Here is a 71,606-nt window from a genome sequence, read left to right as displayed (position 1 = left end):
TATAATTATCTTTTTCTGATTCAATTTTGTTTTTGTTTTGAAGAAATTGATTTCCTGATTTAATCGATAAAAGAGAAGTTCAAGTTTGTTAACTAAACCAAGCGAAGTCAAATAGAATCAGATTAAATAAAAAAAAAAATCCAGATTTAATAATAAAACAAATTGTGCAACCCAAACATTGACTTCAGTCTATATGATTTTCTTTTTTAAGGACCGTTAATATTTGGGTTGGCAATAGCGAATCTGACCCATTTAAAAGTAGCCATCTCCTGGTGTTAATGTGCCAGGCCTTGTCCGGGTTATGACCCAGTTAACACCGAGATGCGTCATGCGTGTCAGATTATAAACTCCTCTTGTTTCACAAATTGTGTTCAAATTTAGCTTGATGGGCCTCCATCTAGCGTCAACTACATATTATTGGTGGTAAAAGCGGGCTCATTCAAAATTATAAATGGATCTATTGGGCTTTTACTTTTACTACTTGTATCGTCTATTCAAATCGCAAGAGGGCCAGTGGGGCCCGTGGGGGATAGAAAAAAAGCGAAACAGCCGTTTGTCGGATGGAAACGACCGCAATTTTTAAGGTAGATCAGCAGCCTCACAATCAAGATGCGGAATCACCGAACATAGAATATTATTATTATTATTAGATAAAAAAAGAAGGTATCTTTGAAACTAGGAAAAAGACTTGCCATTTGTTTCTCAATTTGTTCCTTGATTGGTAAAGCAATGGACGTGTAATATTCCGCCACGTTCAGATAAAAAAATTGAAAAATTAAGTTATTATTTATTTTTAAATTATTTTATGTATAATATTGATTTACGGATTATTATTTTTAAATTATTTTATGTATAATATTATTTATTTTATTCCCTTTATATTGCTTCTAATGATAGCCAATGTTTTAAAGATGTTTCAATTAATTCTAAAATTGTATGTTTCCAAACAAAAAAAACAAAAAAACGTTCTGAGAAGCCTCTAATCAATTCAAAGCATTAAAAAAAATGAAACCTGCAAATTAATTATATTCCTTTCTATATAAGCAATTTCCTTTTTCCTTGATTTTCCAATTAATGTCTCCTTAACCCTATTTATAATTGGTAACCCTTCCAGGCAGCCATTTCATAAATTATAAAATCCCTCTCCATTTCTTCCCCTCTCTGCCACATCTCAATTTCACTTCTTTTTTTCACAACCACCGAAGGGTTCTCAAATCCAGCTCTTTTGTGTTAAAAATTCTACATCAAGGTAATTAAACATTTTATTATTTTGTTTCATAAATTAAATAGATTAGGAGATGCTAAGTTGGATCTTGTTGGTAGAATCAATTTCGTTCTAAGTTCTATAAATTTATGAATAAGTATTCCTTAATTAAAATCTGAAAATTTAGTTCTTTAAAGGTATTATAATCCGAAATTATTCTCTTAATATTTTTGGTATTATTCAATTGCAATCATATAATTTGTTTCAATGTTTTCCTTTCATCAAGTAATCAAGATCTGATTTCAAAATCGGAATATGATGTATACTTTTATATTTGATAACTTCGATTAGAAATTGACTAAACTCACTAATTGTCATCATTAGTATTTTATTAATTTCATATCTGTTTTGTTTATTGGAATAAAAACAAATAAATTATTTTGATCTATATTTAGTTTATGTTAAATTATATTACTAATTACAATTTCAAACTTATTATATATTTAATTGTATATATTTTTATTATTATATCTAGTCAAAACAAAAGCTCTCGATTATGAGAAGATAAAGTTAACAGAGGCTAAAATCATCTATTTTCTTTATATATATGTATTTTATATTGTTTCATTCTCGTAATACTAAACAGAAAGTAAACATCAAAACCCGAGTTTAATTGTCAGAGTTTATATAAATAGTAAATTATAATAAATAAGATATAACATTTAAGGTTAGACAACGAGAATTGAACTCTAACATCATTAATTAAAATGTATGTTTATTTTGTTTATATTTTAGATTCGACATTTAAAGATTTAAATGACATAAGAGACAATCAAGAATTTACTCAGACACCAGGTGCGGGTTTCTTAGATTTTATAAAACTATTTTGCTTACCTATTGTCATGCAACTGTTTATTATTATGGTATTAGTTGGATTTATGCATGTTGTTTTCGAGTCATTCGTATGACTTGAGTAGACATAAATAAATTGCATGAAATTATAGGTTTCATATATTGACCAATGGACTTGCATGAATAGGATGTGTTGAGCATGGCATAAATTGTGTGATTGAATAAATGTGTTTTGAAATGAACGAATAAGGAAACTTAACAGGGGCTGATATGCTTGCATATTGGGATGTATACATTGGGTTTAGTGTTCGACTGGATCCCTCGTTAACATGACTGTAGGCGAAAGCGATCCTGTCACGGGTCTAACCCTAGTGTCTAGCAGGAGTTCCGCGGTTAGGGCGACAGCCTCTCAGCGTCAAGCGGGAGTTCCACGGTTGAGTTGACGGTTTCTTTCGGTGTCGGGCGGGAGTTCCGCGGTCAAAGAAACAAGGAAATTAAGTGGTTTCTTCTGACGTCGGACGGGAGTTCCACGGTCGGAGAAACAAGGAAAATAAGAAAAGAAAATAAAAGAATGATTAAATAGATATAATAGTAGTAGATGCATTGCATTAGGGAATACATATGCATTTTATTTCTTATCATATTTGTGAGAATAATGTAAAAGTTTTATAAATTTTATGCTGGAATTAAATCCCGCACTGAGAGAAGGTTCGATATCTCACCCGTTCCACTTTATGTGGGTTCCAGATAACGAAGAAAAATGATTCGAGCAAGAACAAGAGTGAGACTAAGTGGGAAGACATATTATTGATAAATTGTCACATGTTATTTAGTTTTTTTTTCATGATTCTATATTAATACATTGAGCAGGCATGACAGTGTCTGTGTTACTAACCATGTCCGCCATGATCGTTTGTGAAAACTTTTTTGCTTATGGAATAAAATGTGGCTTTATTATGTAGTTATTGATAATGTATGTGATGTGAATACGTCGTACGTAGAAATACGTGGCAGATTGTCTCGGAGTGTGACAGCACGTCTCAAGTAATCAGAAACTATAATATAGTCAGAATTGTGACTTCGGAAAAAAATCAGAATTATGACTTGCCTTTTGTTATTTGGACTAGGCTTATTGTGATAGTCAATGACGCAAGTCACGCAACTATCGTTTTCTCCGAGAAAAGCATAGAATGGGAATATGAACTTTTCTTACAACAAAAAAAAAAAAAATTCCTAGAATCTTTTTAATACAAATGAGAAAAAAAATTAGAAAAGAGTTTTGAATAAAGATGAGTTCTGATTTTTTAACTTAAATATCTTCTGGATATCTTCTTTTGCAATGTCTGGTTTCTCGTAAATGTCTTTTGTATTAAATCAAAATATAATCGTCATGAGTATGTACTGAAAACATTACAAATACTTTCTTTTATGGCTTTTAGTATTTATACTGTTTACCAGAGTAGAACTAGGATTTTAAGCTCACCAAATTATTTGGTTAGCTCTAATTTCAAAATCTATCGGATTAGTTTCAAACGACTAACACAAAATTTTAAATCAATATACTTTACGAGTGATGTGTTTACATGTCAAATTTATAAGATTTATAAAATAATTTAATATGAAGTCAAATGGTAAAAAAGAATGTCTATAAGTTAATTTAATAATGATCATTTTTTATTATTTTTTATCATTTGACTTTATACTAAATTAATTTAAAATGATAAATTTTGCATATAAATTCATTACTCGTAAAAGCAATCAATTTCGATGATTTGGACTGATTGTTTAAAATCAATCTGATAAATTTGAAATTAAGCTTACTAAAAAACTTAATGAACTTGAAAACACACTAATTCTACTCTATTTACGAATAAAACTTGAAAGCGTATATTTCTTTTCATTTTTTTGCCATATCACTTTTCACTGTTTTCGCTAGTATATGAAATTATAAATGTACGTTTTACAATTGTTTTTGATTAAAATTGACCAATATGGTAATATCAAATTAAACTTCTAGAATATTGTCCGGTGAGAATGCCGCTTTAAATGTTGAATTTTAGTCGTATTTTATTTAGACGACTCAATATGACAATATATTAAGACTTTAGAACAATTTTAGAATAATAAAATAACAAAATCTTTAATCCTTGCTTATAACTTTAACTACATGACAATTGAGATAATTGTACTTTGTCGGACTAAATAAACTACTATAAGATGTTAAAATTTTATCATATTTGTCATAATTTATATATATAAATTAAACTGGTATAAAAAATATATATATCAAGTACAATAGCTAGAATTTTTTTAAATAGAAAAAAAAATCAATTTAAACGAAAGGAGCACTCAAGATGTTGGATTTTCAAAAAGTACATGAACCGAAGCAGTGCTACGGTAGCGAGGATGAAAAGATGTCATGAGACCCTTTAGCACGTGTTGGTGTTGTTCTATGTAATCTTGTTATTATTTTATTTAACTAATTTGCAAAATATATAATGATTGTTTTTAATGATTTTATTGTATGAGTGAGTTTGCAGGTTTAATCACATTATAATTGTAAGATTAAAGTTTGAAGAATCAAAGGAATCGACATAATTTTATGAAGATTAAGAAATTATAATATCAAAGAAAAGTAAAGTATATTTAAGAATGTTGATTTCAGGTATTATCCGTTCGGTATGAAAGCAAATCGTTCAATACGGAATGTATTGAATGGTACCGGACGAATAATGAAGCATTGCAATACGGAAGATTTATTCCGTTTGACAATCGTTCATAACATAATAGTTCTGTAGCATCTAGGAACTCCCAGTTTCACTCTGTTCTAAACGGATACTGTCCATACTATACGCTACTCAAGTTTATACATAATTGGGATAAAATGTATTATCAGTTCAATGCGGATATAAATGTACTAAACGGTTAGTATAAAGTTCAAAAAGGCAAAAATCTTAAACTGTAATCACATTTGAACTATCCGCTCGAACAGAAGTTTACTGTACTGAACAGATTAGTTCAAATATCTAGATCTGGAGCTCCCTCTATAAATAAAGTTAATAGTCTAACTTCATATTTAAGCTAGCCGTCCTTAAATTTCAAAAAACACTTATTATGTGTTCTTCAGAGCTTCCTTCTTTGAGAGAGCCAAAAGTTCAATACTCCTTTGATAATCTCAAATCTACTTGACTAATCTACTTATAGATTAAGTTAAGTGTGTTGGTTCGTTGTTCGATAGTGTGAAAATTTACTTAGTGCTCCCTTTCTATAGCCGAGTGACTTCCCCCCACTTGTAGGTCATCAAGGGCTCACTGGCTCGAGCGTTTCCGCTCACATATAAATATCAATTGTACACGAGTTTGACCATGACTTCCCACATTTGTTTGGGCTCACGTGTCATGAGTTGTATCATTTTCTTCATTGGGTAATAAGAAAGGCGCGCCGACGAAGTTGCGTTGCTCCGGAGACGTAGGCATTTTAAGCCGAACTCCGTTAATATCCCGCGTGCTAATCTCTCTTATCTATCTATTTAATATACATTGTTGATTGATTGCAATTGTTTGTTTGTTTTACCTACCATCACGAAAAACATCTAAGGTTCTTTAAGTCACCAAAGTCTAGTCTATAGCTCCTAGACTTTGCAGAGCTCAGCATATTTCCATAAACATAAACTTGTAGTGACTTAATCATAATTCAGAATAGGAGTTTCATACAAACGGTAAACCATACAAAATGATAGGTCAACAATATTACACAAAATTCAGTTATAATTTAATTGGGCTATGCATATGATTCAGACATCTCAAATAATGCAACAAATAATCATTCAACATAACAAACAAAGAACAATTTAATTATTAAAAATGTAATATCAAACAAGTCTAGTAACCCCGCACCTGATAACAACGTAGGGCATGATGAGACTTGAATCAAATTCACCATTCCGCAAGCGTGTCATATAACTTACTAAATTTATATGCCAAGTTTGATAGCTACGTATAAAAAGAATTAAGAATCGGAGTTAAATTCATTGATGTTATTTTCTCTTACACGTAGACGATAGCAGTTGATTAATTTTAGACAATATAAGTGATTTATTAAAATGAGTGTATATTGAATTTATTTATTTTATTAACAGATTATGATCAACAAAATTCAATTCTCAATCAATTTATTTTATCTCTATATATTAAATTCAACTCTTTTCTCATTAGAATAAATATTCTGATCAGAATGATACTTGATAACTTGTATTGAAATCCTATTAGTGTTTTTGTATAAATCATATAATGATGAAAATATCGACATGACGACAAGCATATCTTAACACGCAGAAACACGATAAAGGATTATTATCGCCCTCTACTACCCCAACAACAAAAAATAGAAAAAAAAAATGACTTTGGTCATTTATGTATAAGCAGTGTATTGAAAAAACTCAGGCGGGTCTAGAACGGATCCAGAATGGTCTGATTCTTGCTAGACTTCTGAATCGGATTGGACTAACTCAGGGTCGGGTTTAGCAAGGATTTGAGCCGGAATTTTTCACTAAATCTGCCCAAATTACTCGATCAACCAAACCTGAGACTCACTTAGACCTGGACCGGACTAACTAGAGACCCGCCTAGGCCCGGACTGAACTAAACAAAAACAGTCATGTTTCGGCCAAGAACAGTCCACCATTTTCGAGACTGAATTCGTATCCTCTGAGATATCTCAAACTTTGCGTGACTTTATGGAAAATCTCGACCGTTTAAATATGTTCCACACGAATCTCAAAACACACATAATACTGACCCTACATCATCCCCGAATAGGCACCGGACACGTAGGTCACGCAAAAGTTGAGATATCTCAGAGGATACGTACTCTTCGAGACTTCGAGTTCAGACCCAAATCGTATTTTTCTATGAGAGACAAAATCTGTGTAGATAAACATGCATCGAGTCACTGTGCCAAAACCTCAACCGTAAATCCCGCTCCAGAAATGATATTACACGGGATCGCTACACGAAAGTATACATCCGAAATTCAACAAAATAAAGCGACCTCAAGTTGGTGACTGGTAAGCGGTGACAAACTGACAATTCAAAATGTTGATATTTTTTGAAAAGAATATTCAATATTGGGATTAAACGCGCACTCTTCAAATCCCAGAGCTTTAAATGCACATGTATCTCGAGGCACCAACCCCTTCCAAAATGGGACCCGCCAACTCGTTCTATAATACCAAGTCCCAGATTCAAAATTGTGGTCTGGTCGTCTGGTCCCACAAGACAATTCCAACATAAGCATTTCAAACAGAACAAACCCTAATTTGTTGGCACTGAGATCCGAGAGTTCACACTTTCAAACAGAAAAGGCTCTCACCTGTAAAGATTCTAGAATCTCGATGAGCCCTAGGCTCCTAGAATCCATATCACCCCAGGTACCTGAGATGCAAGTGGTGAATCTGAACCGTTTATTTTACTTGGAACGAACTCAAAGCAAGCCCCTACAATCTCAACAGGCACTGGATTGAGTTTGATATGAATGAAATTGATCTGGACCGTCCACTTTTTTCAATTGCATCGCCGGTACCTGAGGGGACTCGGACTCAGGCTGCTATCACGGAATACTACAATATCAAGCGGTCCAAGTATTCTGGTTCACGGTGTACGAATGGACCAGGTCTATCGATCTGACTTTTTGTCCAAGCCTGTCAAATCGTTGAAGTCAAGTCCTGCACATGGTCCACTGTGTTATGGTATAACAGGGAAGGGAAGGTGCACGTGACCCCACATGTTAGAGAAAGGTCTACAAAATTGTCTACCTAATAACATCTGGAACTTTCCTGCATTATATATTTTTTATTCTATTCCGATGATCGCTTTGACAAAAAGAAGAGAAGGCACGAGCCACAAGGCGAACCAAATAGAACAGGTTTTTCCTTTCTTCGCGCGAGAGGCAAGCAATCACTCTGTCTCCTCTTTCTCTATCTAGAGCTATGATAGAGAGACAGCTGGAGTTGAGAAACGTTCTTTTGTCTCGGATTGCTGTTTCTTGATCTGAGATTGATTAAACATCGAATATTTCTTATTCTCTCTCCTTCGATAGATTACGATCGAAGTTGAAGCTGCTGCTGTCGATTTCGGTATGTTTTATGATTCATAAATGATATTGATTAGTTTACAGCTTATTCTAGGGGCTTTGTGCAAATTCAGCTGTTTAACTTGAACAAGTTTTGTAATAATTTATTATCTTATGCATTTCTCTCTGATAAATTCTTCTTTCAGTCGTTTAATTTTGTAACTATTTAATCAGTGCAGGGAAACTTGTAAGTTAAAGTTAATAATTTTTGAATTGAAGTTGTGTTTGATGAATTCCCCTCTTTATAGCACCCGCTTTTCATGATTGCTATTGTGGTTTGTTGTTTAATTCTTCTCTTTTTATTTAGGGCATGAGCTTTGACAAAATTCTCTTTACTTGGAGAATTATCCTGCTTTGTGTTAGAACTAGTTTAGAATTGGTTTCATTTTATCTGTTGGTTTAATTAACTGCCTGTTGTTATTAAATAGTTACCTGAATTCTTTTCAGGAGACGAGAACACCTCAAACATTTACCATAAAATTAGCCGGGTACAAACTGTCTCTAGTTCGTGGTCTAATTTTAAGATAAATTTGAAATGGAAAAGCTTAACCTATTCATCAACAAGTTTTAGATTAGTTTTCATCCTTTCTCCAGTTTAAGGTCTGCAAATCAGCCACTTTGCAAGTTCCAAGGATTGAAAAAAATTTAATCGTTTTAAGTGAGATATACTTTACTAACTCCCAATTTATTTATCTGTTCATGTCTTCATTAGTACCCCGGATATACGAGTTAAAAACATATTTGAGTTTAAAGCTGTTTTTGGGGGCACAATTGTAATATTTTCTCTTGATAACTGCATGTTTGCAAAGTTCCCTAGTTTGTAGTTGAATGTCGGCCTTTTGTTGTTGCTGTTGAAAACAGCTGATAGTTCATCCATGAAATTAACAATGTCCTCTTTTCTTCTCATATTCTTTGGAGACATGACTTAACCCTTTCAGCTTATTTGTTAGAGCAAGCTTGTTCCAATTTGCTATTAAATAAATTTAATCCTTATTCCAGGTTCATTACTAGCCAATTTGTTGCAGGAAATAAGAAAATCACAGTTAGAACTACATACAAGGATAATAAAAGTTAGCTTATAGAACATTTATGTGTCCTTTTTTTGTAATTAAACTATGAGATCCCTGAAGTTTGGTCTAGAATTGAAGTCTGACTTCTTTTTTCCTATTCTATGTCAGTCTTTTTTTTTTTTTTCTTTTTAACAAAGCTGTTGGAATTTATTTGAAACTTTCTTTGTTCCTTTACACAATAACTTGTATGTAATAGAAATTTTTTTCCCGTTGATTTTCTTTCTGATCCAGGGTTATAGTTGCAAAGCCACCATCTTTTGAAGGACAGAAAAGGTGGAAGTTTCATAAACTTGCACTTTTGTCCCAATGCCTATTTTTACTCCCATATCCCTAGACCGGTTTCTTGAGCCGGGTTTGCACAACCTTTCAGAGAGATCATCACTTGTTCCTGCCAAAGTGGATCAACCAATTCCATCCCGCAACATGTCACCGGCCCTCTATACCACACCAAAGACCACGCCACTCCCACCTGACTCCCAAGTATTCCCCTCCTCATTCTCCCCCGTCTCTCCATATGTCATAAACCACAAGAGACGTGGGCCTCACCTTTCAAGTGGTGAGAACTCACAATCAGATGCAAATTGTGGGCCCCGACTGCCTGAGACTAATGGAAAGTTGGTAGAAGAGAGGAGGGAAAGAAGGGAATTGATGGAGAGAGTTGAGGACAAGGATTTTGAAACAAATAGGTTGGAGGTAGTGAGAGAAGAGATTGATGCTGTTGATAGAGAATCTGAAGCTGACGAGTTCTTTGAATTAAATGAATCTCTGAGTTTTACAAGTGAAGATGCAAACGGAGTTGAGAGGTCATGGAAACCCAACACATCTATTGGAGAGTTCTATGATGCCTGTGAAGGTACTTCTTTTTTGTAAGTTAGCAAAAGCGGTATGTAATTGCTAACCAACAGCACATGATTTATGGTATTGAACTATTTACAATGGACCTTGTGTGACATGGGGATTAACTCTGGACAAAAAAAATGACAACTGTGCCCTTAAATTAGTAATGAGCATTCTGTTTTTCATTTACACTCTATTTGGTTGATGAAAAATGATCCTATATGAAGACCTATAAATCAAAATTCCTCTCCTTCTATTTTTTTTTCACTAATTCTTTGTTTCATTTTTAAGAAACCCTATCATAATCCATTACTTAAAGAGAAAATGAATACTATGAGATTAGTTTGATTCTGTGCAAATATTATTGGGGATGCCAAATTTTCCCACAGATGATATTGAGAGTAGTATGGAAATGTTTTAGATTTTGGCTTTCTCGATCCAAAGAGTTCTTATTATATGTGGAAAAAATTCATAGATTTTTAGTTAAGTTCTAGATTTAGTTTTTGAGGTCTTGATCTACAATACTTCCGAGTTAAGAATAGAATTCTAAATATTTGTCTCTGTTTAAAATGAATGAGCTATATTATGTTCTGCAGAAACTTTGAGTGAAGGTGGTGTGACATTTCCTTCAAACCAAATTAACGATATAGAAGATGAGTTGCGTGAAATGCGGCTTACCCTTTTGATGGAAATAGAGAAAAGAAAGCAAGCTGAAGAAGCACTTGAGGTTTTACAGAATCAATGGCTGAGATTAAGCCACCAGCTTTCCCTTCTTGGTCTTAGCCTCCCGCCTCCTCAACTAATGAAGCCGGAGAGTACTGAAAACACTGAGAATTCAAGTTTAGAATCTGATCCAGTGGAGGAGCTGTGCCGGCAGATTAGTATCTCAAGATTGGTGAGTGATGCAGTTTCCAAGGGTATTTCTAGGGCTGAAGTAGCTGCGGAGATGAATTCTGTTATTCAGTCTAAGAATTTTGAGATTTCGAGGTTGATGGATCGGGTCCAGTATTATGAGGCTGCCAATAGAGAAATGTCTCAGAGAAATCAAGAAGCTATTGGTAAGTTCCCCTCGTCTTTTTTTTTTGTCTTTCAGTATGTATATTTTTGCTCTTCGTCATTTGTAGTTGTTGCTATTTTGAGGTTTAAGTAGTGTAAATAATAAGACTACTAAAAGCATACAACTACAGAGAACTAAAAAAAAGAAATAACTGCTGTCTACTTCCTGAGGTCAATTCCTTAGCTATCAATATCTAGGTCTAATTTTGTGCACGACTTATGACAACTGCTGTTTATGTTGTTCTTACAACTTCACAGAGATAACAAGGCAACAGAGAAACAGGAGAAGAATACGGCAAAAGTTGTTTTGGGCTTCTATCAGTCTTGCAATGACACTTGGCTCTGCAGCTATTGCGTGGTCGTACCTTCCCTCAAAATCCATGTCAAATGAACAGAAGGACACATCATTCCCTGATAAATGAATCACAGCTGGATATATGTTCCCTTTGTTTTCTTCAACCATTAGTTAGCATCTTTTTCTCCTTTTATACAAAAACCTAGTCGGATTAGAAAAAGAAATAAAAGGTAGGATGTTAAAGAGGAAAAGGACATGTAGAAAAGGTTTTTTGCGTCCTTTTTGTTGTTGTATGATTTGAAGGTTGCATAACACCTGAATGTGGGCTGCCTCCCGTGGGACCAGCTGCATTCTAACTTTGGTACTTAGAAGCTGTTTTTCCCTTTTGCTTCAGAGGGACCAACAATCGTGTGAAAATAGTTCCGAGAGCAATAGTAAATGTGATGCTAGGAACTAGGAAGATGAGCTGTGTTTGATCAATAATGAACAGATTGGTCCATTCTGTAATGTATATTAAATGTATTCATTTTTATACTTGTGATAGAATTGGTACATACCAAATAGCTTGCTTGTCGTCACTGGTCAGTGAAATGATTTTGCAAAAGATGGGAATGTTATATAATTCTTGCTTACACGAGGAAGGTATTAAGCTGATATAAAACCAAAAAGTTTTACTTGATTATAAAGAGTATGTGAATATACAAATAAATTCCTTGCGGAAAAAAATTACTTATTTATTCTTGTTAATTCCTTTGATTTCACACAATCTTATCTTGAAGCCCCTATATTTTTGGATGCATATTCTCATCTTTGAATGAAAAAAATTATACACAAAAAGCGGAGGCAGTTATCAAATACGTTCGTCACTAAGCCAATTTTGAATGACATATATTACAAAACCTGTACACAATGATATTGAACCAATAACAACTATGATTCGGACCCAAATCGAAGAAACAAAAGCATCATATACAAAAGCATGCCAGAGCCAGAACCATGCAATGCTGACAATTGTTCCCAAGAGCGCACCTACTAGCACTTGATTTGCAGTGTGAAGCTGCTGAGATACCCTCAACCATGACTGTTTAGAACCAGAAATTTGTTTCAATGAGGTTTCATATATACTTTTGTTATGCCAGATAGTAATATATGAAATATTAAATACTCACAAAATATGATCCAGAAGCTAGGATAACGGCACCAAGTGACCCTGTCAAAACATTAACTCCAAGCCACTGCATCACTACATAAACTGAACAAAATTAGTAGCTTTCTTGGCCTCTTAATTTCATGAACAATTGGACAAGTATGGAAGCTATCGCTATTGATCAAGTAACTTGTAATGCCCGAACTTGGCAACCAGTTGGTAAAAAGAGTTAGGTGGAATTTATGGAATTCTGCAAATATATGGGAATAATAGAGAGATTGAGCGAGCAAGTAATGTCGGAACAGTGAAGCGATTAACTTCTTTTGGATGGCATTGTGCTTTCAGGGGTACTCTCACGTAGTGTGTATTAATAAAAGCACCACAACAGATAAAAACAACTTCCTATTGTTTTTTTCTATCCTTCTTTTGCATGTTCACGTAGTTAAGAAAAAGTATAGTATACTGAAAGGAAATTTTAATAATGAATGAATGTGGCAAGGACTTACAAGAAAGAAGTGCAAAAACTGAGACATAAAAGATGGATTGTGCATGTGAAGATGGCATTCCTGGGTCGGATCTCAAGCCTGACGGTCTTTCGTGATTCAATAACCGCTTTAGTATTACTGAAATATATGAATTAAAGATTGAGCCCGTTGCAGCCCATAGTACCTCAGCATCGTGTTTCCATAAAATCATCAGACCAAAGAGACCCGCTACCATCCACTTGCTCTGGTAATATAATGACATTAAAAAAAAACACGAGATAGTGAGAAAAAAAGTAAAGATGAAACCAAGGAAATTTATTCCAACAACTTAGTTGTGTGTTGACAATGGATTAGGTGAGCATTTGGTCAGTTCAGCTCAGATTAAACCAAATTAGGCAAATTGAACTGTTGACTAAACTGATTCGAACAAGGCTATAAACCAAACCAAAAACAGAAACAAGAATTGGCCGTTTGTTTCATTTCAACATGATGACTTTGAAAAAGAGAACTACATAGATAACAGTTATGTTATTTAAGTAAAAAAAGCTATGCTATTAGATAATGACAGTACTGTAAATGCATCATTCACATCACACCACTTAACTAAAATTTTGAAATATTTCGTCAGTTTGGTTATTTGATTCTCAAGTCCCAAAAATATCAAAAGACATCAGGTCAAAGCTACAATCTAAGAGCATCTACAACAGTGATTTCTTTTAGATTGCTAATCTGATGTGTCAATTACTAATATAATTGCTGGGATGTACCACAGTTTCTAAATTAGCAAATTTGCTTTAAAAGAAAACGTTTGTTTAATGACACGCTGGCTACTTAATTGGTTCAAATTCTTTCTTAGTACTCTCTCTCTCTAACAAAAAAGGAAGATGTGCTGATGTGGACATAGAAAGAAATTAAAATTAATTGCACCATTGCAGTAGATTAATTCCTAAAACTTCCATAATCGTTGTTTAGCAATTAATTTCAATTGCTGGATTGGAGATGGAGATAGGCTGTGTAAATTAGTAAAGGTGTTATTGAAGTAAAGGTGTTGGCATGCTGCTAGCAAATTTAAGATTTATTTGCTACCAAAATAGTACCCTCGAGATTGCCTAATATAAACTTAATAAAATGAAGTATTTTGCCCGATTTAGTTAGTTTTTGTTATGAGGCATAAATGTCAGCATGAAGTTTCGTATCACAATTTGGTAAATCTTAAGATTCCCTATGGCACAAATGTAAACTAAAGAAAGCAAAAACACACACCGATTTGTTGATAGCTGATTCAAAGCTTCTGAATGAAGTAGCCGACGAAGAACCCAAAGACTCATCTCTCAAAACAGCATCTCCTTCCACTGTAACATTCTCTTGAGCCATCCTTCTCCCCGCAAAACCCCGCAAATTTGCTCCCCAAAAAGGTTTTAGAAATAGCTTGGGTTTGAAAACCCTTCTCTTCCAGTAAATTAGCGAGATGGGAGAGGAGAATTTATATGTTGAAGAGTTGACTATCGAGGTTGAGGGGAAAGCAGCAAGTGAAAGGAAAAGTTGCATTTTTTGGGGGATAATAAAACTGGAGGGAGATGCCGGATGCGTCATTGGAGAGAGAATTGGGAATATTATTACTTTACTGTTGATTTATTATTTTATTTAATGGGAGAATGTGTGGTTCAGATGAGATCACGAGTAGGGGTGTTCAAACGTTTCTGTTGATAATTGTTTCTTTTTTTCATTTATTTTAAATATTTTAGATATTTACTTATTTTGTATGAAATTGAATAATTTGTGTATAAATATGTATAATTATTGTGCTCATAAACATGCCTCTCATCTCCACACATGATACAGGGTTGTAGTTGCTGGCTGGCAACTAACTTCACACTCAACTTTTCAACTGCCTTCTACATAGCTCGAGTGTTATCGCGGCCAAATCACTGTTGGTTCTGAGTGATGTTATTGATTAGATTCATGGCTTCGTGTGGTTCCCTTGACAATAGTGCTCCCCCTGCAACAACATCAATAGATGTTCGAGTGCTTTCAGTTAAACCATCATAGAAAGTTTGGATTAACAACCAGTCAGGAATACTATGGTGTGGACAAGAATATTGTAACTCCCTAAACCTTTCCCAAGCTTCGTTCAGGGGTTCATCAGACATTTGCCTAAAACTGGTCAGTTGGGTTCTTACCTTGGCAGTTCTTTTATGAGGGAAAAACCTAGTAAGAAAAGAATTAGTCAATTCCCTCCATTTGGTAATGGAATCCTTTGGTAATGACCCTAACTATTTCTTGGCCTTGTCCCTAAGAGTAAAAGGAAACAATGCAAGTCTAGTGTAATCCACTATTGCCCAAGTGGTCTTTATGGTGGTACAGCATTCAAGAAAGGTTTGGGGATGCGCATGTGGATCCTCATGATCTAAGACGTGAAAGGTGTTTTGCTGCACTATATTGACTACTCTCGAATTGAAGTTCGGTTGCTGTCCTACAATTCTTGGCAGCCTGATTGCTCCCCTCACGTCTCCAGCTCTCGGCACATTGAACTCGCGTAGAGTCCTTGGCACAAAGTCATGCATGTCCCCATCTTCTTGATCACTCAGATCCTCCTCTCTGTCTTTGTCCTCGTCATTGCTCATTGTAGCTTTGCTTGAAGTAGGGCTCTCTTTGCCGAGGTGTTCGGAGAGCACGGCTCGCGTATCAGTTGTACGGTCCGTGTTGAGTGGTGTTCGAGCAGGGGCTGAGCGCACGGACCGTGTGTCATCTACTCGGTCCGTGTTGAGAGGTGGTGCAGAAACGGTTGGCTCTTGAGGAGTGGTTAAGAGTGGGCCTTTACTCCTCAGTTGATAATCACCCTTAGGAGGTGGTTTAAATGCTAGCTTTCCTGAAAGAGAGAAAAATAAAAGAGAAGATACAGATTAAAATCTATATTAACTAAAATAAGCAAGAATCTAGAAAATAAATGATGTCGTCCCCGGCAACGGCGCCAAAAACTTGTTCACACAAAAGCGTATGCACAAAGTTTCAGTACAGTAAACTGTACATTTTAAATCTTAAATACACTTTCGAGTTAGATTGCAAGTGCACAATCCTATCACGTAGTATATTATCGGGTATCGATCACAGGGACGGTTCAAGTCTTAACCAGATTTTACCTAAATTAATTAAAGACTAGAAGTTTGAAAATATTGATTTGGGGTATTTATGTTTCCTAATCAATTCAACAACATAATTAACTGCAAGGAAGAAAATAAACTTGGTTAAATCAATAATAAAAAGGCATTTTCAGGGTTTTAGACTCATCTCAGTTCTCTCAGTCCCTGACACGAGCCGTGTAGTTTCCTACACGGGTCGGGTACTGTCGTACACGGTCCGTGTGGACTTCGAGTTAATGCACCAGTTATTGTTTCTTTGTGTTGTTCCTTTGTGTAGTGTTCTACTGACCAGACCTAATGTTCCTAAAACTCAACTATCGTATATTGGTTCATAAAACTTGGTATGGAGTTGCAATATTTACCCTCGTCAGATTCTAGACCTGAACTTTCATATTGGTACGAATTACCTAGTTGCTTGTTTGGTATTCTAAAGGTAACCTCTTATCTGTCGATAAGAGGAAATGTTCACATTTCGGCTACTATTTGGTTTCACATTTCGGATCACTAAACCTACCTCATGTACTTAGTTTTGGTTGAAAGATTATAAAGGTTGAAATGCACTTTAGATGTGATCATGCATCTAGTGACAAACCAATAAAAATCAAACAATTTAATCTAAGCAATTAAAATCAAACACAATCAAGCAAACACAAATTCCAACACAAAAATCCAATAACTATCATGCAAAACAAAACATTCAATTACATCTTAACCCTAGAAACAAAGAAATCTACTCAAGCATAGTTCTAAAGCAAATAAAACAGATAAGATAATGATAAGTCATGATAAAACCTAAAGAAGAAGAAGATCCACAACAAAACTAGCGTCTTTTGCTTCTCAACTTCGCCTCCAAGCAATAGCCGCCAATCCAAACCCTAGAAAATGATTCTCTGCTCCAGAATAAGCTCTCTGGTGCAAGAAATCCCGCTTATATGCTTTTCTGGCCGACCTTCCTTCAATAGGCATTGTTTCCAAATTCTGGATCTGTTTTTGGATTTGCCTGACACGGCCCATACAAAATCTTATCCGAGCCGTATGCCTGTGTTTCTTCTGTGGTCGAGTCAGCGGTTGAGTCTGTGGTCGAGTCGAGATTGATACAGGCTGGACAAGATCTTGTACGGGCTGTGTAAAAACTTCTGAAATTCCAGATTCTCCTCGATTTTGCCTGATTCCGGCAAAATAAGAACAAACTTGCAGCAGTACCACATTCTATAGATATTTCAATGAAATACGACCGATTTAATGGTTTAAACATAGGTTTTGGTACAAAATATAGGTCGGAATATAGATAAGTTTGCGAGATATCAAGAACTTCCCTAATACTTCCCATCTCCAATTAAGTGTGTCTAAGGAGGAGGAAATCTGTGTGTGACTAATAATGTAAAGAATGTTGTGTTGGATTTTCATGCTACCCTTTGATTAGGCTTAAGCTGCACAAAGACCGTAAAATAAAAAATTTTATTTCTAACCCAAGCCAAGGATTAAAAGAGGTATGTCAGAAAGACCACCGAAAATTCATTTTCCAGCCTTTCCTTAACAAAATCTTTTAATCCTTTAAAGATCTACTCCTTTATTGATTTCTAAAATTTAAATCTATTTAACAATTAAATAAATTTATCTAACATTTATACCTCATTTCCAAATTCCAATTTAAATGAAGTCTAACTCGTCTCGGAGCACTAGACGTCTAATGCCTTTATAGGTTATCCACCAGGACTAACCAGAGAGCGGTTATTTCTTTTACAAGAAATACTGAAATTGTGGTATTCACAAAAACACTATTTACGGAAGGCGTAAAAATACTATTCACAATCCGCAGATATACTGATTCACAACAATGTGCAAAAATAGAAATACTGCGATCTTCGCTAAACACTATTTAACAACCCGCAAGATTATACGTGAATTATGTATAACTTTATTTTCTAAACCGAAACACTATTTGGGAGAGAAAACACAAGAGAGAGAAAATAGATATTCGAATTGATTCGACACGAACTGTCATAGAATTAGTAATTTTCTCTCTCACACCCCATGCCTTTATATAGGGCATAGGGTCGGTTTCAACAATGACCAAAATGCCCTCCTAGGGTCGGTTTTGGGGTGAAAAGACCAAAATGTCCTTGGCCCATTATGTATCGATTTGATTTGGGCTTTGACTTTGGGCTTTTAAATTTAATTAAGGCTTAAATTCTAATGGGCTTTAAACCCAAAATATTAATCCATAATTAACATTTAAAATCCAATCAAATCTATATAATTGTTCTGAACAATTATATTTCTTGGGGCTGTTGTTTGGTAACTTTTATACAACGTGTCGTGCACGCTTATAAATTTACTATGTTTAAGTTTGTCATCTATATGATATTTATATTTAATTATATCAGGTATAATTAATTATAAACCTTCTTATTATTAATCATAGTAAATTTATAATTAACCATAAGATTCTCTGATTACTTCCTATACTATGTGACCCGACTAGAGAAATTTTGATAGGAAGTCAATTTATAATATAACATAAGTTGCCTAGTTGACCCAACTAGGCAATTAAGATTCTCTAATTACCTCCTAAAGAAAGTAAGTGTCATCTCCAACTAGGCAACTTATGTTATATTTTATCTACCAGGAGGTTGGCTAGAATATATGTAAGAGGAGGGTTCAAATGCCTCCATCATGCCTCCATCTCTCTCCATTATTTTCAAAGTTCAAACAGTCGATCCGAACTGCTCAACCTAACCTCCATACTAAAATATATTTGGAGACCAAATTTTATATTTTTAGGAATTTTTTTACTATTTTTTTAGATAGGTACAAAATCAGTAAATCTGAACCATCTAAAAACAATATTTTTGTACCTATCTAAAAAAATAGTAAAAAAATTCCTAAAAATATAAAATTTGGTCTCCAAACATATTTTAGTATGGAGGTTAGGTTGAGCGGTTCGGATCGACTGTTTGAACTTTGAAAATGATGGAGAAAGATGGAGGCACAAAAACATGGAGGCATTTGAACCCTCCTCTATATGTAAATAAGTAAATAACCAACAATTTTGATTGAGTCCGCTCTTTTAGCAGAAATTTTCTAATGGGCGAATATGATGCAGAAGCAATGAAGAACCAATATTGACATAGTGGCGTTGAAACTTAAAACCTGATTTATTCTTAGCAGAAACTTTATAATCAATGTGGCGAAAAGATCTAAAACTGATGCAGCAATTGACAATTGGCAACCTTGATATATAATATAAGCAGTCAAGAACCAATATGACAGTGTGGCGTTCAAACCTGATTTCATAGCAGCCAGAATAAATATTGACATAGCAATTGAACACAGGAACAGAATAGGTTGTACAATTAATTTCATAGCAACCAGACAGATGGTGATATGTGGTTGACTTTAAATTACCTGATAATTTTCTTTGATCTGAAATTCTTCTTCATCCAAGAATAATTTCAAGGCCATCGATATATAAACAGGAAAGATCAATATCGTTCTGGTTTTTTCCTGGTACAAAATGCAACTCAACTTGTACCAGGTCAAGATGGATCAGAGAAGCAACCAATATACTGCAATGCTTAATTATGGGCTGTTTCGTTTCAAAAACAAGCTGTAATTATCCGGCCCAATAATTATTACCCAGCCCGTTTCGCCCAATACGAGCCAGATTTTGGAATGATTAATATTTTTTTAAAACAAATTTGAATTTGGTTGCCTTTATAAATACACTAATTAACAAGAGGACAAAACTGCTGCTGTCTTCAATCACTAATTACTTTATGACAATGACATGACACACTGTAAGGACGTGTTCGGAGGTCACAGGATTACGGAATGGAAATGAGAATGAGAATTCACTTTTGAAAAAGTGAGAACCCACGGGTACGGAATGCACGAGATTAATTATGGGAATATGAGAAAATGAGTGTTCGTTTGTATCATGGGATTAATTGTGAGAAATCTTTATTTATTTTAAAATATGTATATTTATTTAATTGTTTTAGTTTAATTTAGTTATAAATAATTTTTTATTTAATTATTTTTTGTGAATGGTATAGCGTTATGTTATGTATTGATTTTAACCAATTAAGTTAAAGTCGGCTTAATATAAAAAAATAATTAAATATAAAATTACAATGAAAAAATGTTTGACATTATAGGATTATATTATTAATAAAATATTAATGTAATTAAATAGATGAAACATTTCAAATAAAAATTATTATTAAAATGGATACAAATAAAATAAGAAAATATTTATAAATAAATAAAATGAGAAAACAATAATTAAAAAGCATTTTAAAAAAAACATTTAAAAACATTTACAAAAATGAACATTATAAACAAACAAATATTTAAAATATGTAATTACAAAAATAAGAAAGAAAATAGTTAAAATATGTAATTTAAAAAAGAAAAAGAAAACAACAATTAAAAAAAATCCGGATCATATCAATAGTTAGTTCCACAACTAAAAATCAAATATAGCTAGGTTCCTTTTATACAAGACAGAGAGAGAGAGAGTTCATAGAGAATATGAAGAGAGCACGTGGGGCTGGAGGTAGAAAAGTTATGAGAGAGAATGTGGGACCCAGCAGTAGAGAGAAAGAGAGAGAGGATTGCGAAAAAAAAATGATGTCTGAGCTCCGTTTTCGAGAAGCGAGAATTGACTGGTCCAACTCCCAGAGAAGATGCTTCAGTAAACCTAATTTGTATCCTATGAGTTAATTCAAATTTTGAGTTAAGATCTACACTGTCCCAATTGAATGGAGTAAGAGGTGAGCTAATCCGGAATAAGTTACTCCACTTATTTAAGTGAATTAACTTAATCTAGTTAAGATCTACACTGTCCCGATTGAATGGAGTAAGAGGTGAGCTAATCCGGAATAAGTTACTCCACTTATTTAAGTGAATTAACTTACTCCACCTGCAGAGCTCACTATCATAGACTTGAATTAATTTAATCCATGATATAAATTATCAAATAAGATGTAAAATAGAAAGAATAATATAAAATAAGCAATTTAATTTTCATTAACTTTACTTCACAACCAAGCATAACTTTTCTTATTAAGTGTTGGCCTAGTTTTGATTTGCAGTAAAATATACCAGAGAGTAGTGGATTGCTCTCGAGTAGGATACGGGTACCTCGGATAAACCCGGGACGGGTAACGGGTAGGGCGGGTACGGGTAGGATGGGTAGTCGGGTAGAACGGGTACGGGTAGGTCGGGTAATTTTTTTTAAAAGTGTACCCTACCCGTTTCATACTCGTGCCCGTCTCGGGTAACGGGTACATGTAACAGGTACCTCGGATAGGGTACGGGTATTTTTTTTTTTTGGATTTTTAATACTGTTTTTTTTTTTTCTTTTTTTTACTTTTTTTTCTGTTTTTTTTTTTCTATTTTTTACTGTTTTTACGGGTAGGGCGGCAAAATTTTTTGAAAATTTGAATTTTAAAAGTAAACGGGTAACGGGTAAACGGGTAAAGGGTGTGGGTAGAACGGGTAAAGTATGCGGGTAGAACGGGTAAAGTATTCGGATAAATGGGTGCGGGTACGGGTACAATGGGTCCGGGTAGGCGGGTTTCGGGTACGGGTAAGGCGGGTACGGGTTGGACGGGTTTTTTTCCCAAATATTGATACCCTACCTGTCTCAAACCCGTACCCGTGTACCTGTTTACCCGCCTATACCCGGGCACGGATACGGGTACCTCAAGTAACGGGTACGGACCGGACAAAACGGGTACTACCCGTTCGGGTTTTAGCAATCCTCTACCGGAGAGTAACTTTCTAGTGAGAAGTGAATCATTCTACAAGCCACCAGATAACTTAATATTTGGTAATTCTTCTCTCTTTTTTTGGATAATAAGATGCTAAAATAGTAGAAAAAATATATTTTGTTTTATATCTATTAGGACTATTTTGCTTTATCCTAACACATAGTAAAAGATTCTAAAAAACAACAATTTTTTTTTTTGTATTATGTTTAATTGTTTTATTGTTTGAAAGTTGGCCGGGATTTTAGCTACTCGGTCTGTCTTTTATTATTCATTTTAAATTCTTTATTTGTAGTTTAATTTTTTTAGTATTCAATCCTTACACTTTATTGCTTAATTTGAATATTTTAGTATTCACTCTGTATGTATATCATTCAGATTAAATGCTTTAGTGTTTACTGTTTAGTTTTGTGAGTTCTATTGTACAATTTGAATGCTTTATTATTCCTTCTTTGCATTTTATTATTTTGTTTAAATAATTCAATATTTATTAATTAGATTTTATTATTCCGTTCAAATGTTTCTATGAGAACATTAAAAGTTTGTCTGAATTTGCTTGAGGTAGTGAGGTAACTTATTTAAAATATTAATAATTTTAAAAAACATTAATTAACCAAAGTAATTAATGATAGTAATTAGGTTTTAAATAGCGCGTTGTAGCGACGCTATAGCGTTTTTGGATCATAAAAGGTATGATCGTGTGCTATATGAACATAGCGTTATTTTTTTAATCGTCATGTTATGACTAGTGTTTTAAAATGCGGCCGCATGGACCGCATATGTAGTCGCATATGCTTATGCAGTGGTATTTCGTATACAGAATCTCATGCAATCAAGTTCACGTGGTTTTGAATATACGGGCACATATACGGTCCAAAGGTCTAAACGTAGACTACAATTTACTTGAAAGATAATGTTTGCTCAGCTTTTAGCTATATCATAAATTCATCATTACATATTAACCATAAGTTCCTTTCTAGCACACCACCTGATCAATCAACCCCTACATTCTTCCCTTTCCCTCACTTACACTCTCCTTCTCTCTTCTCTTACCGAGTCCACCGGGTCATTTCTCCTGTCCTGAATCTTAAACTGCAACGGTACCGAGTGAGTGTCTCCTCTCTTCTCTCTATCTGAGATTCACTTCTACCTCCATTACTGATTTTCTTCCCATTTTGTGTTGTTCCGGTTTGATTTGTTGGTGGCACCTGATCGATCTGTTGGCTGGACTCTAAGGTCTAGAGTTTCATACTTCAACAACCTTCAAGTTGTTAGCATTTGACAAATTTTTGCTACTCCATAATTAAAATCATATTCCAATTGTTTATCATTTATGGTACTTTTTTAAATATTTCTTTTATATTGTAGTTACTTGGTGGAGCTTCCAGTTGAATTGGGTGTTATTTTGTTACCACAGAGAGAAGAGAGACTATAGAGGAGACTACAAATTAGTACCTGTAGCAACTTGGTCAAACATATTTTTAATATTTCTTGAAATTGACATTTCATCTTATAATTATAGGTGATTGTTTGTTGTATACTTTTTTCCTTTGTGGCATAAATGACATTCCAATATTAATAGTATAATTTTTGTTTCAAACAATTAGGTCATTGTCACTGCAGTAACAAATAAATGTTAAATTATTTATGAAAAAAATATTATGTGAACTTTAAAAACATTTAAAAATTATTTTGCAGTGGAGAAGATTAAAATCTATAACATTTATAATATGATAAATAGTACAAACTACTAAATTAAATAAATCTTTAAATATAAAATAGTTTTATTTTATTTAGATAATATGAAATTCAGTGACTTTCTGCATGCATAAACAAAACCGTATTTTAAAACACTGATTATGACACTATAAATATTATTTAATCCTTTAATAGTAACAATATAGCAAATCTTGGTATACCATCTCCTCATCATTTTTCTTGATTCCGAGTCCCTGTTGTCAAGTCAGACTCAGATCCACAACCAGCGGATCGGGTCCCGAAAGTCCATCACAACACCTAACACTTCGGTGGTGCACCTTGAACCCAGTTCCATTTTATACGATCTTTTACGATATTCATACGTGGCACGTGCAGGTACAGGTTTACTTGGAAGGCAACATATTATATCTCATCAAAATTTGCTCGTTCTTTCATCGTAATAGTTCGTAAATTTTGATGGTGATCACCTCTTTCTTTAAAAGAGAGAGAAGGAAATTCCTCTTCTTTTTTTTTTTTTTTAGGAAATTTCACGTATACCCTTCAAAAACTTCAAATTACGTCTTACCCGCTCTAAATTTTAAAATTACATTTTCTCTCTAAATATCAAAAACTCACATATTTACCTATTTTATTGTCTTTTATATTAAAACATATTATAAATGCCTATTTTACCATTTTATTAAAAAACATAAAATTCTCATTTGACTCCAATTTAAATTTGAAGGTTCATCTACAGTCCGAATTGCTTTAAGATATGTGCACACTAGATCAGCATGAATCTTGAAGCGAACACACGGGTATTGAAGCATCATGCACATATCTTAATGTAATGCACGTGTATCAAAATTGCTTTGAGATCCGTACGCACTAGATTATCTTGAATCTTGAAGCAAACACACGATAATCTCATTACGATGCGCGCAGATCGGACAGTAAAGGAACCCTTCAGATTCAAATTTGAGTTTAATGAGACATTTTATAGTTTTAATGAATGGTAAATTAGGTATTTTATAAATTTAGAATGAGTTTTAATATAAAAGACAATAAAATGAATAAATATGTGAGTTCTTGAAGGTTAGAGGGAAAATGCATAATTTTAAAATTTAGATGAGAAATATGTAATTTTGAAGTTTTTGAGGGGCATACGTGAAATTCCCCCCCTTTTTTTATTAACAAATCACGAGTAAAACGATGTCACACTGCTCCTCCCTTTCAATTGATTAATCCTGTTACCGAATCATTGATTCTCCAAGTCTGATACGATTAAGTGATACAGTTCAGTTCTACAATGGAGAAAGAAAGTGTGAAGCAGGTCTTCTGCATAGGCACCGCAGATACCAAGCTAGAGGAGCTTCAATTTCTAGCGGATCGGGTTAAATCCGCTATCGACTCCTTCGTTAACGGCTCCACCTCTGTTAGTAAGGTAGCTCAGAACTTTTTGGGGTAGCATCGTGTTTATCGAGCAATGCTGATCTCTGTTTGATCAGAGGAAGTTAGATTAGAGTTTTGTGAGATTTGTTTACTTTGGAGAAACCTGGGATCATAATTTTAGCGAATTTTGCAGGAGGATATTGCAGGGGTGTTCAGACGGTCGGTTCAGTTGAAACCGAACTAAAATAACCAAACCAAACTTTTCTTTGGTTTTTAAAATAGAACTGAACCGAGCCGATTAAACTTATAAACCGATTAAGAACCGAACCGAACAAACCGAAGTAAATTTCGGTTCAAACCGAAATAAACTTATATGTGCTATTATTAACGAAAATTACACATGTTCATACACAAGTTGTTCAATTCCATACAAAATATGTAGATGTTCTAAAATAGTTAAAATAAAATGAAAGAAATGAAGTAATGATTGAACCAAACAAAATATAAATCATACTTGAACCAATATAATTCGGTCGGTTCGGTTTAGTAGGTTTTGAAAAGTCTAAACCAAACCGATCCATTTAAACCAAAATAATTCAAAATTTTAACCGAACCGATCATATAAATCACATACTTGATACTTCTACAGTTGATTTTTTTCTTTTTGGTCTTTAATTAATTTGTTGAAGTATAATGCACGATCAGTACTTGGAACCTCAAAACCAACCCAGTATTATTGACATTGTGAGAGATGAACCATAGTCTAGGACAACCCAGTTTTATACCTTAGTTAAATTGTACCTAAAAGACCACAACTTTGTACTTATGTGTAATTTCAGGTTCAAGTAACCATTGTCGATGTATCTACAAGTAACAAGGAGACCCAAATTCCTGATGAAATTCCATTTATCTGTAGAGAAACAGTTCTCTCTTACAATGAAGACATCAAAAAAGACTCCTCATACCAGCTTCCAACTGAGAGAGGCGAAGCCATTTCCATCATGTCCAATTGCCTTACATCTTTCATATCAGATATCTACGAAGAGGGAACGCTTCTTGGCGCGATTGGTTTAGGTGGCAGTGGTGGGACCGCATTGCTTGCACCTGCACTAAGATCCCTTCCACTCGGCGTTCCAAAACTAATTGTTTCAACCGTCTCTAGTGGTCAGACTCAGCCGTATATCGGTACATCTGACCTGGTACTATTTCCCTCTATCGTGGACATATGCGGGATAAATTGTGTCAGTCGGATTGTTTTGGGAAATGCCGCTAGTGCATTTGCTGGGATGTTATGTGGCAGATTGTTTGAGAAGGATAGCAAAGAAACAACTCACATGCCGACAATTGGTATAACGATGTTTGGTGTGACAACATCTTGTGTGAATGAGGTAATAAATAGGCTGAAGACCAATGGGTATGAGACACTTGTTTTTCATGCCACTGGTGTAGGTGGTAAGGCTATGGAAGAACTTGTTATGGGAGGATTTATTCAGGTATTATTACATTTTTGTGCCTTGAAGCAAGTGTTCATCTTATGTACCTATCTTTTCAAATTTGTGTTGGTGATAGATAATAAAATATCTTGGGAAAGTTTAATGGGTCAACTGGCTTCAATTAGCGCTAATTGTGTACTAAGGCACATAGCTATTGTCAACAGCTCAGACTTCATCAATACCCCCTTTTGATGTTTGATTTACTTTGAGCAGTACTAAATATGTAATATTTCTGAAATTCAGGGAAAATACACGAAGTCAGTACCAGTGAAAGAATGCAATTTATGATTTGCCTGATTTTGCAGACCTGTTTATGTTTGGATTAGGTTTTTTCTAAAGAAATAAAAGAATATAAACCTCATTAGCTTACTGAAAACAGTTTCAGAAAAGCTAAAAGATCACTGATATTTGGAGATTTCATTAATTTGACCCGATTCACTAGCATCTTAAAAGGCCACTATATATGAATTTTATCATTTCATAGGCAATAAAATGAGCTCAGTCTAAATGTACCTGCATATATAAAAAATATATTAGCTGAACCCATTGTAGCCACAATACTTTTATGAATTGCACAAGATCACATCCATAGAATAAAATAATAAGATATTAAAATTTGCTTTTCAATGTATATTATGTTGATATTTTAGGGTATTCTGGATATAACAACAACAGAGGTTGCTGACTATATTGTTGGAGGTGTTATGGCATGCGACAGTTCGAGGTTCGATAAAATTATAAAGAGAAAGGTGCCTCTGGTTCTCAGTGTTGGGGCTCTAGATATGGTCAATTTTGGTGGTGTAAACACGGTTCCTTCTCAGTTTTTTGGTAGAAATATTCACGTGCACAATCAGCAGGTCTGTTATCTATTTTGTCTTCTGAACTTTTGCTCTTTGTCTAGTTATCTTTTTTGGCCCGTTGTTTCATACTCTTTGGATTGGCACCATGTCAATCAATTTCTTCCTCCCCTTGTTGTGATAGTTGGCTGGTACTGAACCAGGTTGGATCCAGTAATAAGCCATACCATTGTGGTATTGGCAATGGAGTCTTGCTATTTTCTTAAATTTGTGTTTAGTTTTAAATTACTTGGGTATAATAGGATTTATTGGAGGAACAGTACTACAGAATACCTACCAACACATTTGTCATACTTATACACGAGTTCTTATCGAAAGTTCAAAGGCACAACAGTGATGGGAAATGCCTATATCCATATAGTATGCCCTTGTAAATATGTTCCTCAGGCATCTTTTTTTAAGTTTTAACCCTGGCTATAACATGACCTTAGCTTTACACCAAATTTAGGTGACACTGATGCGTACAACAGTCGAAGAGAACAAAAAATTTGCACAATTTATAGCTGATAAGTTGAACAAAGCAAAAGGGAGAGTAACAGTTTTGTTGCCCACAAAGGGGGTTTCGGCATTGGATGCTGAGGGAAAGCCATTTTATGATCCCGAGGCAACTGGCACGCTAATTGATGAACTCAACAAGCTTATTGTCAAGACTGAAGACCGACAGGTTTGCTTCTCCATTTATAGTTTTAGTCTCCATACTGTATTAGATCTTTGGTACCTCTCACGGAGCTTTCTGATCTAAATCATGTATTACTTGATCAATTAAACAGGTCAGATGAACATTTGTGGTCTTACATTTGCTTTTGCTTTTGAAAGCTAATAAAAGTTGCAAAGAAAAAAAGCCTTTGTGTTGGTACGGATGGGCTTTATTTGTATTCATACGTAACAATGGGAAGCATCTCAAATATCTCTTGAAAACTCACAAGCATGTCAAGTACCAGGATGCCTTTCCTATCTGAAAGTTTTAAAATTGCTAGATTATCCTTTCTTTGCTACCTTATGTATGTAGGTAATGTGAAGGAAAACAGGCCAGTTTGGTATATTTTAGTGAAAGCGGGGGAAGAGAAGATATTTTGCATGTGACATAGGGTTTCTATTATTATTTTTAAGTTTTCTTGGGTATGCATGATATTTTGGGGGTAAACCAATATTATCTTATCTTTTAGCAGGTTGTGCATGATGTTTCTCTTTTTTCTGAAATTCTTGACAGAAGCTGTCAAGATGTGCATGGTGTCTCTCACTTGCAGGGAAACCTATTACTTTATTACTTTCAGTGGTTTATATTAGATTTTTTATCATCCTAAGGTACAAGATAAATAGTGAAAGTTAAATAGTGAAATCAACTCAATTGTAGGTAAAAATACTACCCTACCATATTAATGATCCAGAATTTGCACATGAGTTGGTAAAGGAGTTTCTAGTAATGGACACGAGAAGTCCTAGGTATATGAGTCCTCGCAAATCTGCCAACCCTTTTTCAGCAAAACCAAGCTCAGGATTAAGAGAAACAGCAAGTCCAGTGGAGGTTGATACCACTTCTGACCAGTGCATCCTTTACCGAACTCCAGTCAAATTCCCTGATGCAAGACCAGGTATTTTACTGGATACTCTTTTTAATGTTATAATATTGCCACCTTTTCTTTGTTTTGGAGTCTAAAGACATCAAATGATTGAAGAATGAACTGTTACCATAATTTCACTCTTTTTTGCAAAAGAGCATTGTTTTCTAAATGAACTTGGAATATTGTAGCGTAATGTTCCTGGAAAATATAGCTCATCCTTTTATCTTTGCAAAAAATTAATTGTTTGTTTCAATTTTCTTAATTATTAGATGAGGGATTGAAGAAATGCCTAATAGTTTTCTGATACAAAAACAACTTTTTGACAGAAACATTACAAAAGACGAGATCAATACTGGAGGGACTGAAGCAACAGATAAACAAAGGGATACCCATTATTGGAGCAGGCGCAGGTACAGGCATATCCGCTAAGTTTGAAGAGGCAGGAGGTGTTGACCTAATAGTGTTGTACAATTCCGGAAGGTTCCGTATGGCAGGCAGGGGATCACTTGCAGGGCTTCTACCTTTTGCTGATGCAAATGCAGTTGTACTGGAGATGGCCAATGAGGTCCTACCTGTTGTGAAACAGGTACCTGTTCTGGCAGGTGTATGTGCAACTGACCCATTTAGGAGGATGGACTTTTTTCTGAAGCAGCTTGATGCTATCGGGTTTGTGGGTGTGCAAAATTTCCCAACAGTTGGATTGTTTGATGGCAACTTCAGGCAAAACTTAGAGGAAACTGGCATGGGTTACACGTAAGTATCTCTGTGCCTTTATGACTTTGATCCAAGTACAGGATAAAGTTGTTGAACATAAAAACTTAAAAGCAATAAATTGCTCGGGGATGGTTCAGTACACTGAAAGATCACTTCCTTCCAGCCTCTTTACATCTGTATTTGATGTTATAATGTATCTATTGTAATATTAGTTTGGAGGTGGAGATGATAAACAAGGCACATAAGATGGGGCTCTTGACAACACCATATGCATTCAATCCAGATGAGGCTGTGGCCATGGCTAAGGCAGGTGCCAACATAATAGTAGCCCACATGGGTTTAACAACTTCAGGCTCCATTGGTGCAAAGACAACTGTCACTTTAGATGATTGTGTTTTGCGCGTGCAAGCCATTGCCGATTCAGCTGTAGCGGTTAACCCTGATGTCATTGTTCTCTGCCACGGTGGTAAGTAAATCTCAAATTTCAGTATGGTTCTAAATGAGCACTAGTGTGTCGTAAGCCCGTTATTGCAAAAGATGCTACAGTATTATTGAAGTTTATTCTCTAGCAATTCTATATTAAGTGTTCCTTTTTCTGTATGTGTAGGTCCTATATCGGGACCAAGAGAGGCAGAGTTTATTCTAAAGACCACCAAAGGCGTACATGGGTTCTATGGTGCATCAAGCATGGAGAGGTTGCCAGTTGAACAAGCCATCACAGATACTGTTAAGCAATACAAATGCATCTCCATTAAGCGAGACTAAGTTTTTGCGGAGTTTACTTTAAAAGAGTTTCCCCTTTTAGTTGTGTTTTTTGTGTCTTTATTGTTTTAATTTATTTATTTATATTTATTATAGCACTGAATAAGGAACTGGATCTATGAATCAGACGTGCGAGAATATGTTATGAATCAGACATGTGAAATATGGGTTCTATGGTGCATCAAGCATGGAGAGGCTGCCAGTTGAGCAAGCCATCACAGATACTGTTAAGCACTGAATAGCACTGAATAATAGAACATGATTGGCAGAAGATAATACCAGAAGAGGGGATAGTATATTATTAGTTGTGTTGCATCTAGAAGCTTGGGATGTAACTATGGTAAAGTTACCAGAACTATAGAAATGCTAAATTTTATCACAATAAAAGTTCCACGATGCCGCTGTCCAAGTAGTTCAAAGGATTACTATCGCACAGGTTCAGACTGTAATCTGGACGAGTCCTCACCATAAGCTGTATAATGGTACCAGAATGTCGGTATTGGTCTCTGATAAACATTGTATGACTGGTTTTCATTAATATGGAAATTGGTAGGTTTTTTCCACTGTTATAAAAAATATAAGAATAAAATAAAGGGTTAAGTTTCTAGGAGCTTGATAATTATCCCCAAAACAAATTTCCGAATGCACTCCCTAAGTATTTAATATCTAATTTTTATACAAGTTTTTAAAGTTCTGTTTATAACATTTTACAATATTACTCGCAAGTATTTAAATTTCTATCTGCAAACATTTAAATCTTAAATATTCAAGTCAAAAAAGAAAAGATTCATCTCACCCAAACTTTTTTGTTGAACATTTAAATCCTAAATATTCAAGTCAAAAAAGAAAAGATTTATTTCATCCAAACTTTTTTTGTTTTCTCTAATCAATCGCATTCATTTTTCTGACGATTCGTGATAAATTTTGCGAAAATAAAAAATAAAAATATTTTTTACTCGATTTTCTCTTTCAAATGGAGATTCATGAAGAAATATTTTTGAGTTATTTTTAGGTTTTTTAAGTAAAGTCCATGATCACTTTAAATTCTCAAACTTTTAAATCTCAGTCTATAACCTTTTAAACCTAACATGGAAACTATTTAAATGTTTGGCACAACTACTTTAAATACTTGATACAACTACTTTAAACGGTTGCAGATAGAGGTTTTTATGCATGATACTATATGATCGACATCAGAGATTTAAACACTTGAATGTAATAGTTTAAAAGATAGACATTAGAGATTTAAATGGTTGTAGATTAGAGATTTAAATGGTTGTAGACTGAGATTTAAAATCTTGAGAATTGAAAGTGCTCATAAGCTTTATTTAAAAAAAAAGACTTGAAAATAACTCAAAAGTATTTTTTCATGAATCTCATTTGAATGAGAAAATCGAGTACAAAACGTTTGTATTTTTCAGTGTTCTAAATAGCTAGCTATAGCTTTTTCGGATCATAAACGCTAAGCTATGAGATAAAAATGCGCTAACTCAGCTACGACCGCTATTACCGCTATGCACAACGCGCTATTGCTACCGCTATGCTACATGAGTTTTTTTTTTTGCAATTTATATTAGTTTATGTAGTTATATTCCTATTTTTAATGCTACATGGTCTTCTACAATAAGTATGCTAAACCAAACTATGTGCTTCTGTTTTTATTTGTGATTTATTCTTTCATTCTATATTGAGAAATATTCAAATATTAATTCTTCCTTTTGTTTGCTCTTCGTATGATATTCATTTATAAAATTATTATCGTTCGTTTCAATTGAAAGCTGATTTTGATTATTATTATTATTATTATTATTATTATAAAATATATAAAATGTTTAAATATGTATACTGACTTCATTTATCTTATAAAATTAATTACTCTTTGTTGGTCCCAAAGGCACCTAGAGGGAGGTGAATAGGGCATTTTCAAAAAATTTAATCTAAGTTAAATTATCTAGCGTGTCTATAAGTTATTCTCGGCGGAAACTCGAATAAATTAAATCTAAACTAAAATATAAAATAAATAAAGTAAATAGTAGAGTTTAGAGACACTTGACACGAGAGATGTTTACAGAGTTCGGCACTAACGCCTACGTCTTCGGGGCTTCGCGACCTTCTTGATGGGGCGCCTTTCTTTACCCAATGAGAAAAGAATACAAGGTGGAACCGGTGAGCTCTTACAAAGCTTGGAAAGTCACGTGGCCCGAGAACGGAAATGGCTCAAGAGCACTAAAGGCTCTAATACAAGAGAAGTGAGCACTCAAGGCTCTAGGGTTTGTATGAAGAAAAGATCTCTCACAAATCACTCGAGTTCTTACAATGGATTGAGTATGGAGTAGATTTTCGGTCGTTGAATGAGTATTGAAGTTTCAAGATCAAGCAACCAAGGTAGCTCTCTATTTGAGTTTAGAATAAGATGTTTGACGGCTGGAGCACACACAAAAAAACTAGCATTGACTTCTATATAAAGGGAGAGAAGTAAATCTAGGTTTATTCTTGTTTCCAAATCTGACGTCTGTCTTTGAAGGCCTAAAAAAATTGTCGATCCGAACAAAGAGGCATTTTAGACTTTTAGAAATGCATTTTTAAGATAGTATACACATTTTAGAAACGCATGAGGCATTGTACCTATCTTAAAAATTAGTAAAAAAATTCTAAAAATATATAAAATTTCATCTCCATACACATTTTAGTATAAATATTATGTTGAACGGTTCGGGTCGACAATTTGGACTTTGAAAACAAAGATATAAAATATGATGATGTATACAAAAGATGAGGCATTGAAACCCTCCTCTACACACACACACACATTTTTTTTATAATTACCCGATCGGGTAACGGGTACGAAATAGGCTTTATTCGTACCCTTACCCGTTTGGATAATTAAAAATTTTTTTTACCCGTATCCAATAAGTTTACGAAAATAAATTTTATCCATACCCGTCTTATCGAATACGGTATGGACTAAACGAATAAAAGAGTGCTTGTCACGACCTCGCCGTCGAGATGGGGATCGTGACAAGAGAGGCACCCTCGCATCCATCCATCGTTCTGTCAACCTACGTCGCAAAAATAACAAACAAAAACAATATGGAGTTAGCTACAAAGTTCAGTAACTGGTTATTTAACAACGCGCTTCTCTATAATTGACTTAATTAAACAACAATTCAAACAGACTGTATTAATTCACACGAATTAACATCAAATTATGCCTGCATATTTAATGATGATAGTACCTGAGTCTAGGTTATCAGTAAAACAAGTCACACAGTATTCACACTTTTGAAATGTCTGCCATAGACAATTCCCACATTCACAGTACACACAATCTCATCAGTTCAATCAAATTCGAATCTCAGACCCGCTATTCCGTTAAATATGCCCTCATAATCCAATAACCAGTTCAATCATCCAATTCAACCATACAAATCAAAAATACATATTATAGAGAAGTCTAGTTACCTGATAGCGATCGATCCAGAAATCCCAATCAAACTGCAACGACTATTCAGAATCAACGCGACGTATGATCAAAATTCTAATCAAACATACAATCAAATAACAATCGGTATCAAAATAATTATCAAATATTTTTTTTTTGTTATGAATAAAAATTTATGGATGTCCATGCATGTTGCAACTCTTTTGAACAATTACTTGAAAACTTCTCTTTAAAGAAATATGTTTCTCTTCCACATTTATCAATAGAGTTAATACTAGATGGCTTGTAATTTACATTTTCTAGCCTATAAATAGAGGTTTTGTATGGATGTATTACACACAACAAAAAGCATATGAATAAAGCATAGCCATCTTTATACAATCTCAATATCTTGTTTATTATTCTTTTACTTTATTTTATAACAAGTTATCGGCACGAGAGCTCTTGAAGATCTGAGGTAAATTTCTAATATATTTTAATTTTAATATCATAATACTTCTAGTTAGAAATTGTCATAAGATAACAATGTAAAAAATAATAATAATAATAATAATAATAATGAAGTCATCAATTGTCTTTTATATTACATTTTCAATTCTGTTTTTTTTTTATGTTATGATTTTATTTTGAATTAAACATAAATTCCAAATGGCCTGAAGACCAATTTGGTAAGGTTGAGATAATATTGAGAATTTATCTCAAATTAAAAATCAATTGGTTCATTATGCCGAAGCCATATGATAATTATAAATTTACAATTTTATCAAATGGCCCAAAGTCATTTACTTATAAATTTTATAATGTGCAATTTTAGATTTGACTCATATTTTAAAAAAAAATGTGCATTATTTTTTTTATATAACAGTTTTAAATCAATTCATTTATATCCTTTAATTTTTTTTATTTTTTTATTTTGATACACGTATTTAATTCACATCTACAATTTTAAATTTTATATTGTTCAAAAATTAACATACAAGCAATTTGATTTTTCTACATAAATTTCTGATTTTAATCTTAAATATTATTAACAAAAATCAGATACAATAGGATATATATATTTTTTTTCTTTCAATAAGTTTAATCTTTTAGTACTTAATGTTATTTAATTTATTTTATATTTTTGTGATAGTATCATTATGTCGAATCTTGCGAAACTTGAATTTGTGGCTCTTGACATTACTGGAAAAAATTACTTATCATGGGTGTTAGATGCTGAAATCCATTTAGATGCAAATGGTCTTGGAGAAACAATCAAAAAAGATAATACAACCACTAATCAAGACAAGGCCAAAGCAATGATCTTTCTTCGTCACCATCTCCATGAAGGATTGAAAGCTGAATATCTTACGGTAAAAGACCCACTTACTTTATGGAATAATTTAAAAGAAAGATATGATCACCAGAAAACTGTGATTCTCCCAAAAGCTCGTTATGAATGGATGCATTTGAGATTACAAGATTTTAAAACAGTAAGTGAGTTTAACTCAGCAATGTTTAGAATTAGTTCTCAGCTAAAATTATGTGGAGAAAATATTACTGATCAAGATATGTTGGAAAAAACATTCTCCACTTTTCATGCATCCAATATACTCTTACAACAACAATATCGTGAAAAAGGTTTCAAGAAATATTCTGAACTGATTTCTTGTCTTCTTGTGGCTGAACAAAATAACGAGCTTTTGATGAAAAATCATGAATCCCGTCCAACTGGTTCTGCTTCATTCCCTGAAGTGAATGTAGCAATGCATAACAATTCTGGACAATTTCAAGGACGTGGACGTGGTAATGGCCGTGGGCGTGGTCGAGGTCATGGCCGAGGCCGCGGTCAAGGTTATTATCGTGGTGATCATTCTAAAAACATATCTTTCCACCAGAAGTGGAAAAATAATGAAGAAAAAACTGGGAAAGAAAAAAGTGGGCATAATAACGTACAAGAGAATTCATGCTATCGTTGTGGTGGTAAAGGTCATTGGTCACGTACCTGTCGTACGCCAAAGCATCTTGTTGACCTATATCAAGCATCACTAAAGAATAAGAATAAAAAGATCGAAACAAATCTTGTTTGTGATGACAATTTCGATAATAGCGAACTTGATGTTACTCATTTGGATGTTGCTGATTTTTTTGAAGAAAATAAGAACTAATCACTTTATTAGTGATGATGGGATATCAAATAAATAAATTAATAAATTTTTATTTTTGTTGTTTTCTTAGTGATGATGGATATAAAATAATAATAATAATATTTTGTAGTTGTTGGAGTATCTGTAATAAAATGTTATCTATTTTTTTTATATTGATTTTTTTTTTTTTGGTTTTGTTTCCATAAAGGATGAATACATCTTTGGTTAACAACAACAACAATAATGAAGATATATGTCTCGTCGACAGTGCAACAACTCATACTATTCTTAAAGATACAAAATACTTCTCTTATTTACTAATGCACGAAGCCAATGTTAGTACTATTTCTGGTAGTACAAATTTGATAGAAGGCTCCGGAAGAGCTACATTGTTGTTGCATGGAGGAACACAACTTTATATTGATGATGCATTATATTCTTCTAAGTCTCAAATAAATTTATTAAGTTTTAAGGATATCCGTCGAAATGGATACCATGTTGAGACAACTAATGAAGAAAATATTGAATATCTTTATATTACTCGCAAAATCTCAGATAAAAAATGCATATTGGAAAAATTATCTATGTTATCCTCCGGTTTGTATTACACATATATTAGTGCAATTGAAGCACATATTATTGTGAACCAGAAGTTTACAAATAAGAATATGTTTATAGTTTGGCATGACCGGTTGGGCCATCCCGGATCAATAATGATGCGAAAAATAATAGAGAATTCATGTGGACATTCATTAAAGAACCAGAAAATTCTTCAATCTAATGAATTGTCATGTGCTGCGTGTTCTCAAGGAAAGTTAATTATTCGACCATCACTAGCGAAAATACAAAATGAATCTCTTACATTTCTAGAACGTATACAGGGTGATATTTGTGGACCAATACACCCATCATGTGGACCATTTAGATATTTTATGGTTTTAATTGATGCATCAACAAGATGGTCACATGTAAGTTTATTATCAACTCGCAACCTGGCGTTTGCGAGATTACTTGCTCAATTAATTCAATTAAGAGCACATTTTCCTGATTATCCAATTAAGAAAATACGTCTAGACAATGCTGGTGAATTTACTTCTCAAATATTCAATGATTATTGTATGTCTATTGGAATTGATGTTGAACATCCTGTAGCTCATGTTCATACACAAAATGGACTTGCAGAGTCATTCATAAAGAGATTACAATTAATTGCAAGACCATTACTTATGAGGTCTAAACTTCCAATATCTTGTTGGGGACATGCTATTTTGCATGCAGCAACACTAATTCGCATCAGGCCAACTAGTTATAATAAAACTTCCCCTTTACAATTAGTGTTTGGTCACATACCTAATATTTCCCATATAAGAATTTTTGGATGTGCGGTATATGTTCCGATTGCTCCACCACAACGCACTAAAATGGGACCTCAAAGAAGGTTGGGAATTTATGTTGGATTTGAATCTCCATCTATAATAAAGTATTTAGAACCAATGACAGGAGATTTATTCACGGCTAGGTTTGCCGATTGTCATTTTGATGAATCAATATTCCCAACCTTAGGGGGAGAAAACAATCAGCTGGGAAAAAATATTAGTTGGAATGAATTATCATTGTCTCATTTTGATCCTCGTACTAAAGAATGTGAACTAAATGTTCAAAAGATAATTCATTTACAAAGATTAGCTAACCAATTGCCAGACGCATTTACAGACTCAAAGAAAGTGACCAAATCACATGTACCAGCTGCTAATGCTCCAATAAAAGTTGATGTCCCTGTTGGACAAACTAATGAAATTATGACACGCATGAAGCGTGGAAGACCAATCGGTTCCAAAGATAAAAATCCTCGAAAAAGAAAAGGAGCAAAGAATGGTCAAGTCGAGGATATGATAATTTCAGATAAAACTCCAGAAGAGAATCAAATTCTAAGTAATATTGGTGTTCCAGCAGAAACTAAGGTATCTGAAATTCATGAAAATGAAGAGATCTCTATAAATTATATCATGAATGGAATAAAATGGAACCGAGATGAAATTGATGTCAATGATATTTTTGCATATAATATAGCGCTAAATATAATAAATATTGAGGATCATGACCCGAAGTCTATTAAAGAATGTCGACAAGGAAATAATTGGCCAAAATGGAAAGGTGCAATTGAGGCAGAATTAAACTCTTTGGAAAAACGAAAAGTATTTGGGCCTGTAGTTCCAATACCTGAAGGTGTAAAACCAGTAGGATATAAATGGGTATTTACGCGAAAACAAAATGAGAAAGGTGAAATTGTAAGATATAAAGCACGGCTTGTCGCCCAAGGTTTTTCGCAAAGACCTGGAATTGATTATGAACAAACCTACTCACCTGTGGTGGATGCAACAACTTTTCGATACTTAATTAGTCTGGCAGTACATGAAGGACTCGATTTGCGCCTAATGGATGTTGTTACAGCCTATTTATATGGCTCTCTTGATAATGATATTTATATGAAAATCCCTGAAGGATTTAAGATGCCTGAAGCATGCGATTTAGGTTCTCGAGAACATTATTCAATCAAATTGAATAAATCTTTATATGGATTAAAGCAATCTGGACGCATGTGGTATAACCGTCTCAGTGAATATTTATTAAAACATGGATATAAAAATGATACGATTTGTCCATGTATTTTCATGAAAAGATCAGGAAATGAGTTTGTTATAATTGCAGTTTATGTTGATGATCTAAATATCATTGAAACTCCAGAAGAGCTTCTGAAAGCAGTAAATTGCTTAAAGAAAGAATTTGAGATGAAAGATCTTGGAAAGACGAAGTTTTGTCTTGGATTACAAATTGAATATTTGAAAAGTGGTATTTTTGTCTATCAAGAAAATTATGTTGCAAGAGTGCTGAAACGATTTTATATGGACAAATCACATCCATTGAGCACTCCGATGGTTGTACGATCATTAGATGTGAATAAAGACCCTTTTAGACCTCGAGAGAATGATGAAGAACTACTTGGTCCTGAAGTACCATATCTTAGTGCAATAGGAGCACTTATGTATCTTGCTGGACATACAAGGCCTGATATATCATTTGCTGTAAATTTATTAGCAAGATATAGTTCTTCTCCCACACGAAGACATTGGAATGGAATTAAACATATATTTCACTACCTCCGAGGTACAATGGATATGGGTTTGTTTTTTTTCAAATGTATCCAAATCTGATTTAATTGGTTATGCAGATGCTGGATATTTGTCTGATCCACATAATGGTCGATCTCAAACAGGCTATTTGTTTACATGTGGTGGAACAGCTATTTCGTGGCGATCTGTGAAACAAACTATAACAGCCACATCTTCTAATCATGCAGAAATTTTAGCAATACATGAAGCAAGCCGAGAATGTGTTTGGTTAAGATCTGTGATTCAACACATTCGTCAGACATGTGGCTTGTCTTCTAGAAAAATGATCCCGACGATCATATATAAAGATAATACTGCATGTATTGCTCAATTAAAGGAAGGATACATTAAAGGAGATAGAACAAAACACATTTCACCAAAATTCTTTTTTACCCATGATCTTCAGAAGGATAATGTCATTAATGTTCATCAAATCCGTTCAAGTGAGAACCTAGCAGACCTATTCACCAAGGCGCTTCCTACTGGGATATTTGAAAAGCTGGTCCGCAATATTGCTATTCGTCGATTTAAAGATCTTTATTAATGTTGTCATGAGGGGGAGTTAAATACGCATTACATTTTCCTTAACCATGGTTTTTCCCACTGGGTTTTCCTGGTAAGGTTGTAATTGTGTATTAAGAAGAATAATGTACTCTTTTTCCTTCACTAGGTTTTTATCCCATAGGGTTTTTCCTAGTAAGGTTTTAATGAGGCATATTCTTATGTAATGGACATCCAAGGGAAAGTGTTATGAATAAAATATTTATGGATGTCGATGCATGTTACAACTCTTTTGAGCAATTACTTGAAAACTTCTCTTTAAAGAAATATGTTTCTCTCCCACATTTATCAATAGAGTTAATACTAGATGGCTTGTAATTTACATTTTCTAGCCTATAAATAGAGGTTTTGTATGGATGTATTACACACAACAAAAAGCATATGAATAAAGCATATGAATAAAGCATAGCCATCTTTATACAATCTCAATATCTTGTTTATTATTCTTTTACTTTATTTTATAACATTTTTTTATCATTTTTCATAGATTTCTCTCAATTTTCTTTTCTTTTTATTTTCGGGTTCTTTTTTTTTTTTTCCCTCCATGAACGGAATCAGGAGAGAGAGAGGGAGACTTGTTTATATGGTCAAAAGATTGGAGTGGAGGGGTTATCATGAGCCGCGTGGCAAGGAGTGCCACGTTGGCTTTATATTTTATTTTGGATATTTACACTTTAAACCTTCACATTTTCAAATATTGCAAACAAGTCAAAACAAAAATTAGAATATTCGTAAAAATACCGGGTGTTATAGTGCCATCGACACCTCTAGTAATAAATTAGGAGAAAAGGTAACGTCCCCCTTCTATCAATCCCCGGAAAATCCCCGGTTGTTTTGGATAAGCTTTTAACTGCCTTTTAACGGTTGATCCGTCTACCTTCCTTTATAACCCCAATTTATCTCTTCTACGAAAACGAATATTTCCCGTCACTCTCTCCGATCCTGGACCTAGGCTCGATCGATTAAATTTCTTGATACTCCCTATCTACGCCTCGATCCTTCGATCGATCAATAATCAATCGCCATTGCTCCGATAGAACCATGGCGACGGAGGAGGTGACAAGGCAATTGCTCTGGCGATGGAGGCGACTGAGGATAAAGCAAAGAGATCAATGGTGGGAGTCAGTGCTCCTCCTCCTCCCATGGACAAGAAAGCAAAGTGAACTCGGTATCTGCTGAATTTACTGCGCAAAGGTCTAGAAATGGACGGGAATCGGAAAACTGGTGCCTCCGACGTCACTGTCGCAGATGTGGCCAGGAATCGGAAACATGATTTTGTGCATTTATCCTCCTCAATCACTCCCTCCGACGCCTTCCTCTGGTAACTCCTCTCTTTCTCCTTAAGTCGTTAGCTTCCTCTCTCGCAGCACAACTATTTGTTGAAATGCCCCAGAGAGATATGGTACACATCTCCTGAGATCCGTGGCACATTTACAAATTGAGACAATTTTAAATTTGGATTTCTTTCAAATAAAATAGCATGGTCAGTTAAAAGGAGTGCTGCTATTTTACTTCAATCATAGCAAATTAGTAATTACAATCCCAATTGCGTTTGCAGTTCTGATTATCTGCCAAGATCTACATTTTACTTCGATCAATGGAGCAAGATCCAAACTCCAACTGATGAAGTGGTTGAGCCTTATGACACCCTTGCGTCTACTATATAAGGTTTGATTTGAGAATTACTCTCAATAATAGCTTGCGATTATTAATTATTTTTCCTATTATATATTTTTGTTCCTTAATATGTTTGTAATTACTTGAGCAAATCATACTGACGAAGCAACAATTTAGCTCTCAAATAACCTTGAGCAACAGTTTAAATTTTGGCTGATACATGTTGTTACAGTTTCTGTCAACTATAAGAGTATGCAATGCTGTAGATCTTTGTATTTGTATGAAACTTGAAACCGGTATCATTCTGTACCAGTGCCTATACTCAGTTTTGTTACAATCCATTGTTCTTGGGTTTAATTTGCAAAATGACCTAAGTTAAAAATTTGCACATGTCAGAGGTAATAAAATGCATAATAGTGCTTGTTTTTTTATCAATAGGGGAGGAGATGATAAATCAAGCAACAGGAGGTGAAACGTCTTCCTGGTTGCAAGATAAAGTACAACATTTATTATACAGCTACTAACATGGTAATATGGTTTTCTTTAGGTTCAATGATTTACTGACTAACTTAACTATTTTTTTTGTTTTGCGTCATACAAATGTTAAAATTGATATGTCAAATTCGATATAATCTTACCAAATAAAATTATTTCTCATGTCTGCAGTAGTATATATAGTATGTTCGGAGCACTTTATAAACATGTGCAAGTTCAAGGAATCAACATGCGCAAGTTCAAGGAAGATGTCAGGAGATGTAAAAAGTGTATGGGTTTATAGAATTTGTGTATTATGTTTATAGAATTTCTTGATGGCTATCTGGAGGTGATGGTGGTGATGCCAGAGGGGCGGAAGTGTATCACCTTCATCGGTCACTCCATCTTAGAATCAAAGAGGGAGAAAATTTGAAAACATTTATGTTTTATAAGTAGTGTTATGTTATACTTCATGTTTGCTTTGATTTGTATGAAATGTTATGTTTGGTGGAAAACATTTATGTTATTTATTGGTAATTTATTTTGTTTAGTGATAAGAATGATGTCTCATTGGTAGATCTAATAGCATGTGTGTTTTGAGATTAGTTGTTATGTTTCCAGTATTCAACAACACTTTCTATAGAGTGATATGATAAGATGTACATAATTCAAAACAATTAAAAGTAGTATCTATATGCAAATTTTAAAAAAAAATTGGAAAAATATTAAAATTTGAATTTTTTTTAGCGGTTTACAGTATTCAACGAAATTGTCTACAGAGTTATGTGATCATGTTTACAGAATTCAAAATAATTAAAAGTAGTATATAGAAGGAGATTTGAAAAAAAAAATTGGAAAAAAAAATTTGAATTTTTTGTTTACCGGTTTACAGGATCAAATGAAACTATTTACAGAGTTATGTGATAAGGTTTACAGAATTCAAAATAATTAAAAGTAGTATTTAGAAGAAAATTTGAAAAAAAAAAATCGATTTTTTTTTACATTTAAAAAAAAAAATTTTGAAAAAAATTAAAATTTGAATTTTTTTGTTTACCGGTTTACAGGATTCAACGAAACTATCCACAGAGTTATGTGATAAGGTTTATAGAATTTAAAATAATTGAAAGTAGCATCTAGAAGGATATTTGAAAAAAAAAGTTGAAAAAAAGTTTTGAAATTTTTTTTTTGAAGTTTATGTTTTATGTTGATAGGATTCGTTGAATTAGTTTACAGAATTTAGTATTGAAGTTTACCGAATTTGCTCCATTAGTTTACAGGATCTTTGAAAATATCTGGGGGATTTTTGGAGGACTGGAGTTGGGGGATCTTTGAAAGGTAACGTCCCCCGGGCTACAGTCCTCCGAAAATCCCCGTGTATAAAAGCCTTCCCTTTTTAGCTTAGTTCTGACGCGCTTTCAACTGCCATAATTTCAATTGCCATAATTTCAATTGCCATAATTTCAAGTACAATATGTATGTTCACAGGATAATATGTGTATTTTTACAGGATAATATGTGTATGTTTACAGGATAATATGTGTATGTTTACATGATACTATGTGTATGTTCACAGGATAATATGTGTATGTTTACAGGATAATATGTGTACGTTGACATGATACTATGTGTATGTTCACAGGATAATATGTGTACGTTTACAGGATAATATGTGTATGTTCACAGGATAATATGTGTATGTTCACAGGATAATATGTGTATGTTTACAGGATACTATGTGTATCTAGAAGGAGATTTGAAAAAAAAATTTGAAACAAAAATTCGAATTCTTTTTTACATTTTAAAAAAATAAAATTTGAAAAATAAAATAAAATATTGAAAAAAATTTAAAAATTGAATTTTTTTTTACCGGTTTATAGGATTAAATGAAACTATTTACAGAGTTATGTAGTAAGGTTTACAAAATTCAAAATAATTAAAAATAGTATCACAAAATAATTTTGAAAAAAGTTTTGAAAAAAAAAATTTGAAAAAAAAATTTGAAAAAAATTTTGAAATAAAATTTCGAATAAAAATTTTGAAAATAAATTTTGGAAAATAAAAATTCCGAATAAAAAGTTCGAATATAAAGTTTTGAAAAAAAAAATTTGAAAAGAAATTTGAAAAAAAAAATCGAATATTTTTTACATATTTTTGTTTACAAAGTTTTAATGTAGTCATGGTTAGTTTTTAGTTTTAAAAAGTTGTTAGAGATCTTCTAAATGTGGTCCTGGCTAAAGGTTTAAAAGTGGTCCCAATCAAAGTAGTTAAAGTGGTTAAAGTGGTGGTTAAAGTGGTAGTTAAAGTGGAAGTTATTGGAGACCACACAGAATTGAAAGTTTTATGTTGACATAATTTGTTGAATTAGTTTACAGGATTTAGCATTGATGTTTACAGGATTTAGTATTGATGTTTACAGAATTAGTTGGGGGATTTTTGGGGGACTGGAGTTGGGGGACTGTTAGCTGCTTCCATAAATTAGATCAAATAGCTTATCATTTTTTCTTTATTAAAAAATAGATTAAAAAGCTCTTCCATTATATAAAAAACGACTTATACTGAGGAAATCTTCCGTTGTCATGGAATTGTACATGATGGATTTGACGAGCTAGGAACCCCACTTTTTTTATTTGTAGGAACCCATTTGTATGGAAATAATTATGGGAATATAATGAATGAGTGTTCGGTTGTACCGTGAGAATAAATTTGTGAAATCCTAGTTTCTTTCTAAAATAATTGATATCAACAAAATAATTATAATATAATAATTATTACATAACAAAATAAGAAAAAACAATTAAATTTATTTAAAAAACATTTATAAACAAACAAACATATAAAATATGTAATTATAAAAAAAACAGCATTTAAAATATGTAATTACAAAAATTAAAAAATAAACAAACATTTCAAATATGTAATTAAAAAATAAGAAAAGAACAATTAAAAACATTTACAAAAAATAAACATTTACAAAAATAAGAAAATAAGAAAACTAACAAACAATTAAAGTATGTAATTACAAAAATAAGAAAACAAACAAACATTTATAATATGTATTTAAAAAAATAAGAAAACAACAATTAGAAACATTTACAAAATTCTAAACATTTACAAAATTTACAAAAAATAAACATTTATAAACAAACAAACATTTAAAAATATGTAATTAAAAAATAAGGAAACAATAATTAAAAACATTTAAAAACATTTAAAAAAAAACATTTATAAACAAGCATTTAATGTAATATATAGCATACATTTTTTTGCTTTAATATCATGAAAATTATTAGAGCACTAGACCAGAGCATAAAAATTAGGAAAAATTGGTTATTTGTCACTCCAAAACCTTTAAATTGTAAAAATGACACTTCAAACTTTATTAATTTGTAATTTTGTCACTTAAAATAATTAATAACTAAAATACCCTCCCTTCTAATGCCTTCTCTTCTTCTCCTGCCATGGCGAAAGGCAAGATGAAAAGTTTGGCCATGGCAGAATGAAACTAGAGAACTTATTTCATAATTGGACAACAAACTAGAATGAAACTCAAAGAGTAACCGGATCTGATAACATTTAAACCATACACCTAATAGACCCACATCAGATGGCGTCAAAATACAGGAGAAAAGAAAGTCATCAGAAAATAATCAAATGGAAAGGTGTGATGATTTTGTACAGAATATAATCAAAGGAGGGTGTGATGAAATTTGTAGTTGAAAAAGGCACCTCAGAACTTCCATCGCATTAGAGTTACTATTCTAGCACTAGTACTCGGCCTTTCTATATTTGGATCAAAAGACTCTCTAATACTATTCACATTCCTTGCTGTTATTTTTGCATATTTTGTTGCCAGGCAGATGAATGCTTTCTCATATGAATATTTAACAACAGTTGGAAACAAATGTATGTTCTAAGTTCTAACCAATCAGATTAAATAGAATAAGTAGTAATTTTCGCCATGGCAGGAAAAGTAGGGAAGGCAGGAGAAGAATGGAGGATATTTTAGTTATTAATTATTTTGAGTGGCAAAATTACAAAAAATAATGAAGTTTGGAGTAGCATTTATACAATTTCAAATTTCGGAATGACATTTTTATAATTTAAAGATTTTGTAGTAAGTAATAAATTGTACTGAAGCATATATATTGTGGTAATTAAATAGTTGACATTAAGACGTATGACTTTTATACTTTGGAATATACGTAATTACAAAAAAAAAAAATCTGGATCGGATCAATAATTCAGTCCCACAATTAAAAATCAAATGAGTGACTGGTTCTTTAAATAGTACATAAATGATAGATAAAATTGAAGATAAATGAAAGAGAGCCACGTGGGGTGGAGGCAGTAAAAGAAAAAGATAGAGGGTGGACTCCAGCAAGAGAGAAAATTGGGTAGAAAAAAAATGAAGTTTGAGGTCCGTTTTTTAGCCCACTAAATTGTATTGAAAATGAAATGAATGGATGTAACTTATGAGAATATTTTGGGAAAAAAATTGACAGCCAAACGCTTAGATGGATTTATAATCCAATCTGATTCAAACTCATCAAAATTCTCAGTGGGAATTGACAGCTGAACAGGCTCTTACACAAGGATAGAGGTGTCAATGATACTCTTTTAACTGTTTACCTGACCGGTACCGTATTTGATAAGACGGACATGGGTAAAGTTTTTTTCGTTTGCTTATTGAATATGGGTATAGGTAAGAATTTTTTCTTGTTAACTAAACAGGTAAGGATATGGGTAAAAACTATTTCGTACCCATTAATTATATAAAATATAATAATATGAAAATGTTTGAGCAATAATTAGTGAGTACTTTTATTATTTATTGTATTGTTTTTGTTGTAAAAAAAATTAAACATATTACTTTTATTTGCATGTCTTGTTTTTTTAATTAAATAATTGAATTTGTCAAAAGATATATTTTGTTTTTTAATTCTCTTTTTTTGTAAAAAATACAATGTAGTTAAAATTGATTGCACATTTATTTTTACTTTTTATTAGTAATGTCATTGTATATGTGCGAAATATACGAGTTTAAATGTTTTATTTATAAACTATAATAAAACTAATTATTATACTAGTATTATTTGTTATTCACCCGCTACAGTTTTGTTACCCAATAATTTTAACGGGTAAGGGTAGGGTAAAGTAAGGTCAATTTTTAATGAATAAGAATAAGGTAAGGATAAAATCATTCTTAGTGGATATGGATATGGATATGAAAATGATTTCATCCTATTCGTATCATACCCATTGACACCCCTACACAAGGAATCTGACAAAGAGGAAAGTAAAATTGCAATTTTACCCGAAATAAACCCAAAATGTCATTTTTGGTATAGAAGCTCACCCAAGTACCCAACTTCATAAATTAGATACTGAACACTCTAAGGGCCCGTTCGGCAACCCAGTAGGGAATAGGAATGGGTGTGGGAATCAAAAATTTTGAACTAAATTTTACTGTTCACCGTGGGAATAAAAACTTAGCTCTGAGCAAATTTTTATTTCCCACGGTGAATAGTATGTGGCCAAACGGGCCCTAACAAGTATCAAAGTTCCATCTTTATTTTATTCATCATCGACCCGGCATAAACGCAAGAACCCTTAACCCTGCTAGAGAACAATAATAAATCGTTTTTTAAGCTTATTAACTAATCATGTTGAATTAACTTATCGGATTTATATCTATTAAGTAATCGTGTACAATAAAAATAGTCTCTTACATAGTACAAAAAATACAAAAAAAATATTTTACATAACAAAAAAAATAACAAAATAGTATTACTTTACATATTAAAAGTATTTCTTGAGTTTGGTCGTCTCGAAAGCTGGTTTAATTGTTAGATTGTTATAGTATTTGAAAGGGATAAAGTGGAAGATTACAATCAGATTTCTATTATATCAGTTTGACTGTTTCCTTATTGTTTTGTAAGTACGAAATTGGTTTAGTTTTTCTGAATTGTCTGAAGAATATATGAGTAATCAAGACAAAATAAAGGACCAACTGGAGCAAAATTTAAACTGAATATGTATAACTCTTTTTAAGTTACTGAAATCTCTGAAGCAAATTTATTCAAGTACTTGATCGAAGTATTGACTCAATTCCAGATGACTTCTTACAATTGTACAATAGAAAAAATGTGAAAGAAAAGGAAAATGTGGTAGGCTGGTAGCGCGCGACTCTATAATTTTACAAAGCTTAGTAGTAAGAATTAACATATACTAAATGGCTGCTGCTCATTGAGTAGACCTTGTTGACTTTCACCAGAGCATTTCTAACCTTAATTTACAATCTACCTGGGTTCAATATCAGTAATTGAAACCTCATTTGATGACATTAGGACAGACGTGCCTGATGACCTGTCATTGTTGCCTCCATTGTTGTTAAACACACTTGAGAAGGGGCCAGCACGTATATTGCTCTTCGCAATGCAAAATGCGGGTTTAGACGGAGTCTTGAGAGACACTGTTTCGCTACTAAGCATCACGGCCACAGTTGACATAGATGGTCTATTTGCCGGGTTGTCCTGGACACACAACAGCGCAATATGTGTGCATCTCAACAATTCACTCCTCGAATAGTGTTGACCTAAAGATGGATCTGCTACTACTGTAATGGTACCATTGGTCCAGTGCTGCCATACCTATGTTATGGTAATTTCAGTTTTGTTAGTATACAGTTCCTTTGTTGATCATAGAATAATAGATAGATACAGAGGATCAGTTGTACTACTTACAAAGCTCAAGAGATCTTCTGTCTCATCATTCTCAAAGGTACCACTGTTCTTCTTTCCAGTTATAATCTCTAAAACTAAAACACCATAACTGAAAACATCTGACTTGATCGAGAAGTGGCCCCGCATTGCATACTCTGGGGCCATATATCCACTACAACAAATTATGTATATCAATGTCAGTTCTATTATGGTAATTCAACAATTATATTACTGCAATATATACCTGTACAGTGCTTGTAATATAATATAATTGAGTTCTTACAATGTTCCTACAACTCGATTTGTGATCTCTTGAGTTTGGTCTCCTCCAAAGAGTCTAGCCAGACCAAAGTCAGATATCTTTGGGTTCATCTCTGCATCGAGCAAGATATTGCTTGCCTTCAGATCTCGGTGAATAATTCTTAGTTGAGAATCCTCATGTAGATATAACAGCCCTCTTGCAATTCCACAAACGATCTTGTACCTTTTTGCCCAGTCTAGTAGGTGCCGCTTCTCAGAATCTACAAAAGCAGATAACGAGGACCTTATTTAGAACTACCGATGTAATTTTTCCAATATTTTCAACTACTATACATATATATATGCCCGAAACTCTGCATTTTCAAATAATTAAAGCCAATAATGACAATCTGGGAAATGAAATTAACAAAAAAAAAAATATGTAGTATCTACAGAGTTGGTTGGCATGGGACTAAGGACTAAGTTTAACTATTTTTGTCAGGGCTAATACCATACTCATTGGTTTGGGCAATTGGGTCAAACCTAAGCAAAAACTGAAAATTCACCAAACAATACTTCAAATTATTATGAATCAACAAGAGAGAGAAAAAAAGTATTACCAAAAAGGATTTGATCAAGGCTTTTGTTAGATACATATTCATAAACAAGCAATTTCTCTTGGCCCTCCAAGCAAACACCGAGAAGTCTAACAAGATTTTTGTGTTGAAGCTTTGCTACCAAAAGTAACTCATTTTTCAATTCGCCCATTCCTTGGCTGGAACTTTGAGAGAGCCTCTTTACTGCTATTTCTCGGCCATCAGGCAGTACACCCTAATGGAAGAATTAAAAGTAATTAGATACAATAAATGATTAGATAATTAGTAATGAAGTTAATTTGAGTATGTATATATATTCCTACCTTATATACAGCTCCAAATCCACCTTCACCAAGTTTGTTTTCCTCTGCAAAATTAATTGTCGCAACTCTTAATACAGAGAGATCAAGAAGCAATGACTCGACACTTTTGATCTCCTCGGGATTACTCACATCTGTACATTGAAACCAAAATCAATCAGCATGTGCTGAACTTAGTACTAGCTACAAATTAAGTCGATAAAATAAAATTTGATTTTCTTATTACTCAGCAATGGTTTTGTAAGTCTTGATTTTCTTCTCTTTATAAAGCAGATACAGAGACCAGCGATTACAACAAAAGCAATTAGGACCAGTGGTACAGTGATTGCCAGAATTGTAGCAGTTGAAGTTTTCTTCTTGCCTGCATAAAACACTTGAGAGCTTATAAAAACCTGTAAAGTAAAACACCTTTTTGATTCGAACTATTTTTTATGACAATATATATATAATTGAGTATATAAAATGGATGTAAGTATTACAATTATGAAATGAATATGTGAATCATATATAACTATATATCTGGAACGTACAAGTAATATTATTCATTCAAGACTTGTGGGTGGGATCCAGGCATCCAACTAGCTAAACTCGTGAGTTAGGTCATATAGCTGATGGTAATAATATATAATTCTAGTAACCATTATAACATGCACCCACAGGCAGAGGGTATATTATATATATTAACTATATATCCAGTAACGTACCATGGTTATTACAAATAGATTGGTGTGAGCTATTATATAATTAATATAGAAGATTATATATTCCAGCTAGCCCAGCTTATTATTTGTTGTTAGTTTGCACTAAGGTCTTAATTACCTGAAAGTTGGGAATTTAATTAGTATTTATTTCATCCGTCTTGATTTTCCATAATTAATATTTAATTGATTGATAGTGTACGTCATTATAGACTACTAATAGTAGTCTTGCTTTGAAATTAATAGACAGATTTTAATTAATTGGAAGGTTGTCTCTCTCAGATGGTGAAGTGGTCCACTAAAAAATTCGCTCATTAATTCCACATCCACAGAGGTAGGCCAATGTCACGACCAGATGTCCCACATGGCCACATCAACCAAATATCTAACTTAGCTTGTTTTCTTATTTGAACAATCGATTTTATTAATTATCGCTATAATTTATTTATTTATTTTAGTTCGTGATATACCAAACAATCAATAATTTATGATCGATTTACACATAACTGAGCAGGAAGAAGAGAGGTAGCTAGCTAGATTACAATACAGTCTGCAAACATACATACGAGTACGACAGGTGGCATAACTAAACTAAACGAGGTATAGTCATAGAAAATGGTGTTGACTAACGATGAGCAGAGCAGGTGAGTAGGTAGGTGACTATTCAAACTTCCAACTCAGAGACCAAATCAAATCATCTACCTGCCTGAATTCGGATCACCTCCGCTACCGTATCTCTAATTAATCTATCCGCACGAATCTCAAAAACGGACTCTATGTTTAAATAGTACCTGACTGAATTCCAATCGGTCCCTCTGTTTCTTTTCTAAGCATAAGCAACAGAACAGAACAGAACAAAAGCAATTTTGTTTTTGCTTCACGGAAAAAAGTTGACCAGCTAATATAATTAACTAACTATTAAGTGCTTAGATAAGTTGTTTTGATACCTTGTGAAGGAGGAGGAGGTAGAGTTGGAGCTGGAGCAGGAACATTCTCTGCCGGAGCTCTAAGTGTCAGCAGCGGTGGTCCATTGTAAAATTGATAAATCTCGTATCGGAGGTTACACCACACATTGAGAATTCTGCCTCCTTGCTTTCCACTGAAAAATTGGGGCAGCAGACTCATCTGATATTGCACGCACAACCTGCAATTTGCACGTGATGCGTCCGGTGTACACTGAACTAGTCCCCTTATCACTGGAAAAGAATCAGTTGTATTCATTTGCGAAGTCCCAAAGTTGTTTGAATCATTGAATGCAGCATAGTCAGCTGTAGAGTTCATGAGGGAGTCGACAAGATTGTCGAAGCGGGTAACAGACACGTCCACGTTTGAGTCATTTGCCAAAATGGCTGGATTATTAGAAGTGTAGTCGGGATTTGAAAGGAAGTTTTGGTTTGAATACCGTAGGAAGCAGAAATCGTAATAAATAATTGCTTCTTTGTAATAGGGGCAAAGATTTTGGATATCCTGAGGAGCTTGATTGAGGCAAGAGGAGCAAGCCGTCAAGTTGACATCACCACGACAGAGGACTAGCCCTACAACTAGGTCTGGAGTACTGCCGACGGAGCTCTTGGCAAAACCAAAATTGGTGGATGAATTGGTGGCGTTTTTCCTGAGGTCAGTGAAGAGGGTTCGGAGATTTGCTTCGTATGTACTGTTGGCCGTGTAATTGCCAGTTGTACCGCAAGATTGATACACAACGTTGGCACCCTCAGCTGCAGGAGAGGCAAAGAAAAGGAAGAAGAGGATGGGGAAGAGGGGAAGGATAAAATCAGGGAATTTCATGGTGGGATTGATTCAGAGTGAATGCTCTGCGGTGGAAGGAAGGAAGGAAGAATGGTTTGAATTCACTCCGGTGCAATATCTGAGGTAATGAATAGATCCAGACCGTTCTCTTCACTTATCTCAAAACTTGGTCCAGCTGGAATTAGTCCGGACCGTTAATTTCAGGTACATGAGATATCCGGACTGGTTTGCTTTGGCTTGAACGTTAATTTCAGTTGCTCATTTTACTGGCACCGTTGGATCAACAATTTTGTAAAATACTTGATCTCCAAGCATATATTAATATGAAGAACAAGATAAATAGTTCAGATCAACGGTTTGGATTTTGAAAAGTCAAATTTGAACCGTATGTATTTCGGCCCATATACATTAGAATGCACATTAGTCATTCTCTCTCTCTCTCTCTCTCTCTCTCTCTCTCTATATATATATATATATATATATAGTGAGTATGGCTAAATTGCTACCGGTAGCACTTCGACCTAAGTAATTACGGGGTCAAATTTTAGTATTTGATATTCAAGAAACAAATCCAAACCGTTAGATGTTCAATCTATATTAAAATATGCTTGGAAACCAAATTTTACATTTTTTTGGAATTTTGTTACTATTTATTAAGCTGGTTTGAAAACCGTTGTTTTATTAAATTTCTGCAGCATTGAAAAACAGCAGTTTTCAAACCAGCTTAATAAATAGTAAAAAAATTCCAAAAAATGTAAAATCTGGTCTCCAAGCACATTTTAATATATATTGAACATCTAATGGTTTGGATTTATTGTTTGAACATCAAATACTAAAATTTGATCCCGTAAGCACTTAGGTCGAAGTGCTACCGTTAGCAATTTAACCATATTATATATATATATTTACAATTCAAACCAAGTTAGAATAAACTATATATATAATTAATGATACATTGATTTCATTGTTTATAGTTAGTGGTGTACATCGATTTTGAAACAAATAACTAACAATTTAACAGTAACTAATTATCATAATCTAACTGATTTGGTTTAGCATGTTTGACAAGTAAAAATACAGTTCTTTGTAAACTAATAACTAACATTCATTTCCCTAACCAAACTCATCATATATGTGTGCATGCATGCATATCAATTGACTTACTCAAAATACAGATCTTTGACTTAGTCATCATGTATGTGTGCATGCATGGATACATTATCAATTGAAACTTTTTAATTAATTCCCACAACATATCTTTTAATTGATCATGTATGTGTGCATGCATGCATATCAATTGAAACTTTTTAATTAATTCTCACAACATCAATTTAAAGATGAGTTCATCAATTGATAATTTAGGATCAATATATGTATGCATACATGCACAGTATATAGTAAAAATGAAACGATCGAGCTAGGTGCATACCATGCATAGATGGCACCTGAGGTGAAACTCCAGAATATGAGCACCTCTAACCTTGTGCAATAAAGTAGTGATCGTCCTCATAGAAGTTGGGGCTAAAGAATCCCTCGCATTGATATTTAGGAAGGACAAAGAGATCCAGAGGTTGCTCCACCTCTTCGCCAGTACGGTCATACGCACCGCCTCTCTGGTGTCGAGCACCCCTAAGATCTTGCGAAGTATGTCATTCGACAAAGTACTTATGTAGTCACTCATGATTGCGTAAGTTGAAGGGGACTAGTGAGAAGAGAGGAAGAGGTGATCACACAGAGTATAGAGAGATCAGAGAGTAACACACGGTTGATCAGAGAGCTTAATATGAAAGATCAGATCACACAGAGTAAATGAGGAAGACGAAGAGTCCAGAGAAATTCAAGTTGATTAGAAAGTCATCTCAGAAGTTAAAACTTCTTCAAGTAACACTGTTTGAATTTAGATCCAACTGTTGCATCTGAGGAAGCACGAATATTAAATCATGGCAATTACATAACGAACGAACGAACGAATGTTATTTATATCGAACACCTTGCAAGCATACACCAATACTCGATCAAATGGAGAAATATGAAAGTCAAACAAGAAGCCAACACAAACAAGCAATCAAGAACAAGAAAATAAAAGAGAGACACAAGATTTTACGTGAAAACCCTTTTGGAAAAAAAAAACCACGAAAATACACGGCACAACTTCACTAGATCAAAGAGTCTTTACAAATACAATGAGATAATTAAGCCCATAACACTCACTCTAAAACTCTCTTACAATATCATACACCAACTTGAAATTTCCTAGTGTATTTAGGTGGATTTAATCAAGAGAGCAAAATTTTAGAATGAGTTTGAAGAAGAGGCTATAGAGACAGATAGCAAAAAATTTCTTGCTTATAAAATTGACTCTGAATTCTCTGCCTTTCTGGGTGCAAGAATTTTCTGTTCCCTCAGTCACTGCGTGTGGAATCGATCACTTTTAATTTTTGAACTAAGAGCTCACTTCAGATCTACACAGATCCACACACAGTGACCCGATTTTTTTATATATATCCAAAAATTAAATCAAATTACAAAAAATAACCGAAGCACCGTTGAATTTCTATTATTACCCAATCCGGTTATCCAATAACCGGATTTGATAGAAATATTTGGTTATCCACTCCCCGGACTCAAAATGCACAAATCCGGTTAATGGTTAACCGGATTTGTGCATTTTGCTTTTTTTTTTTTTTTTTTTTTTTTGAAAACAGAAGTTTTTTATTTTTTGTATTAAAATATTAGAAATATTGAATATATTTCTTTGAAAATAGATAGAATACAATATAATTTGATTTATTAGAAAGACTGCAACAAATAACCCGGATCAATATTTTTCAGATCGGATTTTTCGCGGCTGTAAGAAAAATTAATATATTTCTTTATGTGTTATTGGAAAAAAAATAAAAATAATTAGATTCTGAGTTATTGATCCCGGTTCAAAAGTCACTTCTAGGTAATCCAGAAAATATTGTGACCTTTCTAGTACATTTAATTTATAAAAAGTTGGATCTATTTTGAGAATTCTTTATGAAAAACAATAATTAAATAAATTAAAGTTTTTGATTTTTTTCAAAAATAGATACAACTTTTTATTAATTAAATGTACTAGAAGGATCACAATATTTTCTGAATTATCTAGAAGTGACTTTTGAACCGGGATCAATAACTCAGAATCTAATTATTTTTATTTTTTTCCAATAACACATAAATAAATATATTAATTTTTCTTACAGCCGCGAAAAATCCGATCTGAAAAATATTGATCCGGGTTATTTGTTGCAGTCTTTCTAATAAATCAAATTATATTGTATTCTATCTATTTTCAAAGAAATATATTCAATATTTCTAATATTTTAATACAAAAAATAAAAAATTTCTGTTTTCAAAAAAAAAAAAAAAAAAGGCAAAATGCACAAATCCGGTTAACCATTAACCGGATTTGTGCATTTTGAGTCCGGGGAGTGGATAACCGAACATTTCTATCAAATCCGGTTATTGGATAACCGGATTGGGTAATAATCGAAATTCAACGGTGCTTCGGTTATTTTTTGTAATTTTATTTAATTTTTGGATATATATAAAAAAATCGGCACAGTGACTCTAATAACAAAAAATTCCTGCACCGTGGGATAGAGGATTCGGTTCCCACAAAATTAGCTTTTATCATAGAAGTAGCGGCTCGATGTTTTCAAAATCAATTAAACCAATCACTATCGGACTTGGTCTTATGGTAAATAAACAAAACAATATTGGTTTGACTTTTCTAAAGATAGCAAAAAATATCAAAGGCACCGGTCTTGTCTTCTAGCCGAGGGCAAAGGCAAAATAGGCGGCGGCCTATGAATTTGTCTTCAATCTCAACAATCTAGGTCATTATTACCATCATCATTATCATTGTCATTATTGTCTTTATCATCATCATTAAATAAATTATTAATAACTATGAGGAGAGTTTAAATGCCTTTAATTTGGAATTTTTTTTATAAATTATAATTAAAAAAATTATTTTTAGAAAAACAGTATGATTGTTTTTTTTTTTAAACTACAAAGATCGAATGCTTCATTCGGTCTCCACTTTTTTCTTTTTTTCAGACCGAATGGAGCATTAGGTCTCACCTATTTTTACACTTTTTCCGTGCGGCCTACAGTGTAGTGATGCTTTTTTCCAGACCGAATGAAGGATTTCGTCTTGATGTTTTTTTATTATTTTTTAATATAATTTTTTTTAATATAAATATTTTTTTTATAAATTCATTTTTTTATAATATATGTATAATATATATATACATATACATATATTATATTATATATATATATAGAATTTGGCTAATATGCTATGGGTAGTTAAGAGGCCTCCCGTGCTACGGCTCAATATTCGACTTGTCAAAATCCTAACAGTCGATCCGAACCGTTCATCTTGTTCTCTATATTAATATGTGAATGGAGACCAAATTTTACATTTTTTGGAAATTTTTTACTATTTTCTTAGATTTATTGAATATCGCTGTTTTTTATGGTCCAGATTTGTCTGAAAAACAGCGATTTTCAATAAATCTAAAAAAATAGTAAAAAATTTCCAAAAAATGTAAAATTTGGTCTCCAAGCACATATTAATATGGAGAACAAGATGGACGGTTTGGATCGACCGTTAGAATTTTGAAAAGTCGAATATTGAGCCGTAGCACGGGAGGCCTCTTAGCTACCCATAGCACCGTAGCCAAGTCCTATATATATATATATATATATATATATATATATATATATATATATATATTTTATAAAAAAAATGAAACGACGTTTATAAACAAAATACCGATCGTTAAAACTTAAACTGAATTTTTGAGGCACTAAAAGACATTTTTTTTTGCAATTCTGATGCTTCAAATGCCTGTGGTTTCCCCGAGGCGATATTTGGATCCGTCTCGTCCCCTCCTTTTTGAAAAGTGGTCATACGCGCAAATTCGACTTTCCTAGCCAAAGTTATGGCTGTTTAAAGTTTTTTCGAAAGCTGAACTTTGAAAATTCATAACTAACTGCAGAAAAATCCAAATAAATTGAAATTTGTGTCAATTATGTATATTTTTCAATGCTCTATATGCTGGTGTAATCACTTTTTGTAGTTTGATCCATGTATCAGTCCAGACTTGCTGAAATTTGATATATGTATAATATATGTATTTACCAGCAGATGTCAAATTTGATATACATATACATATATTATATTACATATACAATATTATATATACATATACATATATTATATTATATATACATATACATATATTATATTATATATACGAGATGGGCTACGGTGTGTTGCGAAGTAAAGTGACTATTTTACTTCACGCTCATATTTTGCGATTTTAAAGTTCAAAACGTCGATCCGAACCGTTCATCTTGTTCTCCATATTGCAATGTGCTTGGAGACCAAATTTTACATTTTTTGGAATTTTTTTACTATTTATTAAGCAATTTTGAAAGTCGCTGATCTGATGGTCCAGAAAATTTTACTGTTTTTTTACTGTTCACAGCAAAACAACAATTTTCAAAAATGCTTAATAAATAGTAAAAACATTCCAAAAAATGTAAAATTTGGTCTCCAAGCACATTTCAATATGGATTAAACATCTAATGGTTCGGATCGGTCGTTTGGACTTTCAAAATAAAAATACGGCATGAAGTAGAAATGCGTTTTACTTCGCAACTCACCGTAGCCCACCTCTATATATACATATACATATATTATATTAGAGTAAAGCTAGGGTGTGATGTGCTCACCAAAAGAGTTTGGTGAGCACAATTCCAAAAGTTCATCGGATCGACTCCAAACATTAAATCTAAACCATTGAAATCCATGTGCTTCATGAGTGATGCATGTGAATGCAAAATTTTGAAAGTTTTGAGTTTATTTGCTACACGATCAAGCGGTCAAAGATATAATAAAAATTGACTATATAAAACAACTTATAAATTAACCTAATAAAATGTTCATTTCTTTGACCGCTTGACCGCGTAGCAAATGAACTCGAAACTTTCAAAATTTTGCATGCACATGCATCACTCATGAAGCACATAGATTTCAACGGTTTGGATTTGGCATTTAAAGTCGATCTGATGAACTTTTGGAGTTGTGCTCACCAAACTCTCTTGGTGAGCACATCACACCCTAGCTTTACTCTATTATATTATATAATATTATACATATATTATACATATATTATACATATACATAAAAAGGGATTATTCAGATCTTCTGTGGCCGAGTCCGTGAAAAACTGAAAAAACTGGTGAGACCTAATGCTCCATTCGGTCTGAAGAAAAGCAAAAAAGTGGAGACCGAATGCTCCACTCAGTCTTTGTGGTTTTTAATAAAAAAAAAAACAATTATGCTGGTTCCCTAAAAATGATTTTCTTAATTATGATTTATAAAAAAAATTCTTTAATTTGAGTGCCTCTATTTTCAAAACTAACTTTAATAAGTTAAAATTTAAAATAAACAAAATGAAGTTATAAGATATGATATATATTATTTTCTATCAGTCATATAAAAATATGGTATTTTAACTATATTTTGATTGTTATCAAAAATTTACAAAAATACAATGGTATAGATAAACTTGAACATTGATTTTTTGCTTATTGGACATATAAAATCAAAACTGAAAAGTAATAAAATTCTATGTCCATTCATAGATAATAATATAAAAATTTTAAAATTTTAAAAAGTAAATATTGATGAAAACAAAAAATTAAACATTTGAACCCTTGTCAAAAACTACTATTCCTTGGAGACGAGCACAATCACGAAGGGGTGTTATCGGTGATTTGGGCATCTCTCACCTTAATTTCCAATCTACATATTAATATGTGTGAAATCGGGACTGAAGGAAATCGAGGCAAAATCGGGGCTGAAGAAGAAGCAGTTATTTGGACGCGTTCCAACTCCAATGCGGACGCACTGATTGCTTAGTGAGGATGCACGCGCGGTGCCAGATGTGTAACCCTATAGAAAGATGGATCCCAAGGCACAAAATAACTAACTCAACTCAGAATTCTTGAGAGAAAAATAAGAAGACCTCTAGGGGTGAAAAACGGAGCGGATACGAAGCAGATAATGCTGATACCATATCCACATTCGTCGAATAATGAGCGGATACGAATACGGATACAAATAGCAAACGGACATCAAAATTCAAAACCAAATCCGCCTTAAACAAATAATCCACGAATACGGATATGAAACGAATAATAATAGGATAATTGAATTATCATAAACTTTAAAATACAAATACTAATTAAAAAATTAAAATATGAAAATAAATGAATAATTATATTAGTTGATGAGGTGGGCTACGGTGAGTTGCGAAGTAAAACGCGTTTCTACTTCACGCCGTATTTTTATTTTGAAAGTCCAAACGACTGATCCGAACCGTTAGATGTTTAATCCATATTGAAATGTGCTTAGAGACCAAATTTTACATTTTTTTTGGAATTTTTTTACTATTTATTAAGCATTTTTGAAAATTGCTGTTTTGCTGTGAACAGTAAAAAAACAGTAAAATTTTCTGGACCATCAGATCAGCGACTTTCAAAATTGCTTAATAAATAGTAAACAAATTCCAAAAAATGTAAAATTTGGTCTCCAAGCACATTTCAATATGAAGAACAAGATGAACGGTTCGGATCGACGTTTTGAACTTTAAAATCGCAAAATATGAGTGTGAAGTAAAATAGTCGCTTTACTTCGCAACTCATCGTAGCCTAGCTCTTAGTTGATAGTTTAAATATTTAACTGTACGTTTAAGTTAATAATTTGTCAAAAAAAAAACTAACGGCCATAAAATAAAATAAAAACCAATGCATTGAAGTTGACTTTGGATTAAAGGTCCATCTGTTGGAACATAGGCCCGCTAGAGGAAACAAAAGCCCACTTATATCCAAATTAATTTCTATAGAACAAGGACCTATGCCTTCATTTCACTGGTATCCGGATATCCAATTTAGCTTAGTCCCACAACATCTATTCTAAGTTCAATCAAACAGCATATAAGGATTCCAAAATATAGCGATTTTGTTCAATCAAACATCTTTTCCAAATATTTGCAATGTGAGATGTTTAGGGTTTAGGATATGATCTCACATTGCAAATATTTGGAAAAGAAAATGCCAAGGTTCTGACTTCCAACTCCGGTTATAAAACGTTCTGTACCAGTTTTGTCAACTTGCAGCATTTTCGAATATTGGAAAAAAAAATATACCAGCATTTACAGTAAAGTACCTGTCTAGAATTTGAAGGAAAGACCTCCAGACAACTAGAATTATCATCAATCAAACCAGAGTTCACTACTACCAAATAATAGTTCAACAATTTATTGCATGGCAACTAGAGCCCGACACATGCTTCTACACATTCTAAATAAATTTAAACTAAACTAATCCACAACATACATATAGAGCCTGATTATTGCATTATAGACCCTCAAAAAACTTCATGAAGTCTTCAAATGTCTCTCCATGCCTAATTTTCACCACCAATCCATCATCAACCTAAGAAGAATGCAAAACAAGAATAACAGGTTTATGTTAAACTTTTTCATAAAAGAAAGGTTTTCCAGTAAAGAGATGTTAAAAAAAGAAAAACCAACAGCAATTGATAAACCTAAATAACAGGTAGAAAGGACAGCATGATGTTTTTGCACTGTACAAGAATAATGGGTATATTTCAAGGTTTCACAGATTAATAAAAAAAAATAACAATTATTTAATATACCCAATATTCAGGGGGACGCATCTTGAGGTTGTACGTGGAGGCCATGCTCATGCAATATGCACCGGCATCATGAACTACCAATCCTGATCCCTGGTGACATAAATCATTATAGTTAGCAGCATGATAGTTTCTCTTTAGCAAGTGGCCATGCCATGATGTGTAAAGTAAGCTTTGTGCAAACCTTGGCAGGAGTTGGGAGGTCTCTATTTTTTCCCAGGAAATCAGCAGACTCACAAACGGGCCCCACCACATCATAGGTCATTACCCCTGCATCTGATGGAGGCGGCGAAACTAGCTCTATATGCTGTATGACAAACAAAATTTATAAACAACAAACAACTAGTCAGTTGGAATGATTATGCCATTGCATACTATAATCATTGACTACAATTGTTGACCAACCCCCATGGATTGACCCAACCCAACATGGTTAAGCCTGACCAAACAGGTCAATGCAGATACCTCTGACATCCCGCTAGGTTTAATACAAGACTGAAAACCAGTCAAGAGACCAGACCACAGAAGTTAAATGGTCAAGTCTGGATCTAGTATCTATCCATGAACTGGCAAATTTGGGTCAATATCTGACCTTACCTGAGTCCCACATTACCCATAACCAAATTGTTGTCACCAAAATGAGGGATGATTTACCTGATAAGCATCATAAAGACTAGGACGAATGAGCTCAGCCATGCTACCATCAACCACAATGAAATTCTTGGTGCCGTTTGTTTTAACACCGGTCACCTTGTTCACCAAGCAACAAGTGTTTGCAATTAGAGACCTTCCTGGCTCTATAATCAGTGTCAGATCCCTTGACTGCACCAATTCTCGCACCTAAACATTTTAAGCTTACAATCAGTAGACTAAAAGTGAGGGGGAAAGAATAAATTAGACAAAGGGGAAAATACAGAAATCAGACTTGAGGTTGGATGGAGGTTCTAATCCTATGGCCATGTTTGGTTGCTACTGAAAATTGAGGATTAAATCCCTTACCCCGAGTTAAGGGGGGTTTTAGTTAATCTTGTTTGGTTGGACCTTGTTACTTAAGTCATAGTTTAAATTATCGACTCATGAGGAAAGAAAAATCAGGAGGTGAATGTTGTTATCTCTGGCAGTGGGCCCTACATACGGAGTATGTTAATCTGCCTAGAGAAGAGGACTAATTTACTCTGTCGTCTTACTCCATCTTACTCTTCCTGTTTTACTTCTCATATGGCAGCTGAAATGGAGAGTAAACCCCTTACTCCACAACCAAACATGACCATTTGTTCAAAGTTAGTATAGGTGGAGAGCATTATTTGGAGTCTTGGAATCAAGGGCTAAGTAGCCAGTTGTTTCCTAAATCCTAATACTTAGAAAGTGTTGAACTATGGTCCAGATATTTGAGCAACCACCATGTGCAAGTTTTATATAATTAAATCTCTTCAAACTAAAAACATTATTTGTTCTTCTACATGTCCCTTTTTTATCTATCACAATTACTAATATTTTCATTGATGCTTACAGTGTTGATAAGATCCATAGGTGTGGGTAGTATGGCACCAGCATGCTGGTAATCTATACCAAGGCCACCGCCTATGTTAAGGTACTCCACCTCAAACCCCTGTGCTTTTATTTCATCAATGTACTTAACCATTAGTACAGCTGCATCTCTAAATATATCCACCTACAAAAGTTTGAAAAACAAAAAAACATGTACTTAACCATTAGGAACATAAATGCTAGAGTTGCTTTTTGCAAAAGTATAAATTTTCAATTATTCAACTCACTTTAGTGATGGTAGAACCCAAATGGCAATGAGCACCAACAAGCTTGATGTCATTTGGATATGTCTTTATGGCATCTAAGAACCATTGTAGCTTTTCATTTCTGATTCCAAATTTTGATGTCTTAGTTCCTGTTGCAACATATGGATGAACCTAAACAGGAAAAAAAATAGTCAACTCTTTGATCATTTCACCTCCATCTCCCTAACAAACACCAAAATGCATACCCTTGTATTTTAAGGTACCAGTGTCCCCCCCCCCCCCCCCCCCCCTTAAATTATCCAGAGAGAACCCATAAGGAGGGGCAATTGGGTCACTGAAAAAGGGAGTTTAAACTGGAGCAAATTGTAGTAGAAAAAAAATGCCATGGTACATTAGTTTTTTAGTAAATAACATATGCATTCCAAAATGCTCAATAGACAATAGTTCTCAGACAAGGTCAAGGAATATCCACTTAATATAATATAATAAAAGCATACTAAAGAGGTACCTGAGGATCCACATCAGGATTTATCCTGAGTAAAACCTTAACTTGCTTTCCTGCGATTCTAGCAGCCATGACTATGTTTTCCAAGTCAAATTCACTGTCTATATTTACAAAAGTGCCGTATTGAGCTGCTAAAACAAGATCCTCCAATACTTTCCCATTTCCATTGAATATGCACCTGGTCTTGAGAAACACAATACCACAACTAAGCACATATCTTTCATTGATAATATACCAAGGAAAAACAGGAGATTGAATTCGAGAGTTACGTTTCAAAGGATTGGAGTGGCATTATCCCATTGAAACTTGTTCTTATTACTCCTACTTAAATTGTTACTGAGAAACCAAAAACCACTTAAACCCAGACCTTCGTTCTAAGATAAACCTAAAACATCTTGATACTAAAATTATCCCAAGAGAGCAAAAACACTAAGAGTAGTTCACCTGGTAGGATCGAATCCAGCACGGAGAGCAAGCCTCAGCTCATTCCCACTCACAAGCACCGCACCCGAACCTAGGGTTTGCAAGTGCTCCAATACCTTATAATTATTGTTAGCCTTAATAGCATAACCAACAATTGATTTCAACCCTTCAAGCGCAGCCCGATACGCCTCGTAATTTCTCGTGATTTGGTCCTTGCTGTACAAGTAAAACGGGGTTCTCTCCGCCCCTTGCATCGCATCTTCGACCCGTACACCTTCGCAATAAAGATATCCATCTTCTTTCTTGGTGAAACAGTGCTTAGAAGCAGTAACGGTTGCTGGTTCCGAGGCGAGAGTCGCTCTGATCTTGATCGGGAATACAGCTCTTGAGCGGGTAGAAATGGAGACGTGACGGTTTCTGAGGAGAGGTTTGAGAGGAAGGAAAGCCTGAGTGACGAGGTGAGAAGCCGCCATTGTTGTTTGGTGCGAGCAGACAATGAGTGACTGCTGTTTTATCGATGAGGGTAATTTGGTAAATTTAATTAATGCCAGGGTTTAGGGAGAGCGGAATTCACATCCTCTGAGGTACCTCAACTTTTCCGTGTTCTTCTGGAAAATCTCAACCGTTTAAATACGTTCTGCAAGAATCACAAAGCACAATAACCCTGCGCTATCCTCGAATAGGCACCGTACGCGTTGGTCACGCAAAAGTTGAGATACTTCAGAGGATACGCACTCGGGAGAGCGGGGGCGGTCCCAGAATCCGTATCAGAGGGGGTGGCGGGTACCCTAACGTGTACAATGGGCAGAAATCTGAACCGTTCGTCTAATTCAGCGGCTCTGATCTTCTATTATTAGAGAGAGGGGCTGGGTCGGAATGTCGGATAGAGCGGCTGAGCGGGAGAGAGAGACGGGTCAAACAGAGATAACGGGTTTAAATCCGAATAGTGTTATAGAGTCATTAATTAAGCTATTTCTATTCCAGCCGTTCAAAGTTTTTTATGTGTGAATCTCGAGAAAAGAAATTTCATACCCGAGTCTTGACAAAAGTCAACCGTTAGGATTGAAATAACTTTGTATCCTAAACTTGGTGGAGAAAAAATAACATATTATTGATTTGCATTTGTAATTAATGTTGCATATGATTAGTGCTCAATTAATGCACGCACGGGAGAATGAGATTTTATAATTATATTTGAGATGACACGGTTGTTTGATTATTGGATATTTGGATTGGTCAATTTTTTGGATTAATTATTAGATGAAAGAACAGTACCTACTCTTGTTTCTTGTGCCTTCAAACATGGTAACAAATGTTATTATTTAAAAGTATGCAATGATTCTTCGTTTGTACATTATTTGTTTGATTAATGTTTTGTAAATTAAATAATGAATGAATTATTTCCTCAAAATAAATAAATAAATAATGACTAAATACTACTATCATGGCGACAGTAGTAAACATGGATTTGCCAAAAAAATACATATAGAGCTGGAAAGATTATATTGACAAAAACATTTGTTTGACAACTGCAGTAAACTAATAATTATAATAATTTAAATTTATGAATATATTTTAGATAGGTTGTGTATTCAATTTATTGAAATGTAGTCATCATTTGATTAACAATCAGGTGTTGTCAAATTAAACTGTTTGTTAGAGTTTTTAAAGAGAAGAGGCTAGAAACAAGAGACATGATATTATGAGGAAGGTTAATTGTATTATTGATTTCATTTTTACATAGGGTACAAATGACATAATTTATAGCAACGTAAATCTCTAAAAATAAAACCCTATAAATGACACGTTCTAAAATATTTTATACTAAAATACTAAATTATTCATCTTTAATATAGTCTGCCAAACATGACCTATTATTTCTAATAACATGCTAAATCAAACCTGATGAAAATATATAATGAGATGAGAAACATACATAACACTATCATTTTTAAGTTTTAACCATATCAAATTGAATATTCATGCTATCTAAACTATAAACAAAAGATAGACATTTCCCAATTTTGATTTGCTTGTTATTTTAATAGCCGTTTAGTCCATTAATTGTCAAATAATTTCTTTGACCAATATTACCTCTGCTCGTTAAAATTATTGACTCGTTTGGAGTTTGTTTTGGTTAATATATCTCGAAAACATTTTCCAATCGATCGATTTATATTAGGATAATTTATCCCATCCACTCTTACTATTTATTTTTGGAAGCTGATATGAGTACCCGTGCTACAGTACTCGCACAGTACCCGCACTTAAACTGTCATAATTGTTTGTGGAGACCAAACTGCCATAACTGCACTTCAGATCTGTAACTTTTTTTTTAATATTAATAGTCAAATTTTGAAGTATGTAGTCCAAAGAACACAAGTATTTATATTTATATAGTAAACAATGTAAATGATAAATTAATTATTTTTAAATAATCGTACCCGCACTTCTTTTTGAAATTTATGATGTCGTACCCGCACCTAAACTGTCATAATTACTTGTGGGGACCGCAACTGTTCTAGATCTGTAACTTTATTTTAAAATATTAATAGTCAAATCTTGAAGTATATAGTTCAAAGAACACAAGTATTTATATCTGTATAATAAACAATGTAAATGATAAATTAATTCTTTTTAAATAATCGTACCCCTTTTTTTTGAATTTTTTGACGTCGTACCCGCACCTAAACTGTCATAATTGCTTGTGGGGACTGCAATCGTTCCAGATCTATAACTTTTTTTTTAATATTAATAGTCAAATCTTGAAGTATGTAGTTCAAAGAACACAAGTATTTATATCTATATAGTAAACAATGTTGTAATTTTTACATAACTGCTTGTGGGGACCTAAACTGCCATAATGTTGTAATTATATCCCTTCTCTTTTTACATATGACACTGAAAGTATTTATATCTATGCACTGAAGTATTTATTTTTATGAGGTCAACTATTTTTGTTAGAGAAATATTGACGCGGAATTAGTGCTGAGGCTTTGAAAGGGTGCTGCTGGAATTTTAGAATAATAATTAGTTCAGACTATATAATATCTTTTAAAAATAATAATTAGTGGACACAGTATAATTAGTGGGGACCATAATACATTATTCCTAACTGTAACGCGAGTACTGTAGTGCGGGTACATAAATGATTATTCTTTATTTTTAGCATAAATGAGGGAGAAATTAATATTCATGCAGCAAGATGAGTTGCTAATTTTATATATATTAAGATAATTGATACAGTAGCTTTTAGTAGTAAGAACCATATTTACAAAAAAAAAAATTTAGAAATTTAAATATGTTATGAATAAAAATATTGACAATGTTATTTTAGTTTTATACAGTGTACGAGTCGTATTTTATTTTAACTCTATTAATTATCCATGCGCTGTATGAAACTAAAACAACGCTAACTAGTTAGTGAGTCACAAAAAAAAAAAAAAAAAAAAAAAAAAAAAAAAAAAAAAAACCGTCTTATATTATCTAATCACAAAAAATGCATATTTTAGCAAAAAAAAAATTTTGAGAGTAAGATGGCAACCATCTTACAATTTTTATTGATAAGAAAAAATATTTACATCAAAATTTAAACATATTGGATTAAGTTTCATCATATTTTGATCTCTATGTATTACGCTTATAGTTGATCATATTTATGACTTATGACTTATGAAAAAAGTGGCTTAATAAGAAAAATAAACCACCAAATTAAGATGATATTTTTTTTTAAGTTTGCCTTGAAAAGAAAATATATGCTGAATAAATTGAGATAGAGACTGATATTGATTAACAAAAATATGCACTAAAAATTGAATAGAGTATCACACATTATAATATATTAATTCATACATTAAATTAAGGTAGACCCCACAATAATAAAGCAATTTATAGAAGCATTAATTGTAGGGGTGTCAATGGTACCTTTTTAGCCGTTTATCTGACCCATATTGTATTCGATAAGGCGGGTATGAGTAAGGTTTTTATTTCGTTAGCTTATTGGATATGGATAAGAATTTTTTTTCATTAACCAAATGGGTAAGAGTATGGGTAATGACTATTTCGTACCCGTTACCCTATAGGGTAATTATAAAATCTAAATATATATTCAATTCAATTTCCAACCCACCTAAATATATATTTGTGGTTTTGAATTTTCTTTCTTTATAAAAAATAATTTAGTTGAAATTAATTGCACATTTACTTTTATTTTTTTATTAGAAATATAATTACATATGTGTGAAATAAATGAGTTTTTGATGTTTAATTTGTAAAATATAATAAAAATAATTATTATAATAATATTATCCATTATTCACCTGCTACCGTTTCGTTACCCGATAATATTAACGGATAAGGGTAGGGTAGAGTAAAGTCAACTTTTAATGGGTATGAGTAGGGTATGAATAAAGTCAATTTTAATGAGTATGAGTATGAAAATGCCTCCACCCGATCCGTACCGTACCCATTGACACCCCTAATTAATTTTATCAATTTTGATAATCTAAAAAAAAGTGAACTATTAATTTGTACAAAATATTATAGAAGAAAAGGACCAAAGAGGTAAATACACGTATAATATGACACAATTTAAGGAAATAAAAAAGTCAACCCTCTTCAAAGATAAAACACATTGCTTAGATGTGAAAAAAAAATTAACAGAGCAAAACTATTGTTATTCATGAAACCTTCATTTAGATTAAATTAAAAGTTTAAATAGCGTTTATCGCGTTATAGCGGAACGGCTAAAAAACGGCGCTATGCTCATATAGCGCCGCTATAGGGCCGATAACGCTATAGCTTTTATGGTTCGAAAACGTTATAACAGCGATATAGCGCGCTATTTAGAACCTTGTATTAAATCAAAGATGAGGTAGTGAGCTCCCATTATCCTACTCTGCATATTTTTTTAAGTAATTTTGGAATCAAGAGATCTGCTAAAAATATATATATATATATTTATATATATACACACACACACCAAATACAGGATACATAAAGCAATTAATAATTTAGATATGCTATGATGATTTCACTTATCCTTATAAGATGTTAGTTATGATTCTCTTGATCCTTTAGGAGATTTTTTTTGCAATCTTTTAAGTAATCTAAAATATGTACTCTCTCAATACTTACATTAATTCTCTCATGTCTAATTGTCTATAGATATATGTACATGAACAAATAAAATATCTTAGATGAAGGCGTGTGCACCATGTTCAAGGAAGGTGGCCCCAAATTTAAAATGGGGGCATTTATTTGCCTTTTACTTAACATGGAATTTTTTTTCTTTAGTTTACAGAGAAAATTGCCTTCTTTGCACAACCCAAGTCGGCCAATGTTTTTAAACATGCACCCATAATTAGGTGTGGCAATGAGCTGGCTCGGTTCGAGCTAGATTCTGACTCAATTTGCTCTGGACCGAGATACAGCCAAACGAGATGAATTTAGGACATTAGAGCTAAAACCTCAGCTTGAAATCGTGACAAGTCAGGTTGAACTAGCTCGTGAGCTGACAAGCTGACTTGTTGGGTCTGGCTGAATCTTGTTTTAAGAAAAAAATAAATTATACAAAAATTTTGAATCGAGCTGAACCGAGCTGGCGAGCAAGCTAGTCTCCAGCTTGAACTTGTTAATTCTGGACCGAGCTAGTAGCGAGCTAACTCGTTAACAGCTCAATTTACTAACGAGTAAGCTGTTAGCAAACGAGTCAGATGTAAGTCACAATCGAGCCACGGACCACGAACATTTTTTGCCACCCCTAATAATTAATTAACTTTTTTTTTGTTATAGCCGACAATATAATTAAAATAGTTACCATCTGTCCATCTCAAATTCTACGCGTATAATTTATATTAGAATAAGAAAGGACAAAAACTTGACAACTAATGAGTGAGTGGCAATAAAAAATGATGCAGCTACGATTTAGCTTATAACAATGTTTATATTGGAGCTGTCGTGTTTTTTACTCTTCTAGAATCTTCGGATCTTATTGTAAAAATTATAAATATTTTTAAAAATCTTCTCTACTATTCCGACAAACCCTTATTTAGTGATATTACAACTGTATGTCAATTACGAATATATAGTTATTTACTTTTAAATTTTATAAATCGGATATAGATTTATATATAATCGGGTGGTTATTGCTTATTTTATTGATCAACTTGAAATCATTAATTCAGAAATGTTTCTTTAATTAATATCGAATTTTAAGCTCTTATAAAGTATATGTCTATTGGTAAATCTACGACCATTAATTTTTTATTTTTATCTCGATTTTAGAAAAGGTCAATTGCAAATCTAATTATTTCCCGGAGCGGTATGGTAGAATATATTAAATTTGTATTTAAAATACAAATTTAATTAGAGATGAAAACAATGATATGATCGGCATATTATTATTCTTAACATTCGCAAATATATAATTGGCATATTTTTATTTTTATTGTTGACATTAGCAAAGTCTTATCATAAAATATTTAATTCCTTAAGGTAAGTAGCTTTCTTTTATTTTATGCAATAAGAAACTTTCAAAAACCAAGCAATCAAAAAATAATTAGATGATTACAACTAATTTGCATTCTGTAAAAAAATTAATTGTGAATATTTCAAATTACTTTCAAACAATGATAGGAACTCATTTTGCCAAAGTCAAGAGATGCAATTTTAAGAAATTTTTTTTAGAAACCATAAATAAAAAAATAAAATTTACCAAACTAACTTGATTGCTTTGTTTTTTACAAAAATCATAAGAACCGAGATGTCATCTTGGTCCCTTTTTTTTGGGACCGAATTGTCATTTTAGTCCCAACCGTTTTCACAGATTTTGACAAAAAAATATGTTAAAAAATTGTAAAAATACCTGGGACCGAAATGGTATTTCAATTCTTATGGTTTTTGTAAAAAAAAAAAAAATAATCATCTTTTTTCTAATTATGGTTTATAAAAAAAATTCCAATTTTACTCCTCCAGAAAACTCATTTTCAACTTAATTTTCTGAATTGTTCTTTATAAAAAAAAAATATTTTTATAACTTTGTAAATTTTTTTTTTATTTTTGTAAACAAACAATTTAGCTGGGAAGAGAATGTAGTTGCTGTCATGTCGGCAGCTAAGAAAGAGCCCCTCTCGTCCGCGCTCTCAAAACGGCCCAGAAAAACAAAATAAACCGTAACGCTGTTTTTCCGTAGACCGGGAGCACCGATATCAGAACCTGATAAGCGTGTGGACCCACAATGATTTCCAATAAGATGTTAGCTGATGGGGCTCCGGATCCAAGGTCATTTTTCCTAACCTCGGATACGCTCTTCATAAATATCTATACAGACACGGTTCATAGACGTGTATGATAAGACCCACATTTCAGCCTTATTAGTTTGGTGTGCTATATGAGAACCGGGTCTAAAGAGTAACCAACACTACTATTTCTGTAACAAACTAACCTCGGATATGCTCTTCATAACTATCTGTACAGACACGGTTCATAGACGTGTATGATAAGACCCACATTTCAGCGTTATTAGTTTAGTGTGGTATATGAGAACCGGGTCTAAAGAGTAACCGACACGACTATTTCTGTAACAAAACGTGCGCTCCTCTCCGTAAATAATATTTTTGGGGGAGAACTGTATTGACATAAATAAAAAAGATAGAGAGAAGGGTTTGCACGAGCATTAGCAATTTGTTCGCCTCTCAGGTGCTCTTTGCTTCTTTCTCTCAGAGGTGAGCTGATCAAATCCATTCTACTTTGCCCCTTTCTATTTCTCAGTATCAATTATTAGCAATTGCATTTGCATTTTGTTTCGTAGCTCAATCTGGTAACAGAGGTTTTCTATTTCTCAGTATCTTTTCATTGTATGATGTCAGAAATTACAGAATTGTACATGCATGTCGAAATAAGTTGTTTTTTTGTTTGTTCTCAAAGCCTACCTATTATTTTCCTTCCATTGCATCATGATTCCATTTTTTTTTATTGCTCA

At 33.3% G+C, this 71,606-nt stretch overlaps 8 protein-coding genes across 11 annotated transcripts in view; 5 read left to right on the top strand and 3 right to left on the bottom strand.

Annotated features, from left to right (window-relative positions):
• Positions 1-24, top strand: part of LOC144544010 (uncharacterized) — a 3,750-nt gene extending 3,726 nt beyond the window's left edge. Inside the window, exon 2 of the mRNA XM_078292436.1 lies at positions 1-24. This exon is cut by the window's left edge and continues 582 nt beyond it. The gene's annotated coding sequence lies outside the window, so the exon portion shown is untranslated.
• A 7,822-nt stretch (positions 25-7,846) lies between these two features.
• On the top strand, positions 7,847-11,980 carry LOC144544255 (uncharacterized). Of its 2 annotated transcripts, XM_078292707.1 has the most exons (5): positions 7,921-8,189; positions 8,633-8,673; positions 9,487-10,108; positions 10,689-11,150; positions 11,407-11,980. In XM_078292707.1, the coding sequence occupies exons 3-5, from the start codon at positions 9,562-9,564 to the stop codon at positions 11,568-11,570; spliced, it is 1,173 nt and encodes a 390-aa protein (XP_078148833.1). In that variant the 5' UTR covers positions 7,921-8,189; positions 8,633-8,673; positions 9,487-9,561; the 3' UTR covers positions 11,571-11,980. The 2 variants fall into 2 exon arrangements, with proteins under 2 accessions (XP_078148832.1, XP_078148833.1); XM_078292706.1 differs by lacking the exon at positions 8,633-8,673 and having other exon boundaries at positions 7,847-8,189.
• A 312-nt stretch (positions 11,981-12,292) lies between these two features.
• Positions 12,293-14,656, bottom strand: LPPEPSILON2 (Phosphatidic acid phosphatase (PAP2) family protein). The gene is made up of 4 exons (XM_078292708.1): positions 14,339-14,656; positions 13,097-13,319; positions 12,613-12,686; positions 12,293-12,524 (listed from the first exon to the last, which is right to left on the bottom strand). Exons 1-4 carry the CDS (start codon positions 14,621-14,623, stop codon positions 12,294-12,296), a joined length of 813 nt encoding a protein of 270 aa, XP_078148834.1. The 5' UTR covers positions 14,624-14,656; the 3' UTR covers position 12,293.
• A 10,226-nt stretch (positions 14,657-24,882) lies between these two features.
• Positions 24,883-30,616, top strand: LOC144544189 (TIM-barrel signal transduction protein). Of its 2 annotated transcripts, none has more exons than XM_078292608.1 (8): positions 24,883-25,134; positions 25,922-26,575; positions 27,226-27,432; positions 27,881-28,096; positions 28,787-29,024; positions 29,321-29,747; positions 29,921-30,174; positions 30,316-30,616. In XM_078292608.1, the coding sequence occupies exons 1-8, from the start codon at positions 25,000-25,002 to the stop codon at positions 30,471-30,473; spliced, it is 2,289 nt and encodes a 762-aa protein (XP_078148734.1). In that variant the 5' UTR covers positions 24,883-24,999; the 3' UTR covers positions 30,474-30,616. The 2 variants fall into 2 exon arrangements, with proteins under 2 accessions (XP_078148734.1, XP_078148735.1); XM_078292609.1 differs by having other exon boundaries at positions 24,902-25,134; positions 25,999-26,575.
• A 4,435-nt stretch (positions 30,617-35,051) lies between these two features.
• On the top strand, positions 35,052-36,059 carry LOC144544271 (uncharacterized). Its single transcript, XM_078292730.1, has one exon. The coding sequence runs from the start codon at positions 35,052-35,054 to the stop codon at positions 36,057-36,059; it is 1,008 nt and encodes a 335-aa protein (XP_078148856.1).
• An 11,829-nt stretch (positions 36,060-47,888) lies between these two features.
• On the bottom strand, positions 47,889-52,275 carry LOC144544598 (cysteine-rich receptor-like protein kinase 6). The gene is made up of 7 exons (XM_078293131.1): positions 51,384-52,275; positions 49,965-50,099; positions 49,742-49,872; positions 49,443-49,653; positions 48,866-49,103; positions 48,604-48,754; positions 47,889-48,510 (listed from the first exon to the last, which is right to left on the bottom strand). The coding sequence occupies exons 1-7, from the start codon at positions 52,219-52,221 to the stop codon at positions 48,160-48,162; spliced, it is 2,055 nt and encodes a 684-aa protein (XP_078149257.1). The 5' UTR covers positions 52,222-52,275; the 3' UTR covers positions 47,889-48,159.
• An 8,219-nt stretch (positions 52,276-60,494) lies between these two features.
• LOC144544597 (diaminopimelate decarboxylase 1, chloroplastic-like) lies at positions 60,495-64,188 on the bottom strand. The gene is made up of 8 exons (XM_078293130.1): positions 63,647-64,188; positions 63,206-63,380; positions 62,719-62,868; positions 62,454-62,615; positions 61,598-61,783; positions 61,128-61,250; positions 60,947-61,036; positions 60,495-60,723 (listed from the first exon to the last, which is right to left on the bottom strand). The coding sequence occupies exons 1-8, from the start codon at positions 64,096-64,098 to the stop codon at positions 60,646-60,648; spliced, it is 1,416 nt and encodes a 471-aa protein (XP_078149256.1). The 5' UTR covers positions 64,099-64,188; the 3' UTR covers positions 60,495-60,645.
• Positions 64,189-71,207: 7,019 nt separating this feature from the next.
• Positions 71,208-71,606, top strand: part of LOC144544596 (phosphatidylinositol/phosphatidylcholine transfer protein SFH3-like) — a 4,822-nt gene continuing 4,423 nt past the window's right edge. For both annotated transcript variants that reach the window (XM_078293129.1, XM_078293128.1), the window contains exon 1: positions 71,208-71,349. The gene's annotated coding sequence lies outside the window, so the exon portion shown is untranslated. The remainder of the gene's footprint in view (positions 71,350-71,606) is intronic.

Source organism: Carex rostrata, chromosome 26 (genome assembly GCF_964058835.1).
Source record: "Carex rostrata chromosome 26, lpCarRost1.2, whole genome shotgun sequence".
NCBI classification, from domain to species: domain Eukaryota; kingdom Viridiplantae; phylum Streptophyta; class Magnoliopsida; order Poales; family Cyperaceae; genus Carex; species Carex rostrata.
This window is presented reverse-complemented; position numbering and strand designations above follow the sequence as displayed.

Excerpts from the sequence above, each read along its gene's own strand:
- LPPEPSILON2 (XM_078292708.1), bottom strand. The coding sequence starts at position 14,623 with ATGCAACTTTTCCTTTCACTTGCTGCTTTCCCCTCAACCTCGATAGTC. Across the intron at positions 13,320-14,338 it reads AATCAGCTATCAACAAATCG|AGCAAGTGGATGGTAGCGGG; the intron begins GTGTGTGTTTTT and ends TTATATTACCAG. Across the intron at positions 12,525-12,612 it reads TAGCTTCTGGATCATATTTT|TCATGGTTGAGGGTATCTCA; the intron begins GTGAGTATTTAA and ends GGTTCTAAACAG.
- LOC144544271 (XM_078292730.1), top strand. The coding sequence starts at position 35,052 with ATGTCGAATCTTGCGAAACTTGAATTTGTGGCTCTTGACATTACTGGA.
- LOC144544598 (XM_078293131.1), bottom strand. The coding sequence starts at position 52,221 with ATGAAATTCCCTGATTTTATCCTTCCCCTCTTCCCCATCCTCTTCTTC. Across the intron at positions 49,873-49,964 it reads ACTTACAAAACCATTGCTGA|ATGTGAGTAATCCCGAGGAG; the intron begins GTAATAAGAAAA and ends TTCAATGTACAG. Across the intron at positions 48,511-48,603 it reads CAGAAGATCTCTTGAGCTTT|GTATGGCAGCACTGGACCAA; the intron begins GTAAGTAGTACA and ends ACCATAACATAG.
- LOC144544255 (XM_078292706.1), top strand. The coding sequence starts at position 9,562 with ATGCCTATTTTTACTCCCATATCCCTAGACCGGTTTCTTGAGCCGGGT. Across the intron at positions 10,109-10,688 it reads GTTCTATGATGCCTGTGAAG|AAACTTTGAGTGAAGGTGGT; the intron begins GTACTTCTTTTT and ends TATGTTCTGCAG. Across the intron at positions 11,151-11,406 it reads GAGAAATCAAGAAGCTATTG|AGATAACAAGGCAACAGAGA; the intron begins GTAAGTTCCCCT and ends ACAACTTCACAG.
- LOC144544189 (XM_078292608.1), top strand. The coding sequence starts at position 25,000 with ATGGAGAAAGAAAGTGTGAAGCAGGTCTTCTGCATAGGCACCGCAGAT. Across the intron at positions 26,576-27,225 it reads TTATGGGAGGATTTATTCAG|GGTATTCTGGATATAACAAC; the intron begins GTATTATTACAT and ends TTGATATTTTAG. Across the intron at positions 27,433-27,880 it reads TTCACGTGCACAATCAGCAG|GTGACACTGATGCGTACAAC; the intron begins GTCTGTTATCTA and ends CACCAAATTTAG.
- LOC144544597 (XM_078293130.1), bottom strand. The coding sequence starts at position 64,098 with ATGGCGGCTTCTCACCTCGTCACTCAGGCTTTCCTTCCTCTCAAACCT. Across the intron at positions 61,251-61,597 it reads GTCTTTATGATGCTTATCAG|CATATAGAGCTAGTTTCGCC; the intron begins GTAAATCATCCC and ends TTTGTCATACAG. Across the intron at positions 60,724-60,946 it reads TGCGTCCCCCTGAATATTGG|GTTGATGATGGATTGGTGGT; the intron begins GTATATTAAATA and ends CATTCTTCTTAG.